The 71,189-nt window shown below is 44.2% G+C and overlaps 2 protein-coding genes across 3 annotated transcripts; both read right to left on the bottom strand.

Moving 5' to 3' along the window:
• Window positions 1-11,394: 11,394 nt before the first annotated feature.
• On the bottom strand, window positions 11,395-30,519 carry FUCA1 (alpha-L-fucosidase 1). 2 transcript variants are annotated; one of them, XM_068968713.1, is made up of 8 exons: window positions 30,098-30,519; window positions 23,236-23,370; window positions 20,945-21,082; window positions 18,358-18,463; window positions 15,455-15,655; window positions 14,163-14,347; window positions 12,339-12,438; window positions 11,395-12,120 (listed from the first exon to the last, which is right to left on the bottom strand). In XM_068968713.1, the coding sequence occupies exons 1-8, from the start codon at window positions 30,496-30,498 to the stop codon at window positions 11,980-11,982; spliced, it is 1,407 nt and encodes a 468-aa protein (XP_068824814.1). In that variant the 5' UTR covers window positions 30,499-30,519; the 3' UTR covers window positions 11,395-11,979. The 2 variants fall into 2 exon arrangements, with proteins under 2 accessions (XP_068824814.1, XP_068824815.1); XM_068968714.1 differs by lacking the exons at window positions 20,945-21,082; window positions 23,236-23,370.
• Window positions 30,520-42,206: 11,687 nt separating this feature from the next.
• CNR2 (cannabinoid receptor 2) lies at window positions 42,207-43,292 on the bottom strand. Its single transcript, XM_068966991.1, has one exon. The coding sequence runs from the start codon at window positions 43,290-43,292 to the stop codon at window positions 42,207-42,209; it is 1,086 nt and encodes a 361-aa protein (XP_068823092.1).
• Window positions 43,293-71,189: the final 27,897 nt, after the last annotated feature.

Raw genomic sequence — 71,189 nt, 5'->3', positions numbered from 1 at the left:
TTAAAGGAAATTAACACTGAATATTCATTGGAAGGACTAATACTGAAGCTGAAGCTCCAATACTTTGGCTATCTGATGGGAAGAGCTGACTCATTGGAAAAGATTGTGATGCTGGGAAAGATTGAGGGCAGAAGAAGGGGATGACAGGATGAGATGGTTGTATGGCATTATTGATTTATTAGAATAAGTTTGAGCAAACTCTGGGAGACAGTGAAGGACAGGGAAGCCTGGCGTGTTGTAGTCCATGGGGTTGCAGAGTCAGACACGACTGAGAGAGTGAACAACAATAACAACAATTCATAAGGAATCTCAAGGACCCAGAACAGCCAACACGTTCTTTAAAAGAAGAACTAAGTTGAAAGACTCACAATTCCTGATTTCAAAGCTTACTGTATTAATTAAAACAATGTGGTACTGGCATAAATGACATACAGACCAATGGAAGGGGTTAGAAAGCTCAGAAAGTAGCCCTTGCATATATGATCAAAAATTTTCAACAAGAATGCCAAAACCATTCAATGGGAAAAGAAGAGTCTTTTCAACAAATTTTGCTGAGAAGGTTGGATAACCACATGCAAAAAAATGAAGTTGAATTCTTTCCTGATGCCATATACAGAAATTAACTCAAAATGGATCAAAGACTTTTAACTGGCTATTCACTGTGGAGTACATAATACCAGGTCCATGGTTAGCATTAAATAGTTACCCTAAGAGTAACACTAGCAAATGTATGAGAATCTGTCTAGGGTCACTAGATTCCTGCAGTTGGAATCATTTTATTTTTTAAGTTTTTATAAATTTTGTTGGAGTATAGTTGATTTACAATGTTGCGTTAGTTTCATGTATACAGCGAAGTGCTGGGAGCCAGCGTGAGGAATTACACCCATGACAAGGTCATGCGGCAAGAGCTCTGATGGCAAGACTAATCAGACCTCAGGTTTTCCCCCTGGAATTTCCTGGGCATCCACCCCCTCAAAAATAAGAATCTGCCGGCTTTTGTGCTCTGCTTTTCCACTTTTCTAATATTCTCTGGAAAAAGTCAACTCAGGGCTTTAGTCTTCTGCATTTGAAAGGGATGTTTCAGTTAACCGCCTCTGATTGCTCTCTAGCTTGCCTAACAGGTTCCCCAGACCTCTTACAGCTTGTGAATTGCTTACAGCCCCCCAACCGCGAGAGGCACAAAGCTTGAAAGCATCTCAAAGATACAGAGCCTTTTCTAAAGAGTTAAAAATTATATTGGTAGAGGGTTTTCACTGTTGACTCAATGACTGCTGCCAGGCCTCCATATTCTTTATCTTTTAGGCACCTGGGAGGATGTTAATCAATGTAAACGGGATATGGAAAAAGATATATAGTAGTTTTGATGTTAGCAACACTAGACTTTTGAGTTAATTACTTTTCTCTTTGTTATATATCACTGCACTCCTCTTGTATCCTTACTATGTAAGAATGTAACTTTATTTAGTGCTTTCTGAGAGTGGCACCAGACTTTGGGAAGATCAACACAAATAAGTCTTCTGGTTGACAAACCCTTATCAGAAAAAAGGCTGTAAAATGTTAATTGGCCCTTTTGGCTGGAAGATGATGTAAATTACCTAAGACTTGTGTATACAATTAGGTATGCAGAGAGAAAAGCCTGGTTTTGATGAGTCTGGACTGCTAACGCTGCATAACTTTGTGTTACCCATTGATCTCCGTGTTTTATCAAAAGTATAAAAGGCCTTCTGAACAATAAAGGATTGGACCAGTTTCTCGGACTAGTCTCTCGGCCTGGTTTCTTGGGAATCTGGGTCCCCCGCCGTGTCTCTCTCTCTCTCCTTTTCCCTCCCTCTGCTCTTTAATTTCAGGCTGAATTTCCATCTGGGGCGCGGAGGCTCGCCAAGTCTACTTACTTGCCCTGGCTGTTAAGACCCGCGCGAAAGGGAGCCTAAGGCGAGGCACCCTTAGATATTCAAGCGAGCACCGGTGGCCCAACGTAGATGGTGCAAATTCCTTGTCTGGAATTTTATTGGTCTTCCGCATAATCCAAGCTATTCAGCCCTCATCCTCCACTTAATTCTCCTTCTACACTATTTCTTCCTAATCTAATCTTAAATTTCTTATATCAATCAATAAATAAGTTTTTCTCACGCCAACGCTGTCCACCCTTTGAATTCCCTGGATCCACAGGGGCTGGACCCCGGCAGCAAAGTGAATCAGTAATATAGATACATCTACCAACTTTTTTTAGATTCGTTTCCCATATAGGTCATTACAGAGTATTGAGTTCCCTGTGCTATACAGTAGGTACTTATTATCTATTTTATATATAGTAGTTTCTATAGATTCCTTATTTATGGTACATAAGCCACAGGGCAATACCATGCTGTACCGTCAAATCTCTTATGGATTTTGTACTATTAAGCAATATTTCAAAAAGCCTCATTTCAACCAGAGTTCTAGAATGACTGTTTGTGGGAAATGAGTGAGGAAGAATCTTAATTCAAGATGTACAAAAAAGAACAACTGGAAAACTCTATAAGTAGAATGAAGGACAAAATAGAAGGTAGAAGTTTGAATGACGTTGGAAAAGTATTACAATTGAGAGAGGATCATCCAATTAAAAAAACAAGAAAAGAAAACTGGCTCTTTGAGACCAATAAAACTGACAACATTATGTGACCACATTGGTCACATGACAAAAAAGCATGAATAAAACAAGAGGACAGAATGAAAGACATTGCATTCTGTAATATACAAGTTTATGGACAATAAATCTGAAAACTTGGTTGAGATGGCTTTTAAAAGTAGCTTGAAAATAAAAGAATCTTTACAGCCACTAGGATGGCTATCATAAAATGGACATATAATAAATATTGGCAGGGATGTGGAGAAATTGGAACCTTCATTACATGACTAGTGGCAATGTATTATACAAGGTGCAGCTTCTATGGAAGACAGTTTGGCAGTTCCTCAAAAGTAAAACATAAAATTAACATATGATCCAGTAATTCCAATCTTAGGTATATACCCAAGAGAATTGAAAAGTAGGAATTCAAAGAGAAAACCTGCTCATCAATGTTCTTAGCAGTTATTTACAATATTCTGAAGGTGTAAACAATTCAAATGTCCATCAGCTGATGGATGGATAGGACCTCCCTGGTGGTCCAGTGGTTAAGAGTCCTGCCAATGCAGGTTCTATCCCTGGTCTGGGAGGATTCCAAATGCTGCGGGGTGAGTAAGCCAGTGCGCCACTGTGGGGGGCCAGCGTGAGGAACTCCACCCATGGCAAAGGTCATGAGGAAGGAGGCTCGGCATAAGCAAAGGTGTGATCAGGCCTCAGGAAACCCCCTGTTCCCGAGCATCTACCCCAAAACCAGAGTCTGTTTTATGCTCTCACCTACACCTCTGACTTTACGGGGGGCTCTCCCCCATAACCGTTTCTCTCGGAGGAGTAAACGTGCAGCTCCAAGGCAATAAAAATTCCTGGGCGTGGCAAGTGTTTCAGCTTACGGACTCCTCTGCAGGTTATGTAGCCCGCCTGTATAGGTTCGTCTGGCCACATGTGATTGTTTACAGCCTCCCAACCTGAGAGGCACGAGATGTTTTAGACTTACTAAAGGCAAATTCTTTTGGGGAGTTGGAAATTATTAGTATAGTGGGTTGGTTAGGAATTATATTGGTGAAGGGTTTTTGATTTGTTGTGCCAATAATTGCTGCTAATTCCCTGCCCTGGGTGTGACAAGGGTGTCTTAGGTCAAACCTCTCTGCTGACAGACTAGCTTGTGTGACAGGATTATCCATACTCCTGCCAGTAGGGCACATGATTGTTTACTACCTCTCAACCATAAACAGCACAGAGAGTTTTGGGGTATTTTGAGAGTCTTAATTAGCACAGGGCTTTTCTCATCATTGAGTCAATGATTGCCGCCAGGCCTCCATATCCTTAGGCACCTAGGAATATATTAATCAATGTATTTGGAATATAGAAAAGGAAATATAGTAGTTTTTGATGTTAGCAATACTAGACTTTTTGAGTTAATGAATTTTCTCTTTTGTAATAGATCACTGTACTTTGTTATAAATCACTGTGTCCTTGCTATGTAAAAATGTAACTTTATCACTATCTTAAGACTAAATAGATCTTAAGGGGAACATTGGTGAAAGGATTTTCATTTGTTGGGTTGATGTTTGCTGCTAAATCTCCATGTTCCCTGCCCTTATAATGAATATAACTAGCATATAGGAGAAATAAGCATTAACCTTTAAGCATATAGGAGAAATAAGTATTAACCTTTAAGATTAATCATGTTAACCTTGGGTTAAATAAATTCCTTTCTTGATTGTAACTCACTACACCCTCATCCTATAGGAATGCAACTTTATTTGGAGGGTGGTGCCTGGTTTAAGAAAAAACACCCTTGGAAAAATAAGTTTTTGGTTATCAGAAAGAAAGGATCATAAAATGTCAGCAGGTCTCATGGCCAGAAGATGATGTAATATCCCTAAGACCTTTTTATGTGAAGCACCTGATTTTGATAAAGGTCAGGACTGCTGACCCCCACGTGACTCTGTATTCATCCCTATATGTAACAAAAGGTATATAAGCAAACCCCAAAATAAAGAAATCGGATCAGTTTCCAGAAAGACTGATTTCCCCCGTGTCGTTTCTTTCTTGCTCCCCGTTTTTCTGGCTGAATTCCCATCTGGGGCGTGGATGCTATTCCACGTAAACCAAGTGATTCAGCCTCTTTTTCTCCACTAATTTTCCTGCTACACTATCCGTTTCTAATCTCTCTATATCTCTGTAATTAAATACGTATTTTTCCAAGGACGCCGACGCCGTCCCCAACTTCAAATTCACTGGATCCGCCGGGGCTGGACGCCGGCACACCACGACCACTGAAGGCCATGGGCACTGGGGTCTGTGCTCCTCAACAAGAGAAGCCAGCACGGTGAGACGTCCACAGACTGCAGCTAGAGAGCAGCCCCCACTTGCTGCCACTAGAGAAAGCCTGCACACAGCAACGAAGACCCAGTGCAGCCAAAAACAAACAGATAAAAACTGATGGATGGATAAAGAAAATGTGGTGTATACGTATAACAGAATGTTGCGTGTGCTGAATGAGTGCTAAGTAGCTTCAGTCTTGTCTAACTCTTTGCGACCCCATGAACTGTAGCCTGCCAGGCTCCTCTCTCCATGGAGATTTTCCAGGCAAGAATATTGGATTGAGTTGCATTGCCCTCCTCTGGAGGATCTTCCTAACCCAGGGACTGAACCCAAGGCTCCCATATTGCAGGCGGATTCTTTATAGTATAGGTTATTCAAACTTAAAAAGGAATAAAATTTTGATACATGCTACAACATGGGTAAATCTTGTAATATTATGCTAAGTGAAACAAATAAGATTCCAAAGGACAAATATTGTATGCTTCCAATTATATAAAACATTATTTCATTATTTTTGGTTGTGCAGCACGTGGGACCTTAGTTCCTTGACCAGCTGCACTGCATGTCCCTTGGCGGCCACCATGGCAGGGTTACCTACTATCAGAATATTCCCAGCCCATTAACAGGCTGTGGGGGTCACTTTTATCAGCTTTCTAAGATAAACACAGTGAAAAAATTATTTGTCAGTTTAGGACTAGATGGCAGAAGGGAGGAACTGGCCTCCCAGAGGAACTGGCCTCCAGACATGTCTTGGGCCACAATCTTGTAAGGGGTTCAATTCATTCTTTGCTGCAAACTGTCCTGGCCTGGCCTGGCCTGGTGATCTCAGCACTGAATTATTTGAGATGTTTGAATTGAAGACAGACCCAAGGAGTTCAACTGACTCCTCTCCACTGAGAAGGATCCTCCATAGTGGACTTATTAAGGACATCTGACACAGTCTGGAAAGTTTAAGAGCTGGGAACACACCTTGAGCCTCCATTTTGTAAGGAGGTCCATCCATGTGGTTGCATAGCAAACCATCCTGGCCTGTGACTCTCCCCTGAGCTCTTCCGCTGAAAGGAAACAGCACACCTCAGGTCTCTATTTTGTAAGAAGTTGGATCTACTCATCTCTGTTGTAACCATTTCTGAAATCTGGAATCCTGTCCTACAGCGTGGATTTACTCCAGACTTTAGGATTTATCTAGGGATTTCCCTGGTGGTCCAGTGGCTAAGACTCCAAGTTCCCAATGCAGGGAGCCTGGTTTGATTCTTGGTCAGGGAACTAGATCCCACATTCTGTAAAGATCACATATGCTGCAAAAGAAAAAAAAAAAGATCCTGCATGTTGCAATTAAGATCCAGAATGTATGTTTTTAAAAAATGGCGGGGTGAGGGGGAGATGCGATCTAGAGTTGGAGACACAGTCTGGAGCTCAAGTTGGTGTGGAGTTGGATCTTCTGGTCTCCATTGGAACTATCCTGGAATCAAGTCCAACATCTCAGATTTACCCATCACATTGCATGCAGTACTGAAGACAGAGTTGGAACCCTTCTTTGGGATGAAATTTTTAAGAATTTGGGTCTATTCATCATCATTAGAATCATCCTGGAATCATGCTCCCCCAAGCATTCCAGAGGTTCAGTATCTACTGAAAAATTTACAAGTCGAGGACACACCTGTGGCCGTGACTTTGCTAGGAATTGGATCTGTTCTCAGATTCTCTCATCATGGTTTACTGGGGACCTTCCATACCGTCAGGGAGACCATGGTGCCAAAGAGTCCAAAAGGTCCCAGGGGCCACCTGGAGCCATCTTGTTGCCCCTCCATTATCTACCTAGGAAAATGGTGGTTGGAAACTTAAGAGGCCAAAGTTGGAGTTCCGGCTGTTGAGTCTCTTGCACAACTTTTGTAAATTTTGTTTTAGGTAATACTTTGTATCTGTTAAGGTAAACAGATATTTTTCATTGTTTTCTAGTTTTTGTACTGTAGATGTGCAATTGTTTTTTACTGATGGAACCAATGATCTACTGAAGTATCTTATTCATTCTAATCACTTTTTTTTGGCCACATCCCATAGCTTGGTTCCCAATCAGGAAAGGGCTACATCAAAGCTGTATATTGTCACCCTGCTTATTTAACTTATATGCAGAGTACATCATGAGAAACGCTGGGCTGGATGAAGCACAAGATGGAATCAAGATTGCCTGGAGAAATATCAATATCTCAGATATGCAAGTGACACCACCCTTATGGCAGAAAGTAAAAAGAACTAAAGAGCCTCTTGATGAAAGTGAAAGAGGAAAGTGATAAAGTTGACTTAAAACTCAACATTCAGAAAACTAAGATCATGGCATCTGGTCCCATCACTTCATGGAAAATAGATGGGAAACAGTGAGAGACTATTTTTGGGGGGCTCCAAAATCACTGCAGATGGTGACTGCAGCCATGAAATTAAAAGATGCTTGCTCCTTGGAAGCAAAGTTACGACCAACCTAGACAGCATATTAAAAAGCAGAGACGTTACTTTGCCAACAGAGGTCCGTCTAGTCAAAGCTATGGAAAACCCCAAACGAAAAATCCAGTAGTCATGTATGGATGTGGGAGTTGGACTGTAAAGAAAGCTGAGTGCCGAAGAATTGATGCTTTTGAACTGTGGTGTTGGAGAAGACTCTTGAGAGTCCCTTGGACTGCAAGGAGATCCAACCTCTCCATCCTAAAGGAAATCAGTCCTGAATATTCATTGGAAGGACTGATGCTGAAGCTGAAACTCCAATAATTTGGCCACCTGATGCAAAGAACTGACTCATTTGAAAAGACCCTGATGCTGGGAAAGATTGAAGGCAGGAGGAGAAGGGGACGACAGAGGATGAGATGGTTGGATGCCATCACCAACTCAATGGACATGAGTTTGAGTAAACTCTGGGAGTTGGTGATGGACAGGGAGGCCTGGTGTGCTGTGGTCCATGAGGTCGCAAAGAGTTGGACACAGCTGAGTGACTGAACTGAACTGAACACAGCTTGTGGGATCTTAGTTCCCCTATCAGGGGTAGAACCTGGGTCCCCAGAGTGAAAGCGACAAGTCCTAAACACTGGATCACCAGAGAATTTACCTAATTCTAAAGATTTATTTGTATATATCCTTTGAAGTTTGCTATGTGAACAATCACATCGTCCAAAAACAATGACTGTGTGGTTTCATTTTTTCTGATTCTTAGATCTCTGTTTTTTGTTTTTTTCTTATTTTACTGCATCTGTTGGGACCTTCCAACCCAAACAACACTGAATATTAACAGTGGTACTTGGCACCCCATCTCACTCCTGGTTTACAACTTAAAGGTTCATATTTTTCTATTTCTTCATTATTTAGTCTTGGTAGATTTTGTGTTTCTAGGAATTTGTCCACATTCATCCAGGTTATCCTATTTGCTGGCATTCAGTTATTCATAGTTCTTATAATTCTTCTGTAGAATTGGTAGTAATGTCCCCACTTTCATTTCTAATTTTAGTAATTTGGGTCTTCACCAAGTCTTAGTACACATGGCTACAAGATTAATATTTGATTTCTTTAAAAAGAATTAATTTCTGGTTGTGTTGATTTTCTCTATTGTTTTTATATTTTTTACTTTGTTTATCTCTGCTCTAATCTTTGTTTCCTTCTTTCTGCTAACTGGTTTTTGTTTGTTGTTTTTCTGTTTCCTTCCGTTCTACAGTTAGGCTCTTGATTTGAAATCCTTCTTCTTCTTTTTTTGGAATGTGTTTATACCAACAAATTTCCTACTCAGCACTGCTTTTTCTGGGTCCCGTAAGTTTTGGTATGTTGTTTTTGTTTTCATTCATGTCTAAGTATTTGCTAATTTTCTTTGTGATCTCTTTGATAGAGTTACATTATTTCATTTCCACAATTTTGTGAATTTTTCAGTTTTTCCTGTTATTAATACTGAACTTCATTTTCGTGCGTGCTTAGTCACTCAGTCGTGTCCGACTCTTTGTGACCCTATGGACTGTGGCCCACCAGGCTCCTCTGTCCATGGAATTTTCTAGGCAAGAATACTGGGGTTGGTTGCCATTTCCTCCTTCAGGGGATCTTCCCCTCACAGGGATTGAACCCAAGTTTCCTGTGGCTCCAGCACTGGCCAACAGATTCTGTGTCACTGAGCCACCTGGGAAGCCCCACAATTTCTTTTAGTCGTGGTCATAGAAGATACTCTGAAAAATGTATATTTAAAAAATCTATTGAGACTAATCCATGGCCAAATAGATGGTATTTTTTTTTTCTATCTTTTTTGTTTCTGTTCCTCAGACTCATAGAAGATACTCTGAAAAATGTATATTTAAAAAATCTATTGAGACTAATCCATGGCCAAATAGATGGTATTTTTTTTTCTATCTTTTTTGTTTCTGTTCCTCAGACTCAGTAATTTCCACTGTCCTACTGCTGTTCTTTCGTCTGCCTGATCAAATCTGCCCTTGAATCCCTTTAGTGAAAGTTTCATTTCAGTACTTTACTTTTCAGCTCCAGAATTTTTGTTACATGTTCCTTTTACTGATGTATTCATTTCACACATACATCATTTTCTTTACTTTCTCTGCATTTTCCTTTAGTGATTTGAGCATTTTAAAAACAGTTCTTTTTAAGTCTTTGTCTGGTGTATCTGCCATCAGGTTTTTTCCAGCAAGTCTCTGTTGATTTACTTTTTTCTTTTGAATGGGTCACACCTTCATGTTTCTTTGTATGTCTCCTGATTTTTGTTGTTGCTGAAAAATGGACATTTGAATCTAACAATGTGGCAACTCTGGAAATCCATATTCTCCTCCTTCCCCAGGTTTGCTATTTTGTTGTTTTCGTTACTGTTTTTGTTCATTGCCTTTTCCCCCTTTTTGATTGTTGTAGGTTGTCTCTGTGCCAAGGATAAGCCAAAGGTGTAAACTTAAGGTCTTCTCAGGCCTTTCCCGGCTCTTTCCACGGGCAGACATGGTCACTTTCTAATATCTCCCATATAAGCAGTTGTTGGATTTCCTAACCTTTAATGTCTAGCTCCCAGAAGGGGGAAAAAATGAACTGGGGGTGGGGAATGAGCACCAGCCCTGTAAGTCCACTGTGAGTTACTTTACTATTGGAGGAGGGGTTTGCAACAATGGGGAAGGTACAACAATGGTTTGTCCACCTCTCGCCTGTACCTCTGTGATCAAAAGCAGCAGTCAAGAGCACAAATCGCACCCCCCTCCATCAAAAAAAGCACAAATCCCTGACATTTGGACGACACAGTCCTTTTGCCCACCTTGAACTCATAGACTATATGCAACTTGTTCCAGGAACACATGCACAGCTGTGTACTCATTGATTAGGGATGAGGGATGGGCAGCTGAAACTGACCGGAATTAACCATAATTTACCATCCATGTATTGCTCTGGAAGTTGCAAGCCTTCAGTAGCCTCCAGAGTTTCCAAATAGTTACATCAGACAGATTCTGCCAGTGCAATTGTTTTCTAGGTGGGAAAGAGATTCTTGGTGCTTCCTCTTCTCCATCTTCCTGGAACCCTCCCTAAAGCAATTTTTCTCAAAAGCTACATTTCACAAGTTTCAATGCATAGCATTTCCATTATTTTTCTAAGTGCTTTCTAATTTTCTTGTGCTTTCTTTATCAATAAGTATTTAAAAGTGTTTTAAAATTTCTTAACATATTAGTTTTTCCTTCACGTTTTTATGGTCCTTTAATTATGTTGCAGACATATGATATAATCCTTATGATATTGCTTCTTTGGTAGTCACATCTGTAAATGTTTCATATATGCTTGAGAAAAACAGATTTTCTGTAAATATAGGCTAAGGATTTCCAAATACATCTTGTAAATAAAAGAGAGAAAACTATTAGATCTACAACAATTAAAGAGACTGAGTGGATGCACGCACGTGTTAAGTGCTGTGCCGTGTTTAGTTGCTCAGTCATGTCCGACTCTTTGCGACCCAATGGACTGTAGCCCACCAGGCTCCTCTGTCCATGGGATTCTTCAGACAAGTATACTGGAGTGGGTTGCCATGCCCTCCTCCAGAGGATCTTTCCAACTCAGGGATCAAGCCCAGGTCTCCCGCATTCCCGGCGGATTCTTTACCATCTGAGTCACTAGGGAAGTCCAAAAATACTGGAGTGGGTAGCCAATCCCTTCTCCAGGGCATCTTCCCAACCCAGGGGTCACACCTGCGTCTCGCACATCTCCTGCATTGGCAGGTGGGTTCTTTACCACCGATGCCACCTGGTCAACTCACAAGAATGGGACTAGAAGTGAGGAACAGAAGAACCAAAGGGATTACGTTCTTGCTCGGCATTAAGGAGACTTGGCAGGTGCCCAACTTCTACTTTTCTTTTTCCTTTTTAAACAGAAACATACGGCTATAAGCAGTCCATACAGAAACTGGAAGAAGAAAGCTACAATGTGCTTTTTAGTAGAAAATGATTTGACATACAAATTTATTTATTTGACTGTATTAAAGAAAGGCAGAATCACATTCATTTTCTTCATAGAATCCCTGTAAACAGACTGAATGTCAGAGCTCTTAGCTTGCTTGGGAAACTTCTAAAAAGCTTACTATTAGCAGCCTTGGAAGCATTTTCCTTCTCCTCGAGGCTCTCCTGCTTTTGGGGGCAGATGGGGGTAGCTGGTGACAGCTGATGCTAAATAAATAGCATATAGTGGGGTCTGCCAAATCCTTTTCAGCACCTCCCATAGGCAATGGGACGACTTGGCTTATTCTTGAAGTCATCTGAATAAGCAATCAAGTTATGAAAGAGAGGATGGAGGGAAGTTTCCATTGCAGGTAATTCCCAGTGTTAGGAATGGCTGAGCTTAACCGTTCAGTCTCTTCTATTGATCAGAGAGAGAGATGCTAGCACTGGAGCTCAGATCTTTGATCCTGTGAGACATCAGTGTAACATCATCTGTTCCATTTATTAAAATGTGTTGGAAAAGGGATTTCGGAGTAGAGAAGAGTCGTTTATTATAAAGATGGCGATAAAAGAGGAAAATCAAAGTGCAGGCGGTGTCCCTTTCTTCTTGAACTCCAATGATCACTTCACTCCTGTCAGCTTTATGGTCCAAGCAAACTCAGTTGGAAGAGCAGAGGGTGGTAACTCGGGCAGGAACACGAGGAGACCTTTATCTGGATTTGGGGACCACTTCAGATCGTTTTGGATTCCCAGCATTGTTACCTGCAGAAAGCAAAAAGGAATGGAAAAAACACGAATGCATTGATGAGCACAGAATATGACCTGAATATGGTGGCAAACAACTACGCTGGGCCAGGAAGGGGAAGACAGCCCAGAAGGGAAACAGGAGAGATCTGGGGAAGGAAGGAAGGATCAGAGAAGGCCCCCCAATTCCTTTACAAAGGGCTACATCTCCGACAGGACTGACGGAGGCTCTTTACCTCTGTAGCTGAAGTAGCTATAGGGGATATAAGCCTTAAGATTCCATATTCTGGCCAGTGCAGTACAATGGCATAAACAGCTAATCCTTTAGAGGTATACCTGGGAAAAAAGAAACATCGTTGTCAAAGATACCTGGCTTATTATCCTGCCACGTGACTTTATACATTCCCCTTTCAATTATCTACCAATTCCAAGACCTTCAGTCTGTCACTGCTACTAGCAAGCAAATAACTTGATACCAATTTAGGTTTGGGCTTCCCTGGTGGCCGAGACAGTAAAGAATCCGTCTGCAATGCAGGAGACCTGGGTTCGATCCCTGGGTTGGGAAGATCCCCTGGAGGAGAGCATGGCAACCCACTCCAGAATTCTTGTCTGGAGAATCCCATGGACAGAGGAGCCTGGCGGGCTACAGTCCATGGGGTCGCGGAGTCGGACACAACTGAGCGGCTAAACACAGCACCCACGGTTAAGCTCTGTGGAAATTATGTAGCCCTGGAAGACTCTTTCTGGGTGGTATCTTCCCTTTCTTCTCTGTATGGGGTTCTAAGTTTTCTTAAAACATTTTTTTAACTCTTATATTAGTGACACATACTGAAGCCATCTTCCTCATTATTCATATCTTTCTTTATCTTTAAATCCATATGAAAACATCTGAGGGTATAACAAGGGCAAGACATGCAATGAAGACAAATTTGAATTCCTTTTTAAACTTTTAAATTTTTGGTCATCCCATGTGGTTTTGGGGATCTTTAGTTCCCCGATCAGGGATCAAACCAAGGCCCATGGCAGTGAAAGCATCTAGTTATATCCTTTGGACTGCCAGGGAAATTCCCAAGACAAATCTGTTGTTCTGAGGTTTCACTATGCTTAGAGAAAGTGAAAGTGTTAGTCACTCGGTGTGTCCAACTCTTTGTGACCCCATACACTGTAGCCCGCCAGGCTCCTCTGTCTACGGAATTCTTCAGGCAAGAATACTTGAGTGGGTAGCCATTCCCTTCTCCTGGGGATCTTCCCGACCCAGGGATCGAACCTGGGTCTCCCTCAATGTGGGCAGATTCTTTACCATCTGAGCCACCAGGGAAGCCCATGCTTATAGAAGAGGGTGAAAAAAATCACTAAACAGAAACTCACCCAAAACAGAACCCTGAATGTGTTTCTCCTGATGCAAAGCCCTCAGCTCTGTGATATCACATTTGCAGAGGTCTTTCATCGAGCAGTTAGTATGTACCTGGCACTCTGCTGGGTGCTTTACATACGTTAGCTTATTTAATCCTCACGCTCTAGGAAGTTAGGTATCATCACCCCATTTTGCAGTTGAAAATTAAAAAAAAACCCTGAAGCCTGAGATCAAATAACTAGATCCACAATTCCAAGTATGAATCATGCCTTCTTCACTTAGTAGCTTCATGATTCTGGGCCAATGATTACTGCCCTGGACCTGCTTTCTCCTTGTAACCTAGGGATAGTGACATTATCCACTCAGTGAGATTGCTGAGGGGACTAAATGAGGAGACAGAATTTAGGATGGAGTCTACCACATGTGGGTGCTGTACAAATATTAGCTATGCCTGTGTTTAGGGGTTGAGCAAATTGATACTTTGCAGCTCCTTCTTTCTTCACTAAGCCTACCCACCTCCCTCACTAGTCAAAGATACCCTGGGGCCTAAAACATAAACCTGGGCACACATTTAATAACACAGAACAGCTTTTGTGTTTCCTCCAGATGAGTCTGAAGCCTGGCTTGTGACCACTGTGGATCCAAGGGGTTGCCAGCTCAGGAGGGGCCACCCCTGTTCCCACCTGTAACAGAAGACCAGACTCACCACACAGAGGAGTTCTCAGATTGTACTCTCCATGGTTTGGAGGCATAGATAGCCTCTCCATTGATGCTCAGCCACTTCCCAACAGCAAGTAGCCTTTCTTGGAAGATGGGAACAATCAGTCCGTCTTTGGTTGGTCCAATGTTGAGAAGATAGTTGCCTCCCAAACTTACTGTCTGAACCAGTTGCTGGTGGGAGCAGAAAACAAGGAAATCCCAGTTCTGAATGCCAAGCCTGGCTGAATGCTTAAAACACACAGATGGAGGGAAGAAGAAGAATCTAGGCTGTTCTCCCTGTGTTTTGTGAATATCCTCTCTCTTTTGGAAAGGACAATATATTTTTGTCATTTTCATAGCAGGATAGGCTTACATGAGAAAATTGAAAAATTCTGCTACAGGGTTGAGAGATATATTAACTCAGATTCCAGGGAGTGATCATGGGCTCTTACCCGTGAGCTGGCACCTGCCACAGTGCTACATGCAGGGGGAAGTGTCATATATCAAGCACAGACTGTCAGCCAGGGAGCTGAAAACAAAGCACTTGGCCTTGAAAGGATTCTGTGGAGCCAGCCAGAGAGAATACAGAGATGAGAGATTCAGAGCAGGTGCTATGGAGACTCAGGGTGGGGTGGGGTGGGGCGGGGGGGCGGGGAGGTGTGGAAGAAATCTGATGAATTTCAGAATACCCTGGGCTATATAAATGTGTATGTTGCCCCTTCAGGAAAACACACTGTAAAGAGATAAAGTCTTTCAGATTTCTGGGGTGGGATGCATATGTGTGTGTGTGTTTATTGTGACCCCATACAGTAGCACTTCAAGGCAGTCCAGAAAAATTAAGGCTACATACAGAAAATTTTAAAAAGGAGGTTCTGTTAGAGTACCCCAAAGACACCACCCCATTAACTTTGATGTTTCCTTCTGGTCTTTTTCTTGTGCAGTTTATTCTACATAGTTGTGATACTGCATAACTTGTCCTTTCATCCACCCTGTAAGCATTAATCCATATTACGTTCAGAAACATTTTCATGGTTAAGGAAAATCCCCAAATCTACCGCATTATTCCTTTATGGTTGCCAGGAACTGAAACAGCCCAATGTCAATCGGAAAATAATCCTGGGGAGAACACTTCTGTACAGAACTCTTCAGTAATTAGACCTGTCTCCTTAGGACAAGTGTTATGAGTATGTTCAATAACCCAGACGGGTTCTCAGGGCCCATATGTCTACCCAGAGTGCTTCCACCACTCTTAGTTAGAAGGCAGCCTGGGACTGCAGTTAACAAATAACTACCTCTTACCGAAATGATGGTGGATGCGCTTGCAATGTCAGCCATCTCCATGTCTCGCCGGTAGCCCCAGGACCGCTGGTCTATGGAGGTGCACATCTCCCACTTGTGATGTGGCAAGGTCTCTGGCTGGAATTTATCTTTACAGTTGTAGTATCCTCCATGGTGACAGGAACAGTTCTGACCCCATCGGTCATTTACTACGACCTCATCCTAAAGGAGGAAGGAGTACTGAGGTCATCGGAGGTAAAACTATCTAACTCAGTTTGATAAGTTAGGTGCCTGTTTGGAAGCAAGGAGCAGACTCAGTCAAGCACAGTGGTTCTCACCTGGGGGAGACTTAAAGGGCAAAATCTAGAGACGATCTTTGGTGGTCACAACTCGGGGTGGTGCTACTGCCTTCTAGTGGGCGGAGACCAAGGATTCTTCTAAACACATTACAAAGGAATCCCCTGGCCATCCAGCAGTTAAGAATCCCCACTTACACTGCTAGGGGGTGGGGGTTTGATCCCTGGTCTGGGAACTAAGATCCCGCAGGGTTGCATGGTGTGGGCAAAAAAAAAAAAAAAAAATCATAAACATCTTACAACACAGAGAACTGTCCCTTCACAACAAAGAAATATCCAACTCCAAACGTTATTTGCAGTTAACCCCAGTCTAGCAACATGTAATGTCAGAACTGGAAGGGCCTGTTTAGATTATCTAGTAAACCACTTATTCTATCAGAAGAGAAATGTAGAAGAGGAGGCCTGCCTGAGATCACATTCCCAGGCAGAGTTTCTGAAAGCTGGGACTATGAATCTGGTACTCGAACCCAGCCCAGGATGCTTTTCACTATATCACCCTGACTTTCTTTACCTAAGTAAGGCAAAGTCAGTAATCAAACGTTCTTTTCCTTCCCTCAAGGTTTTGCTGAACTTCGAGAAATCTTTACATGGAGTAACTTAATGTCAACATTTAATACTACTATGAGGCTCATACTGGGGTATCCAGAGTAAACAAGCCATAGTTCTTGCCCTCAGAGATCCAGCAGCGATTAGCTGGAAACATATACCTGGACAATTATGATGTGACCTCACATCAGCGTTAGGGACTTCACTGAAACACCAGTTCAGGAGTGTTTCTTGCTTCTTTCAGGAAAGAATATAAATTGCCAGGAGCCGGATTTAGTTTACATTCCACCAGTATTTACTCTGTGTCTAACTGGGCCAAGGACTGTTCCTGGAGTTGGGGACATAGGAGTGAACAGACCCCAATTCTTACCCTCACAAAGGTGATACTACAGTGAGGGAGACAGATAGCAACGAGGTAAATGGTATCTGAAATATGTTAGGCCAGGTAAGTGTTTAAGAGAAAGGTAAGGCAAGGAAAGACAGACAGCACTGATGGAGGCATGCTGCGATGTTAGATAGGGTGGTGGGGAAGGTGTGACCTCCCAGAGAAGACCTCTCTGCAGGAGAGGGAATTACAGACAGCAGAGGGGTAAGGATCAGGGTCTGTCTACTTCTCCTAAAAGTCATTTCCTAATATGAGTATATGACAACCCTCTTTCCTAACGCGTGAGAAAGCACGCAGGACAAGAGTGGGTAGAACATGGTCTGCGGTGTCCCACCCGAGGATCCACACCTAAGCCGCCCCAGCCGGGGAACCACCGGGGAAGAACCACCAGACCTCGCCACTAGAGGTCCCCATGCGGCCCGAAAGTTCCAAAACACCAATCTGAATTTGCTTCCATTTGTCACACACGATCTTTCTTCCCCCTTTTCTGAATTTAGCAATAGTTAGCCAGTGACATCCTAAGAGGTTTAGGAACCTACCCAGATGGCTGAGTTTAAACTGGTCTTAGATTTTTCTTTAAAATTCGCAACAAAGCTAGAATCTGTAAGATTTTTGAAATTTTCTACGGTGAAGATTAAGACTTTTGCTACTTTGTGTCTTGAAATGTGAACTATGAATGGGCAGCTATTGTGCAGCGTAGTAGGTTGGTTATGCTGCTGCTGCTAAGTCGCTTCAGTCGTGTCCGACTCTGTGCGACCCCATAGACGGCAGCCCACCAGGCTCCCCCGTCCCTGGGATTCTCCAGCCAAGAACACTGGAGTGGGTTGTCAGTTCCTTCTCCAAGGTTGGTTATGAGGGAGAGGATAAGGTAGGCGAAGTTTCCTTCTAACTTCCTTAGAATTTGGATCTCAGGGAAAAGAAATTTCCCCATATGAGTTAAACTACACAGTCAACACAGAGTAGCAAAAAAACCCCAAAACATTGAGTAGCTGAGGTCATAGATTCTCACATTTTATTCCTATCATTTAATAAGCTTTATCTATTAATTTTTTGGGTGGTTCTCTTATTTACAATGTCTGTTTGCTTAACAGTTTATTTTCTTTACAGTGGTCTAGGGCTTCTTTATACTATTTCTATCCTACTACTTAAATTTAAGAAGCTTGGAAACTAGCTTGTAAAAATCAAGAATTAAAGGAGAAAAAGAAATCTTTAAGGAAGAAAAGCTTAAAGAAAGAAAAAGGAAGGGGCAAAAAAAAGAATTAAAGGAGAAACCTTTAAGATCCATTAAGTTCCCTCATCCCTACCACACCCATATCAATACTGCTATTTATTTATTGAGTTACACTTAAAGTCCTTATTGAATTTGTTACAATATTGTTTCTGGTTTTATGTGTTGGCTTTTTAGCCTCAAGACATGTGGGATCTTAGCTCTCTGACCAGGGATCAAACCTGACCGCTTGTATTGGAAGGTGAAGGCAGTCTTCACCACTGGATCCCCAGGGAAGTCCTGAGATTAGTATTTATTATTGTCACTGTTGTGACATTGTTGTCATTACGGTTATTACTCCAGATCTTGGCTCCTCACATTGTGTTCTATCCTAACAGATAAATAAGAGGGAAGTCATATAATCACATACCTTAACTGGGCTATCATTGTAGAGCCAAGCAAGAAAACCTGTAGAGTTCCAGTAAGTATCAGGACATTCCCACTCTCCATCAGACCAAATCAAGTCAGGTTTATACCTGAGAGACACACGATTACAACAAAGTTTATTATCTGAATCCAGTCACAGTCAAGTCTGACAGATCTATCTTTGCCACACATATTTAAACATTAATTTCCTCCTATTTTGAAAGTACCATGGTACAGAGAAAATGGAAAACTAAAGAGATGAAAATGACCACACACACACCCACCCCTGAGCTAACACAACCACAGTTTAATACACAGCATTTTGGTATATTTCTTCCCAATCTTTTTTTAAAATGTCTTAGATTAAAAAGCAAAGCTTTAATCAGTGTGTATACAATTTGGTTTCCTTCCAGAAACTGATTCCAATGAAAAGAGTGGTGCTCCAGAACTACAGGATTACGGCTTCTGCTTTTAAGATGTGTTAACAGCTCGTACTGTTCCATCAAATGCATTTAGGGGGACAACTACCCAGAGCTTTGATCATAAAAATCTACTGAATTCACTTGAGCCACAGTTGCATCTTTCTCATATTACTACTCTGAGCCCTGTGAGTATGTGTATTTATACCTCTAAGGTAAGCAGTGTTAGTCCCACTTAAGAAAGCAAGAATGTATTGCTCAGAAACTTTGTTTTAGGTGCAAAACTGGTAAGTAATAGGAGCAGGAACCCATATGTAAATCTGCCTGTTAGCTAATCCAAGTTGAGTCCAAGAAAAAGGCTGCCTAAGAGGCGAGAGAAACACAGATGGTGTGTGTTTTACTGTGTACGAAAAATTGTAGCAGGCACTTTATACTCGTTAACCTCATTCATTCCCACAACACCCTGTGATGTATAAACAGGTAAAGAAACTGAGCTATCGAAAGATTAAGTAGTTTGTTCGAGGTTATACAGTCAGTAAGAAAAAAAGAACTGGATTTCTGACTTGAAGCTGGTGCTGGTCGGTTTCTTACAACTGTCCTGTCTCCTTACAGCAGTCATCTGGGTGCAAGGAGTTTGTTCGTCTTTTGGTCTACAGTTGAGTGTCCAAGCACAGACGGCTGCCTCTTAATCTTTAAAGGTCCACCATCCTCCTAAGAGTCCCCAGGAGCAAGAAGGGCAAATGCAGAATAAAACATGGTGAAGACCAGGGACAAACCCCAAAGTAAAAGTTATCATTTTTAAGGATAATTAAGAATGATAATGCCACTATGATTCTGTACCAGGCATAGCGATAGAAACTTCTTCATATATTATGCTGAGCCCTACTTAGAAGGCATTATTGTCACTTTACAGAGTGAGAATCTGAGGCTCAGACGAGTAACCTGTTTAAGGCTTGTAAGGGAGTTCCCTGGCTGCCCAGTGGTTAGGACTCTGTGCTCTCACTACTGAAGGCCTGGCTTTGATCCCTCGATCCCTGGTCAGGGAACTAAGATCCCACCAGCTGCACTGCTGTTGGGGTCATTGTTGTTGTTCAGTGGCTAAGTCATGTCTGATTCTTTACGACTCCATGGACTGCAGCACACCAGGCTTCCCTGTCCTTCACTGTCTCTTGGAGTTTGCTCAAACTCATATCTATTGAGCTGGTGATGCCATCCAACCATCTCACCCTCTGTCGCCCCATTTTCCTTTTGCCCTCAATCTTTCCCAGCATCAGGGTCTTCCAATGAGTCATCTCTTTGTAACAGGTGGCCAAAGTATTGGAGCTTCAGCATCTGTCCTTCCAGTGAATATTCAGGGTTGATTTCCTTTAGGATTGACTGGTTTGATCTCCTTGCTGTCCAAAGCACTCTCAAGAGTCTTCTCCAGCACCACAATTCGAAGGCATCAATTCTTTGGTATGCCTTCTTTACAGTCCAACTCTCACATCCACACGACTACTGGAAAAACCATAGCTTTGACTAGATGGACTTTTGTTGGCAAAGTAATGTCTCTGCTTTTTAATATGCTGTCTAGGTGTGTCATAATTTTTCTTCCAAGGAGCAAATGTCTTTTAAATTCATGGCTGCAGTCACCACCTGCAGTGATTTTGGAGCCCAAGAAAATAAAGTCTGTCACTGTTTTCATTTTTTCCCCATCTATATGCCATGAAGTGATGGAACCAGATGCCATGATCTTAGTTCTGTGAATGTTGAGTTTTAAGCCATCCTTTTCACAAGCTGCGTGGCACAGCCAAAAAAATGCTTGAGGGGAAAAGAGCCAGGATTCCACTACGAATCTGCCAGACGCCAAACCCTCTATAGGGTCCATTAGACCATGTTGCCCTTCTCCAAGCTCCTGACAGAAAGTGGTATGGAAGGAGCTACCTGAGGTTTTGACTTACTACCATCCTCAGTTCTGTTGCAGTTTATAAGAGCAGCATGACCATACCACGGAAGTTTTGAAAAGCAAAAAGAAAAAATATACTTTGTCTTAACACAATGATTACTCATTACTGTTTTGATGTCTTCTAGAGTTTTTTCATATCCCACCCCTACCCCTTTCCCCTCAACAGTATAAGCAGCTCAGATGTCACTGATGAAAGTCATAAGGCTAAAACAGTTTCTGTTTTGTACCTGTTAACAAGGTCATAGAGCTCTGGCATTGTTTTTGCATGGACGAAGGACTGTGTTTTGAAGCCATTTTCCTTATCACGTAGGTAGAGAGGATGGAACCATTCTAAAAGTGAATGATATAGTCCATAGCGTATGTCCCTGAAACAGAAAAACAGGACAGCAACTGTCATTAAGCAAAGAAAAAATATTTTAAGAAAAATCAGTTGCCAGAATTTTTACATCTCAGTGAAATTTACCCATAGGGCATACAGGGGTCAGGACCCACAGCCAGTTCCTTAAATTATCTCTTATCATTCACTTAAGCAAAATGATTGGCTTACTTTGTTTTTGATGATACGAATAACAAATTAGGCTTCCCAGGTGGCGCTAGTGGTAAAAAACTCATCTACCAATGCAGGAGACACAAGAGAGACAGGTTCTATCCCTGGGTCAGGAAGATCCCCTGGAGGAGGGCATGGCAATCCACTCCAATACTCTTGCCTGGAGAATTCCATGGACAGAGGAGCCCGGTGGGCTACAGTCCATGGAGTCACAAAGAGTTGGACATGACTGAATCGACTTAGCAGATAACAAATTATCTTTATACATAAATTATCTTAACACCAAAATGTTATTTAAGCCATTTTCTGTCTTTTAAGTCAATTTTCTCAATAACTTATAGTACTATTAAAAATGTTTTCTGTTAATCATAATACATATTGAAGAGATACTGGAAAATAGAGACAAATACCAAGAATATCCAAAATCTCATCACTCAGAAAGAATCACTAGTACCATTTTCTGTGCAGTTGAAATTAATGAATATAGGTTTATTGTTTCATATAAGATTTACTAATAGTTTTTAGTATACCTGAAACAAAATATGGTTAAATTTACCTATTTTCATACACAATTAAACTTGTGAATTAAGAAGAGTGAGTGTTTTGGAAATGCTATAATACAAGAAGTAACCATAACATTTGCAATGGCAAAGATAAAGCAGAAAGAATTGAAGTTAAGAATTTCATCATGTGATTCAGTGACTAACTAGATACAGAGAAGGTGAAAATCAAGGCTCTTAGAATTCAGATCTAATCAATGTCTCAGACTTTTACAGCAGGACTATTATTAGCAGAGCACAGCATTGGGAACCTGAATGTTTCACAGGTGACATAAGTCAGCAAATGCTTTCTTAAATGACCAGATAACTTTGAGGCTTTGTAGGCCTTGCTATCGGAGAAGGTGATGGCACCCCACTCCAGTACTCTTGCCTGGAAAATCCCATGGACGGAGGAGCCTGGTAGGCTGCAGTCCATGGGGTCGTGAAGAGTCGGACACGACTGAGCGACTTCACTTTCACTTTTCACTTTCATGCATTGGAGAAGGAAATGGCAACCCACTCCAGTGTTCTTGCCTGGAGAATCCCAGGGACGGGGTAGCCTAGTGGGCTGCTGTCTATGGGGTCGCACAGAGTTGGACACGACTGAAGTGACTTAGCAGCAGCAGCAGCAGGCCTTGCTATGTCTACCCCAACTCTGCAATTAGAGCTTGAAAGTAGCCAGAATCAATCCCTAAGTGAATGAACACAACTGTATTCCAATCAAACTTTATTTATACAAATAATTAGCTGGTCTACCCCTTAAACAGGACTTCAAGTTTGCCAAATCACAATAGAGCTGAGTGGGCATGACACAAATACCACTTTTCTTCCTTACAGGCAAATATACTCAGAGCAATAGGGTCCAAAATCAGAGCACCTGGGTTCGAATCCCACTTCTGCCCCTTCCCAGCTCTTTGACCTTGGGAAGTTACCTCTTAATGGGCAGATATGAGAAAATATCACCCAGAATCACGAGTGATGCCTTGCCCCCCTTTTTGTTGCTTTAACTGCCCTCTTCAGCTCTCTCCTGATTTACCGCCCTTCTAAACCTTCCATGAAAGCCTACAAAGCTCTGGGTTGACAGCTAAGGAGGACACAAAGATGAGACACAACCCTGGCCTCCACCAGACACTGGAAAAGGCCCTAGGTTGGACGGCTTCCCAGAAAGAATCCTTTGAAGAGCACAAGTGCAGCGCTGTGGTCTATGCTGGGTATCCTTCACCTAACCAGAGACGGCCGTGCACTTCTCTGATGCTGTCACTTCTGGTCACATGGAAACTGCCAAGGTTCAAACACTGCCAATTCAGGGCCAGAAGCCCTCCCATGTACCAGTTAAGTGCAAACTTAGAAAACACAGAAGAGTAGGGAAGGCACGGGGTACTGGGTGGTTAGATCAAAAGCGATGATGGGGTGACTGTCCGTGGACACGCACCTCCTCCGGATGGCTGTTCCCAACTCACCAACCAAATCACGATGGGGCCCCACATCCTTAGAGTTCCAGTTCCAAGACACAGGGCTTGGCCAGTTTGTATAGCCTTCGTGATGCTTTGTCGTCAGGACTACATACCTGTGGACATTGAAACCGTATGAGCAAAGGAAGTGGGCAGCGGGCCACGAGCACCAACTTACCTGGCACGCCTGAGGCTTTTAAAATGGTTGAGGGAACTCAACTACAGGAAATGTACAGCTGACCCTTGAACAACATGGTGGTTAGGGGGTGGTTAGCAGGTGTCTGCTGACCCCTGTGCAGAAGGAAATCCACGTGTAACTCTTGACTTCGCCCTAAACTACTAATAGCCTACTCTTGACTGGAAGGCTTACCGAAAACATAAATTGTCGATTAACACCCATTTTGTATGTTATATGTATAATCTGCTGTATTTGTACAATGATGTAAGCTAGAGAAAAGAAAATGTTAAGAAAATCATAAGGAAGAGAAAATGCATTATAGTACTGCACCGCATTTATTTTTTTATTTTATTGGAGTATAGTTAGTTGCCTTACAATGTTTTGTTAGTTGGAGATTGGGCATAGTACTGTATTTATTGATACCATAAGTTTACACTGTCTGTTTACAAGATGAACCACCTGTCAGTATCTACAGCAATATTGTCTTACATGATACAAAACACTGCAGATGTTATAGTTGTTACTAACACTAAAAATCAAAGCTGGGAAGCTAATGTGAAAAAGCAATTCATGTTTATTTGTAGTTATAATGATTCATTCATTGATAATGAAGAAACAGCAACATGATTGCTTTCTAGTAGCCTAGTGCAATCAATATGATGGCTTCATGATAGCATAGCTTATACACTGATGAATGAATCATTATAAATGTTTTATGGCATATGGTATTATACTCATATTCAAAATATGGGATTGGAAACATTGTTACATTTTTTAAAAAGTCACTTGAATGTGATGATAGGTTGAGTTTTGTTTTTTTTTAATTGGAGGCTAATTACTTTACAATATTGTAGTGGTGTTTGGCACACATTGACATGAATCAGCCATGGGTGTACATGCGTTCCTCATCCTGAAGTCCCCTCCCACCTCCCTCCCCATCCCACCCCTCAGGATCAACCCAGTGCACCAGCCCTGAGCACCCTGTTTCATACATCGGTTGAGTTTTGCTGAAAGTTTTAATTTTGTTTTAGGTTTGAAGGATTTGTTAAAAAAAACCGAAATAACAGAAGTAACAGTGTGCATATCACCAAAATGGGCCACCAACCTATATCCAGACTTGAACAGAACTGCAAAGTCCCGAGTAATAGCAATCTGGAGGCCCAGTTGGGAGAAGGGTCCCAGGCAGTGGGTCCACTCCACCATGAGACTTCAAATTGCAGGTTTGGGGGCTCCTGCTTAAAACCCCAGGACACAAACTGATATCATCATCAGTTTGCATGCAGCTCTGGTTTTCCTTTAACTTTTACAACGCTGTTTGTTTCACCTTGTGAGTCACAAGATTTTCCAGACCTCCAGAGGCTCAGGAAATTCCAAGATCCTCTCTTATCCAAGGTGCTGCCTGACTTGCTGGTAACAACTGGTGTGCTTACAGGCAGACAAGTCATCCAGGCGGGGTCCAGGCAAGGTGAGAAGTCGGTCAGAGGCCTGCTGTCTTGCTTCTGAAGGCTGAACAAGACTACCTCCATTTTAATTTCCCTAACAGTCTGATACATAGTTATTTAATTATGAGAGGGGACTGGAAGGTGGTGCATACTGTATGGTAATATAATTCTTTGAAAGCAAAGTTTCTAAAAAGTAAGAAGATATTGTTAATTTTATATGAAATATTGCTTACTTTCTGCTTACGTAAGGACTGGCTACTTACTTCCATGCCAATCTTGCGTGTGATGTTCTACAGATGGACACTTAGGTGGTGATGGCAATGATAATGACACAAAACGTTTCATACAGTTCTGCCATTCAGTTCTCAGATCTCATGAAGACACTTATACACTTACACAACAGATAGGTTTATTAACTGTATGCCATAAGGATTATTTACTGTTCATTAAGTGGAAGTGGGTCATCATAAAGGTATTCACGATGAGTCTCCTGAGGAGGAAGGGGAGGGGTTGGTCTTGCCATCTCAGGGGTGGCAGAGGAAAAGGAGGGGGACAGGAGGCAGGAGAGGTGGGTATTCAGGGTAACGTTACGGAAATATCTCATATATTTCTGTCTGACTGTTAGAACTCGCTTGCCAGTGCAGGAGATGCAAGTTCAATCCCTGGGTCAGGAAGATCCCCTGGAGAAGGAAATGGCAACCCACTCCAGTACTCTTGCCTGGAGAATTCCATGGACAGAGAAGCCTGGGCTACAGTCCATGGGGTTGCAAAAGAGTTGGACACGACTTAATGACAAAACAATGACAAATATGATACCAATCCTTCCATGGTTTGCTTTAGTTTCATATCATATCACAGAAGGGTCAATATGGTAAAAGAAGTCAAAAGCTGTCCGGAATAATCAGAATCCTTCTGCCAGGCTGTCTAATGTCAATCTGTTCTCTGGCACTGCTTCTTCTATGTCTTCTCCCTCATTGTCTGGGACTTATTCAGAAGCACTTATCTCCATCAAACTGTCTTATGCTGATTCCTCAAGTGCGAGGTCACCAGCTCCTGAATTTTTCCAAGATCCCTATCTTGAAACCCTGCACCTCCCCCCTTCTTCCCCCCTCCCCCGCCCCCGCCATAGCCACATCTCTTTCATGACCTCCTTAGTTGGCTCTGCTGTAAATCCTGTGAAGTCATGCACAACATCTGGACACAGTTTTCTCTGGCAGGAATTTTATTGTTTTGGGCTTGATGGTTTTTTCTATAACAACAATGGCATCTTCAATGGTGTAATCCTTCCAGACTTTCATGATGCTGTCTATATCGGGGTTCTCTTCCATTGTGCTGGCAACCCTTTCCATCAAGCGCCATGTGTAATGAGCCTTAAAGATCCTTAAAGTCCACTATGGGGATTTCCCTGGTGGTCCCGTGGTTAAGAATCTGCTGTGCAATGCAGGGGATGCAGGTTTGATCCCTGGTCAGAGAACTAAGATCCCACATGCCCTGGAGCAACAAAGCCTGCATGCCACAGCTGGAGAGTTCACCCGCTACAACTAGGACCCAATGCAACCAAATCAATCAATCAATTAATAAAAAAAGAAAAGATCCTTATGACCCCTAGATATACAGGTTGAATTAAAGATGTTGTGTTTGGGGTAGACCACTTCAATGTCTTTGCTGTTGAACTCTTGGGGTTCTGGGTGGCCAGGGCATTGTCCAATATTAAAAGAACTTTAAAAGGCAGTTTCTTACTGGCAAGGTACTTCCTGACTTCAGGGACAAAGCAGTGATGGAACCAATCCAGAAAAAAGGGTCTTTGTTGTCCAGGCCTACTTGTTTTACAACCAAAAGACTGGCAGTTTGTATCATCTTTTCCCTTCAAGGCTCATTGATTAGTAGGTTTATAGAAAAGGATTGACTTCCCGGGTGGCTCAGATGGTAAAAGTGTACCTGCCTACAGTGTGGGAGACCCGGGTTCGATTCCTGGGTCAGGAAGATCCCCTGGAGAAGGAAATGGCAACCCACTCCAGTATAAACCTGATTGCATTTACACCAAACAGTAGAGTTAGCCAGTCCCCTCCTGACTTAAATCCTGGTGATAACTTCTCTTCCTCACTAATAAATGTTCTTGGAGGCATTTCTCCTCCACTGGATGGCCCACTTTAATCTGTATTAGAAACCTGCTCAGGGGTTTCCCTGGTGGGAAAGTGGTTAAGACTCTGCACTTCTACTGCAGAGGACACAGGTTCAATCCCTGGTTGGCCAACTAAGATCTCGCATGCCACCTGGAGCCACCAAAACACAAAAGGAAAAAAAAGCAAACACTGCATAAGCAGAAATCCTTTCTCCTCAATGATCTTCTCAGTGGCCTCTGGGAACTCATCTCCTGGTTGGTAGTAACCGCTTCTCCCATTATCTTGACATTTAAAAAGCCAAACCTCTTTAGAAAATTATCAAACCATCCTTTGTTGGCATTAAATTCTCCAGCTTTAGATCCTTCACCTTCCTTTTAAGTTGTCATGTGACGACTTCACTTTTTCTTGAATCATTTTAGTGTCTTTATGTACACCGTTCTTGTAGCAATCCTGCACCCACATCAAAGCTGCATTTTCAATAAGAGATAAAAAGATATTTTGCAATAAGTGCAAGGGTTTTCATGCCTTATGGCATAGTTGCAATGACAGCTTTTTTCGTTTTTTGGTTCATTTTTTATGCTGGATTCATTTATGTTGGACGGGCAGTGAACAACCGCAGCTGCAGACCTGAATCTACAGGACATATCAAGCAATTCAACTTTTTCTTGTAATGTTAAGTTTCTCCGCTTCTTGGGAGCACTTCTGGCATCACTAGGGGAGCTTTGGATGGGTGTCATGGTGCTATTCAAGGCTTATGATATTGCACTAAACAAGATGAAAGATACTTGAGAACATGAGAGATGACTTTTTACTGCGATAGTTAATTTACCAGGGGGATGAGTGCTCATGTGAAGATTAGCATCACTTGGTGTTTTAAGTGGACATGACAGTTGAGCTCACCAACAGGACACCAATAGGAGGTGGCTACAAAATTATGACAGAGGTACAGTATGTACTGTGATTAATTTAATGCACTTTATGATTTAATATGGGCTTCCCAGGTGGCGCTACTGGTAAAGAGCCCACCTGCTAATGCAGGAGGCCTAAGAGACAGAAGGCCTGGTGGGCTACAGTCCATGGGGTCCCAAAGAGTCAGACACGACTGAGTGACTGAGCAGACACACAGAAATGGTAAAATAAACTAGTATCTATACATTTTATGCATTCGTGACATACTCTTTTCTTAATTTTTGATATTTCTGTTGAGTTTTTTCAAATTATAACAAATCTCCCAAAATTTTGGAAAAAACTTGCACATAAGTGGACCCATGAAGTTCAAACCTGTGTGTTCAAGGGTGAACTGAACTTGTATGAGTGACTATATTAGTGATACCCAGGGAATTGCTTCAGTCACAACACCCCTTGGGTATTGTTCCAGGAATGAAAGCAAATTTGAGGAAGCCACAGTCCTTAGTTCCCAGACAAGCAGGAGACTAGGAAGGAAAGAAGGAAGAAAGGAATAGGGAAGGGAAAATATGTATGCACTGGCTCTCCAGTTCTTGAGCCCTTCTGTGTATTAATGTTAATAATTTAAAAAAAAAAAAAAAGGCTTTGCCCTAAAGGAGAAGGAAATCTCTACTAAAAGCAGATGACAGAAAAGTAAGATGTTTATCAAGCCCATATCAATTTACAGAGATGACTAAAGGCCAAAATAAAAAGGGGAGAAAAGGCAAGTGTTGAAATAACAACCAAATCACTCAACATTTCATTTACTTTTATGGCAAAAAAAACAGTTGGTGCCCAACGTGATAATTTAATCCCCGGCTGATGTGGGGAACTCAGGATTTTAAGGGCTAGACAGTATTTCAGGCTCTGTGGACCACAGTCCTTTCTGTGGTATATCCTTCTTCTACTCTTTAAAAACAGGTTTTTGAAAATGTAAAAATCCTTCTCAAGAAACTTACAAAAAACAGGCAGAGGACCAATCCCTCTGGTCATGGTTACAGACCCCTGGTGTAGTGGAAAGAACCTTCATCTCAGGGTCATGGGATCTGGAGTCTAGGCCATTAGTTCCCTTTCTCTATCTGGGCCAGTCATCTTGGCCATAGTAAGGGCACTTGTCCTAGACAAAGGAAAGTCTCCCAGATTTTAACTTCTTCATTTGAAAATTATGGATTTCTAAGGCTTCTGAAAGACAGTGAACTCCTCCTCTGTTTTGTCAGGCCTTATATTCCCATGCCTTTAACTGCAAACACTAAATATCAGTTGTAATTTCTCTTTAGTACATGAGGACTTAAAGTCCAAGAGAAACTAAAAGCTGGAAGTCGTCTGAGACAAGACAACAGTGGAAGACTGCCCTAAGCCAGAGGCTGGAAAACCTACCTGGCCTTCATTCTTACCCTCCTCCAAACCACTGCTTGCTCAGCTGCCAAGCTCATCCTTGAAGCTGAGGGTCACCATTCCCTGACTTAATACCTGCAACATCCTGCCTTCAAGGATCACTCCTTCAGGGCCAGCCGCAGCCTTCAACAGCCTTGGGAGTCCTTGCCTCCCCCCATCCAAGCTCTACACTGTCAGTTCTCTGAACCATTCACATGCAAGCTGCAACAGTTCTCAAAACAGTTTCATGAGCGCTCTCTACATGCAAGGCATCGAGAAGGGCAGACGGCAGAGTCTATATTATTGCCCAAATACACCGGGCATCAGAACTTCCCTCCCTCTGGGACATATTAAAGCTGAAAGAACAACACAATTCCTGGGTACAGCCACGGAAGGAGGCGGTAGGGAGGTAAAAGGCCCTGTTCAAGTTCACAGCTGAACTAGGATCAGACTCCCGACGTCTGGTTAAAATCCTGGAACCTTGATTGTCTTGCTGACCCGCAGGGGACTGACTAGGTATCACTTAGCTCAATCCTCCCCCATATTCAGGTCTTTCCAAGTCCACCACCAACCTGAAACCTTTATTTCCTTCTAATCCTCAAGCTTACGATCTGGCGTGACACATACAATTCTGCATCTTTCGGGAGGCAAAACAGAGTACCCCCGACATCTGAGGTCACAGGGACATCTGTGTGAACCGGCAAATCTCGCCTCCTCCCTGCCCCCACCCCGCTCGATTCCCACCAGCCTAAGGCCCTCCCGGTGCGGCGGCCTCACTCACTTGGCCCCGGCGGCCTTGAAGAGGTCAGCCCAGCTGTCGGGGTGGAAGAAGTGCGCCGTGAACCTTGGCCCGAAGTCGGCGTAGCTGAAATTGGGCGGGTAGTTCTCTTTCATGAAGTTCTCGTACTGTGGCAGCTTCGCGCCCTGCCAGTGCCACCAGAACCACTCGCTGCCCCAGGCGGGCACCGAGAACACGCCCCAGTGTACGAACACCCCGAATTTGGCTTCATCGAACCAGGCCGGCAGCGGCCGGGAGTCCAGACTCGGCCAGTCCGGGGTGTAGCGGCGCGGAGGGTCGGTGCAGCGCCGAGGGTCGGTGCAGCCCGGGGGCCGCACCGCTCCGAGCACCAGCACCAGCTGCAGCAGAAACAAGAGCCCGGCGCCCACCACCCGCGACCTCATCACGGGATGCGGCACGGCTGCCTCGATGCCTCTCCGCCCTCCTCTTAACGCGCAGGTGCGGAGCGAGCGGTCACGCCCCCCCTAGCTCCTAATTGGCTCGGAAGGGAAAAGGGGGTGGGGCAACCCGGGCTGCTTGGCTACGGGGAGTCTTTCCTCACGGTGGGCGGGCGGTCCCTGCCACCGCTCTGGCGCTCAAAGGGAGAAAGAGGCAGGGAGGCGTTGATGCCGCTCAGGTGACCAGTGACTAAACACTTCAGAAGAGAATTCACTGCCGGGTGAAATCGTGGGCGGGGTGTGTGTGTTAAAGTTACGGTGTGTGCAGAGAACTGAGCGGGGTCCACGTTGACCTTACTGTTGGGAGCTGTTTGTTGTTGCTGTTCAGGCGCTCAGTCGTGTCCGACTCTTTGCGACCCCATGGACTGCAGCATGCCAGGCCTCCCTGTCCATGGCCAACTCCCGGAGTTTACTCAAACTTATGTCCAGTGAGTCGGTGATGCCATCCAACCATCTCCTCTGTCGTCCCCTTCTCCTGCCTTCAATCTTTCCCAGCATCAGCGTCTTTTCCAATGAGTCAGTTCTTCGCATCAGGTGGCCAAAGTATTGTAGTTTCAGCTTCAACATCAGTCCTTCCAATGAACACCCAGGACTGATCTCCTTTAGGACGGATGGGTTGGATCTCCTTGTAGTCCAAGGGACTCTCAAGAGTCTTTTCCAGCACCACAATTGGAAAGCATCAGTTCTTTGGCGCTCAGCTTTCTTTACAGTCCAACTCTCACATCTATACATGACTACTGGACAAGTAATGTCCGCCGGGGTCCAGCCTCCGCAGGATCCAGGGAAACCCGAAGGAGAAACGGCATTGGCGATTGATTTAGAGAGAGAGAAGGAAAGAATGTTGAAGATAAGAAAATAGAGGAGAGAAAGAGGCTGATGTTTCTTGGTTTACATAGAAAGCCAATAAAACTCCGAGACAACAAGTTTGCCCTCTTCACGCAGGCCACAGGTGCCCTCCCGGTCTCCCGAGGGAGTGAAGACGCAGAACGGCTTCCCATTCAGGTCTTAGAAACCCAGGCAGATAAGTGAACGCAGGGAGCCCCTATGCTCCAAGGGATCAGCCTGAAAAAAAGAGGGAGAGGGAGATAGAGAAAGAAAGATAGAAGAAAAAACATGGGGTGACCAAGCTGTTTCGATGAGCGAGGCCCAGAAGCTTTATTTTTCAAAAGGTACTTTTATACCTTGCCTTATACATAGAGGGAAATGAACGATGCAAGGTCATACAGAGTCAGCCCAAACATTCCAGCAGTTTTGCCCTTATCGAAACCAGGATTTTTTCTGCATACCTTTCCCACGAATGATGTTGTGTACAGTATCTTCTGGCCTTGGAGGCCTGTGAACATTTTATGACCCTCTTTTGATAAAGGCTGCTCAACCAGAAAACTTATTTTCCCTCAAAGTGTTTTTTCTTTATATTTTTAATCTATGTCAGCCTCAGAAAATGCCACAGTTACATTTTTCACAGAGTAAAGGTGCAGTAAGTTACAAGAAAGAACCAATTAGCTCAAAGATCTAATGTGGTTAAATTCAAGGCTACACTTGTTTTTCTTACATTCTCACTATGTTAACTAATGCATTCCCAGGTGCACAGTGGATAAGAGATATGGGAACTTAGCAACAAGCATTGGCCCAATAATGAAATGCTACACTAGCACTACTCTAATAACTTTTAACTCTTTCAAAGTCTCTATGTTTTAGGCTTTCTGTGCCTCTCACAGTTGGGAGGTTGTAAATAATCATATGCATAGCTGTAAGAGTCTGGATATACCTGCTAAGCAAGCTAGAATGCTAACAGAGGGGGTTTGATTCGAAATATTCCTCTCATGTCCAGGAGACTTATTAGCTATAGCCCTAAGTTGATTTTCTCCCGAGAAAGGTGTTCAGGGTTAGCCCCCTGTTAATGTCAGAGGAGTTGGTGAAAGTCATGAAATAGTAAAACACAGATTCTGGTTTTGGAGTAGATGCTCGAGAAAGCCTAGGGAGCCCCTTGAGTTCTGAAGCCTTGCTTAACAGTTCTCTTCCATAGGACCTTGTCATGGGTGGGATCTCCCGTGGTGGCTCCCAGCAAATGTCTCTGGTTTCTAATATGCTGTCTAGGTTTCTCATAACTTTTCTTCCAAGGAGCAAGCGTATTAATTTTATGGCTGTAGTCAGGGTCCGCAGTGATTTTGGAGCCCAGGAAAATAAAGCCTATTGCTGTTTCTATTGTTTCCCCATCTATTTGCCATGAAGTGATGGGACCCGAAGCCATGATCTTAGTTTTTTGAATGCTGAGTTTTAAGCTGTTTTTTTCACTCTCCTCTTTCACCTTCATTCCTCTTTGCTTTCTGACATAAGGGTGGTGTCATCTGCATATCTGAGGTTATTGATATTTCTCCTTGCAATCTTGATTCCAGCTTGTGCTTCATCTGGCCTGGCATTTTGCATAATGTACTCTGCGTGTAGGCTAAGTAAACAGGGATAAGGGACTTTTTGAGTTGTACTACAGAGGAGAAAGGGCTTTCCAGCTGACGCAGTAGTGTGAAAAGAATTTGCAGGCCAATGCAGGAGATGCAAGAGATGCAGGTTTGATCCCTGGGTGGGGAAGATCCCCCGAAGGAGGAAATGGCTGGAGTCCCTGGAATGGCAAACAGTCAGACATGACTGAGTGACTGAACACACACATAGAAGAGAAAGTCAGGCTGTAGGAAGAGCATGGTCACAGCCCTGGCAGAAATGAAGGGGCAGAAGGACGATGGGAGAAAGCATCCCATCGGGTTAGAGGCGGGAGGAAAGTGGGCACCGAAAGAAGAACAGGTCCTCCCATCTCTGCCCTTATAATGCTTCCTCCCACCATCATTCTGCCCCTCGCTTCTGCCAGGGCTGTGACAGGGTTCTTCCATTTGATATTCCTGCCTCCTGACTTTCTCTTCTATGTGTGTGTTCAGTCGCTCAGTCGTGTCTGACTCTGCAATCCCACAGGTGTGACTATTTTGCCTAATATTTGTCTAGTATGTATTGAAGGGCCTTCCCTGGTGGCTCAGATGGTAAAGAGTCTGCCTGCAATGCGGGAGACTGGGGTTAGATTCCGGGGTGGGGGAGATCTCCTGGAGCAGGAAATGGCAATCCGCTCTAGTATTCTTGCCTGGAAAATCCCACGTATGGAGGAGACTGGTGGGGTACAGTCCTTGGGGTCGCAAAGGGCCGAACACGACTGAGTGACTAACACACCCGCACATGTCTTGAACTTGCTTTGGGACTTTTGAGGCAATTCAAAGAGCTTGACATCTACTTAGAAAAACAAGACCTATGCACAGGCAGACTCAAAGGAGTATTTTCAGAGTGACGGAGTGAGGAAATTGAGAGCCTCAGGCCTAAGAGTGCCTCTGTGAACCTGGTCTGACCGGAAGGTCACTAGATTCTACAACTGGTAGATGCTGTGCATGTTCACGTAGGCGGTGAGGTCATCAGGTGTGGGAAGTCTAGTGACCATCCCGACTGCACGCTTGGTACCCCTGTATCAGTGAGAGAACGGCGGCAGGTTGGAGTTGGAAGGAACTCTAGGGATCTTTGACACCATCCTGTTCTTTACTCTTCTTCCCATCTTATGGAAGAGGAAACTGAGACCCAGAGAGGGGACTGGAGTTGTCCAAGATCATGTAACTAGTTTGGATCAGAAGTGGAACCAGAACCCAGGTCTGCAGATGCAGAACCTGTGCCGCTCAAATGCTGCTTCTCTCTTGTACCCCAGGAGGTGCAAGAGAGCCTGTCAAAGCCTGTGTTGACAGAAGCAAGCACTTCCTCATTCTAGGAGCCATAAACAGAATGGCTGTTGCTCAGGGAACAGCCATTTTATCTTCTGTTACTTCCTTTGCAAGGTTAGGTTGTAATGTTGTCCACAACAGCAAGCCCAGACACTTAAACAAAACAACAACAAAACATTCGTACATGACTTCTAGTGATCAGGGTGAGTAATGGTCTTTGATGCTACAGAGCTCATCTTGGGGAATATAAAATAGGACACCATGACCTTTATTCCTCCTTAGCCTCGTAGCCAAAACGTACATCTGCAGGCGCAGGTGAGAGGCATTGTAACCGTCTGGAAAACCTGGGAGCTGGGAAACCTAGGTTTCTTGCATTAGACACCACCTTGTTGGGTCTCCTTGGGCAGGTCTTGTCCACTGCCTGGGCCCATTTCCTCATCTAAACAATGGGTTCTCAGTGATATCTGGGGTCCCCTTTCTCCCTTGCTCTCCCCCTCCATAAACTCTACTTCTTTACTTAAAGCAGAATAGGGTGTGATTGTGAAAGGAGAGAGGAAGACAATGTGGAAGTCGTTTAATTCAATGATTTTTAAACTCTAGCTTTATTCATTAAACAAATATTTATTGAGTATCAATTTATGCCAGGCAGTTAGGCATTTTTTTGGCTAAAATGAGATAAGACCCCAACAATGAATAAAGAACGGCGTGTCCCAAGTTTAAGGAATCACATCAGTTCAGTTCAGTTCAGTCACTCAGTCGTGTCCGACTCTTTGTGACACCATGAATCGCAGCATACCAGAACTCTCTGTCCATCACCAACTCCCGGAGTTCACTCAAACTCATGTCCATCGAGTCAGTGATGCCATCCAGCCATCTCATCCTCTGTCGTCCCCTTCTCATCCTGCCCCAATCCCTCCCAACATCAGGGTCTTTTCCAATGACTCAACTCTTCTCATGAGGTGGCCAAAGGATTGGAGTTTCAGCTTCAGCATCAGTCCTTCCAAAGAATACCCAGGACTGATCTCCTTTACAATGGACTGGTTGGATCTCCTTGCAGTCCCAGGGACTCTCAAGAGTCTTCTCCAACACCACAGTTCAAAAGCATCAATTCTTCGGCACTCAGCTTTCTTCACAGTCCAACTCTCACATCTGTATCTGACCACAGGAAAAACCATAGCCTTGGCTAGATGGACCTTTGTTGGCAAAGTAATGTCTCTGCTTTTGAATATACTATCTAGGTTGGTCATAACTTTCCTTCCAAGGAGTAAGTGTCTTTTAATTTCATGGCTGCAGTGATTTTGGAGCCCCCAAAAATAAAGTCTGACACTTTTTCCACTATTTCCCCATCTATTTCCCATGGAGTGATGGGACCAGATGCCATGATCTTCGTTTTCTGAATGTTGAGCTTTAAGCCAACTTTTTCACTCTCCTTTTTCACTTTCATCAAGAGGCTCTTTAGTTCCTTTTCACTTTCTGCCATAAAGGTGGTGTCATCTGCATATCTGAGGTTATTGATATTTCTCCTGGCAATCTTGATTCCGGCTTGTGCTTCTTTCAGCCCAGCGTTTCTCATGATGTACTCTGCATATAAGTTAAATAAGCAGGGTGACAATATACAGCCTTGATGTACTCCTTTTCCTATTTGGAACCAGTCTGTTGTTCCATGTCCAGTTCTAACTGTTGCTTCCTGAGTTGACTGTGGCTCAAATAATGAACTCCTTATTGCCAAATTCAGGCTTAAATTGAAGAAAGTGGGGAAAACCACTAGACCATTCAGATATGACTTAAATCAAAACCCTTATTATTATACAGTGGAAGTGAGAAATAGATTTAAGGGACTAGATCTGATAGACAGAGTGCCTGATGAACTATGGACAGAGGTTCATGACACTGTACAGGAGACAGGGATCAAGACCATCCTCATGGAAAAGAAATGCAAAAGAGCAAAATGGCTGTCTGAGGAGGACTTACAAATAGCTATGAAAAGAAGAGAAGTGAAAAGCAAAGGAGAAAAGGAAAGATATAAGCATCTGAATACAGAGTTCCAAAGAATAGCAAGGAGAGATAAGAAAGCCTTCCTCAGCGATCAACGCAAAGAAATAGAGGAAAACAACGGAATGGGAAAGACCAGAGATCTCTTCAAGAAAATTAGAGATACCAAGGGAATGCAAAGATGGGCACAATAAAGGACAGAAATGGTATGGACCTAACAGAAACAGAAGATATTAAGAAAAGGTGGCAAGAATACACAGAAGAACTGTACAAAAAAGAGCTTCATGACCAAGATAATCACGATGGTGTGATCACTCACCCAGAGCCAGACATCCTGGAATGTGAAGTCAAGTGGGCCTTAGAAAGCATCACTATGCACAAAGCTAGTGGAGGTGATGGAATTCCAGTTGAGCTGTTTCAAATCCTGAAAGATGATGCTGTGAAAGTGCTGCACTCAATATGCCAGCAACTTTGGAAAACTCAGCAGTGGCCGCAGGACTGGACAAGGTCAGTTTTCATTCCAATCCCAAAGAAAGGCAATGCCAAAGAATGCTCAAACTACCGCACAATTGCACTCATCTCACACGCTAGTAAAGTAATGCTCAAAATTCTCCAAGCCAAGCTTCAGCAGTACATGAACCATGAACTTCCAGATGTTCAAGCTGGTTCTAGAAAAGGCAGAGGAACCAGAGATCAAATTGCCAACATCTGCTGAATCATGGAAAAAGCAAGAGAGTTCCAGAAAAACATCTATTTCTGCTTTATTGACTATGCCAAAGTCTTTGACTGTGTGGATCACAATAAACCATGGAAAATTCTGAAAGAGATGGGCATACCAGACCACCTGACCTGCCTCTTGAGAAGGTGTCACATATTCACCTTTAAAAAACCATCCCATTTATTTATATTACAAAAAGATAGGTGTTTGAGTTAAAATAAAATCCTATTTTCCTAAGTGCAATTAAAGCTTTTCAGAAGCAGTTCAGTGCCACAGATATTGACCAGCTCCCTTAAGACTCTGTAATGGTTCTTTAAGGGACCCTGGGAACCAAGAAGTGAACATGGAGCTCATCTTGTGGGGGAAGAGAGCCCATGACTCCCACTTAACACAGTCCACGAGGTGGGGTGTATTAGGGGGTTGGGCTTTTTCCTTGGGGCTGTACTGGGTGAAGAGTGTCCCCCAAAACTTCACGTCCACTCAAATCCTGTGAATGTTCCCTTCTTTGGAGATGTGATTTGTTAAATTAAGATGAAGTCATGCCTTAACCCAATGAATGGTGTCCTTAAAAAAAGACACCAAGATAAAAGACATAATTGTAAGTGGAAATAAATAAAATAAATAGAAAAAAACATAGGCAGAACTCTCTCTGACATAAATCATAGCCCTATTTTTTACAATCTGTGTCCTAAGGTAAAGGAAACAAAATAAAAAATAAAATTAAACTTAAAAGCTTTTGCACAGCACAGGAAACCATCAGCAAATTGAAAAGACAACCTACTGAATGGGAGGAAATATTTGCAAGTGATATGACTAATAAGGGAATCAAGATTGCCGGGAGAAATATCAATAACCTCAGATATGCAGATGACACCACCCTTATGGCAGAAAGTGAAGAGGAGCTAAAAAGCCTCTTAATGAAAGTGAAAGAGGAGAGTGAAAAAGTTGGCTTAAAGCTCAACATTCAGAAAACGAAGATCATGGCATCTGGTCCCATCACTTCATGGGAAATAGATGGGGAAACAGTGGAAACAGTGTCAGACTTTATTTTTTTGGGCTCCAAAATCACTGCAGATGGTGACTGCAGCCATGAAATTAAAAGACGCTTACTCCATGGAAGAAAAGTTATGACCAACCTAGATAGCATATTCAAAAGCAGAGACATTGCTTTGCCGACTAAGGTCCATCTAGTCAAGGCTATGGTTTTTCCAGTGGTCATGTATGGATGTGAGAGTTGGACTGTGAAGAAGGCTGAGCACCGAAGAATTGATGCTTTTGAACTGTGGTGTTGGAGAAGACTCTTGAGAGTCCCTTGGACTGCAAGGAGATCCAACCAGTTCATTCTGAAAGAGATCAACCCTGGGCTTTCTTTGGAGGGGATGATGCTAAAGCTGAAACTCCAGTACTTTGGCCACCTCATGAGAAGAGTTGAGTCATTGGAAAAGACTCTGATGCTGGGAGGGATTGGGGGCAGGAGGAGAAGGGGACGACAGAGGATGAGATGGCTGGATGGCATCACTGACTCGATGGACGTGAGTCTGGGTGAACTCCGGGAGTTGGTGATGGACAGGGAGGCCTGGCGTGCTGCGATTCATGGGGTCGCAAAGAGTCAAGCACGAATGAGCGACTGCACTGCACTGAACTGACTGATTCCAAGTGTATGAATAGTTCATACAATGCAATATAACAAAACACCCTGATTGAAAAATGGTCAGAAGACCTGAATAGACATTTTCCCAAAGAAGACATACAGCCAACAGACAAAGAAGCTCAACGTCTAATTTCTAATTATTAGAAAAATGCTAATCAAAACTGCAATGAGATATCACCTCAATCTGGTCAGAATGGCTATCATCAAAAAGAACACAAGTAACAAACGTTGATGAGGATGTGGAGAAAAGGGAATCTCTGTATAATGATGGTAGTAACATAAATTTGTGCAACCACTGTGGAAAATAGAATAGAGATTCCTCAAAAAACTGAAGTAGAGCTCTCCCATGATTCAGCAATTCCTCTCCGCATCCAAAAAGATACATGGGCCCCAATGTTCATAGCAGCATTATTTACAGTAACTGGAAGCAACCTAAATGCCCATCAACAGATGAATGGATAAAGAGGCCGTGGAATGGAATACCACCCAGCCATGAAAAAGAATAAATTCCTGCCAGGTGCAACAACGTGGATAGACCTGGAGGCTATTATGCCAAGTGAATAAGCCAGACAGAGAAACATGAAGAGTGCATATGTTATCACTTATGTGTGGAATCTAAAAACAAACAAACAAAAATGAACATAGCAAAACAAAAACAGACTCATAGTTATAGAGAACAAATTAGTAATTACTGGTGGGGAGAGAGAAGCGGGGAGGGACAAGAGGAGTTGGGGTTAGAAGGTACGAACTGCTATGTAAAAAATAAATAAGCTACAAGGATTTATTGTACAACACAGGGAAAATAGCCAACATTTATAATAAATTAATGGAATCTTTTGTCTAGAAAAATGTTGACTCATTGTTTTATACCTGAAACTAATGTATTAATAACATTGGAAATCAGCTATACCGCAACTGAAAAAAAAAAAAGACACCGAGAAATAGAGCGGGGAAAGGCCATGTGAAGATAGAGGCAGAGGCAGGAGTTATGTTGCCACAAGCCGAGGGACACCAGGAGCTGCCAGAAGTTGGAAAAAGGGAGGAAGTGTCCACCCGCTGCGGGCGTCCCAGGTGGCTCAGTGCTAAAGAACCCGCCTGCCAGTACAAGAGACGCAGGTTTGAACCCTGGGTCAGGAAGATCCCCCGGAAAAGGAAATGGCAACCCACTCCAGTATTCTTGTCTGGGAAATCCCATGGACAGAGGAGCCTGGCTGGCTACAGTCCATGGGGATGGCAAAAGAGTTGGACACAACTTAGCGACTAAACAACATCCTTCCGGTGAAACTTTGGAGACAGCATGGCCCTGTTGACACTTAATTAGTTTCTAGAGTCCAGAACTGTGAAAGAATGAATTTCTGTTGTTATAAGCCACTCGGTTTGTGGAAAGTTGCTGCAGGAAGTTAATATAGGGCACAAAATGAAGTATGCTGAGACATAATGATAAGGTTGCAGCAATTTGCTGTTATGAAAATTTAATAATATTACTAGATTTATTAAGTCATATTACCACTTATACTTTATACATATTTGTCACTATTTGGCTTATTATTATTGAAGTCTGATTATTATTTGTAGGCTTGTTTATTATTACTATCTGAATCAAGCAGAATTTGACTGAACTGGACCAAGAAGTTAGTGGGAAAGAGGGTAGGCTTAGCAGTCAAACAGAACTGGGTTGAAAACCCCAGCTTTGGGTGCTTATCAGTAGTGTGATCTCAGTCAAGTGACTTTTGCCTCTTAGAGACTGTCCACATTGGTCAATTGCGGCTACCAAACCCTTTTCATCAGATTATTGTGAGACTGAGATTCCTCATTTAAAAACACTTAGCCCAGGAATTTCCTTAGTGGTCCAGTGGCTAAGATTCCACACGCCCAACGCAGGGGTCCGGGATTCAATCCCTGCTCAGGGAATTAGATTCCACATGCCGCAACTAAGAGATCCCCAGTGCCACAATGGAGATGGAAGATCCTGTGTGTCTCAACTAAGACGCACCACAGCCAAATAATTTAAAATACATAAAAGCACTTAGCCCAGTGCCTGGCACATAGTAACATCTCAATAAATGCCAGTCAACTAACGAGCAAAGCACATAGTAGGTCTACCCTAGCTAAAGTTGCCTCAAATAGTCTCTCTTCCACGACCTTGATGATTTCTTTCTTTGTACCACCATCAGCTTTCTTTCTTCATTGGCTCTATTCCCAGCAGAATGTAGAATGTGAGCCCCATTAGACAGGGGCAGAGTCTCATTTATGGCTGGACATCCAGGATCTAACACAGTCTAGTGTGTATTGGTGAGATGGTTGAATGAATGAATGAATGGTGAACACCTTGTCTTGTAAATATTAAATGAAGACACGTTTGATCAATACATTTCCTTTTATTCCATCTGTAGTCCCAAACAATTGCATCAGAATTCTTATGCATCCTCCTCACCATCAACAATTTCTCCTGCCTACTGCTTTAAGCCCCTTTGGTAGGAATCCAGCCTCCCTGATAACGTAAAACATGGGTATCCTGGGATCTTCAAAGCATGGGGCTGAATCCTTGCTGGAGCTGATGGACTGTGGGACATCAGCCCTATGCTTGGCACATAGGAAGGGAATTTCCCCCTCCTCCCACTTGCTCTGTTTGTTATTTATTATAGGGTTCAGGTGGTAGAGGGGACAAAGGGGCTGAATCAAGGGATGGCTGGGAACAATTTGGGGATTTATAAAACCTTTGTGTATATCTTCCTTTTTCTTGGAGTTGGATTAGACTGGCACACTGCCTGCTTCCAGGGGTACCACCAAAAAGGACTTAGCAAGACCAACAGAATCTCTGAAGATTCTGCATGTCAAGCGATCCCAGCCTCCTCTGTATTCCCCAGGTCCCTAGGAGTCACTGTGACTGTGAGTGGGGATTATCAGGGTGTCAGAGAGGGCCACTGCCCTAATAATAAGATGCTCTGAACTGGAGTCTTGTCAGTTACCTCTGCAAGAGGTGGATCGACATCCTTGATCCTTCTCGCATTTTAGTTCTTGGCCTTCTGTGGGAAGGGTGACCTTCAGGTAGGGCCTTTCATAGCTCTAGAACCAAGGAGGCCCCTAACAAGTAAGCAGGAAGAAGGGCTGGCCAGCCATCCCATCTGATATCCTGAGATCCCAGGAGAATGATCCACTCTTCCCAGATCTCCTCCAGGTCCCTCATTGCTGAGCGTGAAAGCTCCACCTGGCTCCTGGACTCTCTGGAGAATTGAGGCACTAAGCTGTTTTACTGGGAAGGTTGTTCTGACCTGCACTGAGCCTGTCCCAAGCCGCCTGCCTCCTGCCCAGCTTGCCGCCCCTCACAGGGCCTGGCTACCCAACAGACTGTGACCAGGTCATGCAGACAGGCATGACCCCAATACCTTCCAGGGGTCAGTACCAACACTCAGTAGAAAGGGCTGAGTGTCCCGGCCTCTGGGGCTGGTTCAAGTCAGATGAAAGGATCAAGGCAACTCTTCCTCCTCCGGGGAGTGAAATGACTTCTGACTTGGCTGATTTCACACTGTGAAAGTGATCACATCAGTGATCAGAGCTCATCAGGCCAGGATAGCTCTCTGGAATCTAGCCCGGGGGTGGTTTTCACATCAGCCTCTGTTTCAGTGACTGAGGACCTGGGGATCTCTCCTTTTCCTTCCGGCCCGGGGCCCCTCACACACTTCTTCCAGTGGGCCAGGCGGTGGTGGGCAGAAGACCGGATCTCCCCACTCCGTAGGCCATAGATAATGGGGTTGGCCATGGAGTTGACAAGGCAGAGCAAGGAGCAGAAGGCGAAGACCTTCTTGACCTGGTCGCTTAGCCTGGCAGCCAGGCTGTAGACCATGAGGGCCAGTACCGGGAACCAGAATATGAAGAGCACAGCCAGGAGCATCCCCAGGGTCTTGGCCAACCGCACATCCAGCCGCATCCGGGCCATTCCAGACAGGTGTCTGTCCCGGTGCTCAGCCAAGCTGGCTACGTGCTGATGGGCCTTCCAGAGGACATGCGCGTAGGTGTAGATGATGCCCACGAAGAGGGTGGCGATGAACAGGAGCCAGCCCAGCAGATAGTCATTGGGGATCAGGGGGAAAAGCTCAGAGCAGGGCCTGGGACAGCAGGTCCATCCCATGAGGGGCAGGTAGGACACCAATGCAGCGAGCACCCACATGATGCCCAGGGTCGCCAGTGCCCTCCTGCGGGTGAGCAGAGCTTTGTAGGTAGGCGGGTAGCGCAGACAGAGGTAGCGGTCGATGGCAGTCAGCAGCAGGCTGCCTAGGGAGGCCGTGAAGGTCAGAGTCACACTGCCGATCTTCAGCAGGAAGACAGCTTTGGAATCCACGCCATCGAAGACGTGGAAATGTACAAAGCTGGAGGCAAAGACCACACTGGCCAGAAAGTCGGCCCCAGCCAAGCTGCCAATGAACAGGTAGGACGGCTTCTTGCGGAGCCGGTGTGACGACATGATGAGGTAGAGAACAGCCAGGTTCTCCAGGGCGCTCAGCAGGCCCAGGAGGGTGCACAGCACTGCGATCGCGATCTTCTGGGGACCGCTCAGGATCATGTACTCCTTCATGGGGTTGAAATTCAAGCCATCGCTGGAGCCATTGGCTGCCTCTATCTTCAGGCATATCTCCATGGGGTGGGTCCCTGGGCTTCTGCCGGGCTTGCCAAGAAGTCTTTGCTGTGGCACAAGAAGAAGAGATGAGTCTTTTTCAGTCAGTGCAATGACCTCACACGATCACTGACTCTAGCCAAACTCTTCACCTGTGCGGATGGATCATATTTGTTGCTCTCTGCGGCGTCCCTAGTGTCTCAGACCGTAAAGAAACCGCCCGCGATGCAGGAGACCTAGGTTCCATCCCTGGGTGGGGAAGATCCCCTGGAGAAGAGCAAGGCAACTCACTCCAGTATTCTTGCCTGGAGAATCCCATGGTCAGAGGCACCTGGCGGGCTAGAGTCCACGGGGCCGCAAAGAGTCGGACACGACTTTGCGGCCCGCACTTGCACTTTGTCACTTTCTCTCTATTTTACCCTTTCTCCTTTCTGGTGAGGATGTGCTAGGTCTGTACTGGTTGCCTTAGGAGAGGCATGTGGGAATTCAAGAAGCTGAAAAAGTGAAAAAAGTAAAGTTGCTCAGTTGTGTCTGACTTTTTGCGACCCCATGCGACTGTCCATGGGATTTTCCAGGCAAGAGTATTCCAGGCAAGGTTACCATTGCCTTCTCCAGGGGATCTTCCCCACCCAGGGATCAAACCCAGGTCTGCCACATTGCAGGCAGACGCTTTACCATCTGAGCCACCAGGAAAGTACATCAAGAAGCCAAAGTGACCTGCAAACGATATGATCTCACCTATATGTGGAACTAAAAAAACCCCAAACTAATTCAAAGATACAGACACTAGCTTGGTGGTTGCCAGAAGGAGGGATTGGTGGGAGGGTGGTGTGGATGAAATGCCTGAAGGGATTCAAAGGTACAAGCTTTCAATTATAAAAAAGTCTTGGGGATAGTTACTAATACTATATTTGAACGTTGCTAAGAGAATAGATCTTGAAATTCCTCATCATAAGAAAAAAATTGCAACTGTGTAATAATAAGGAAGTGGTAACCCACTCCAGTCCTCTTGCCTAGAAAATTCCATGAATGGAGGAGCCTGGTGGGCTACATACAGTCCATGGGGTCGCAAGGAGTCGGACACGACTGAGTGACTTCACTTTCACTTTTCAATGACTTATTCCGGTGATCATTTCCCAGTACGTACAAATATCAAATCATTATGTTGTACACCTGGAAATAGTATTATGTCACATGTGAATTATACCTCAATAAAGTAAAACAAGAAATAAAAGTGACTTGCAAGCTTTTGGGATTCAAGCAAAAAACTACGCTAAAGACTTCATTTTGAAAGTATGGACATGGGGTCGCGAAGAATCAGACATGACTGAGCGACTGAACTGGACGGAACTGAAGGGTCGGAAACTGAAAGGAGGGCTTCCCGGGTGGCTCAGTGGTGAAGAACCCGCCTGCCAATGCCGGAGACGCGGACTCAATCCCTGGTCTGGGAAGATCCCACGTGCTGGGGAGCAGCTAAGCCCAAGGGCCACAGCTGGAGCCTGGGCTCTAGAGCCTGCGAGCGACAGCTGCTGAAGCCTGCACGCCCTGGAGCCCACGCTCTGCAACGAGAGAAGCCGCTGCAAAGGAAAGCCCATGCGCTGGAACTGGAGCGTGGCCCCATGCTCCCCAACTAGAGGAAAGCCTGCAGAGCAGTGAGGACCCAGAGAGCCAAAAAGAAACAAAGAAAGCTACAGTAAAACACTGAAAGGCAAGCAAAACCAAGAAAAAATGGACTCCAGAGTGATAGGGTGGAGGGCTTTTTGCATTTGTGTTTTGTTTGCCAGTTCTGGTAAGATGCTGAAGGTTTAACAACTTTTTAGGGATGGTTAGACAAGACTTGGGTTTCACACAAGTAGAAATGCCAGATAAAATATAGGAGTCCAGATAAATTTAAATGTCAGATAATGAATCATCTTTAGTATAAGTATGTCCTAAGTATTGAGAAAAACAAACAGGGCACCCGAACATTGTAAGGGACATTATTAGAAAGCAAACTGAATTTTTCTAGAGGGATATACTCTCTTATCCAGGTCACATAAGATTTCCAGATATAAAGGCCCAGGGAATTTGAGGTCATGATGCAGAATTACAAAGTGCACAAGTAAATAGGAAGAAGAGTTAGCAAAAATGTCATACAGTAGAATTAGACTTCCAAGAACTTCACATAATTCTTGGGTTTATGTTATAGAATATGTATATAAGCTGCTTCTTTTTCATGCAGCACGAGATCTTAGTTCTTGGACCAGGGGTTGAACCCATGCCTCCTGCCCTGGAAGCATGGAATCTTAACCACTGGAAATCGGAATATGTTTAATATGGTTGAACAATAAGGAATCAAAACCATGATTACTTAGGGAGAGGCTAGGCAGATTTGAAGAAGAATCAAGTAGAATTTCTGGATGTGAAAAATGAAGTCATTGTAAATGGAAAGCCTTAAGAGGAGGTGAAAGAGCAGAAGAGACTCAGTTCAGTTCAGTTCAGTTGCTCAGTTGTGTCCGACTCTTTGCAACCCCATGAATTGCAGCACACCAGGACTCCCTGTCCATCACCAACTCCCGGAGTTCACTCAAACTCATGTCCATCGAGTCGGTGATGTTATCCAGCCATCTCATCCTCTGTTGTCCCCTTTTCCTCCTGCCCCCAATCCCTCCCAGCACCAGTCTTTTCCAGTGAGTCAATTCTTCTCATGAGGTGGCCAAAGTACTGGAGTTTCAGCTTTAGCATCATTCCTTCCAAAGAACACCCAGGGCTGATCTCCTTTAGAATGGACTGGTTGGATCTCCTTGCAGTCAAGGGACTCTCAAGAGTCTTCTCCAACACCACAGTTCAAAAGCATCAATTCTGCAGTGCTCAGCTTTCTTCATAGTCCAACTCTCACATCCATACATGACCACAGGAAAAACCATAGCGTTGACTAGACGGAACTTTGTTGGCAAAAAAATGTCTCTGCTTTTGAATATGCTATCTAGGTTGGTCATAACTTTCCTCCCAAGGAGTAAGTGTCTTTTAATTTCATGGCTGCAATCACCATCTGCAGTGATTTTGGAGCCCCCAAAAATAAAGTCTGATACTCTTTCCACTGTTTCCCCATCTATTTCCCATGAAGTGATGGGACCGAATGCCATGATCTTCATTTTCTGAATGTTGAGCTTTAAGCCAACTGTTTCACTCTCCTCTTTCACTTTCATCAAGAGGCTTTTTAGTTCCTCTTCACTTTCTGCCATAGGGGTGGTGTCACCTGCATACCTGAGGTTATTGATATTTCTCCTGGCAATCTTGATTCCAGAAGAGACTTGCCAGCTAAAAAGCTCTGATCTAGAAAGTGGATCTGGGGAAACTTCTCAAAAGGGTGCACAAGGAGATAGAGAGATGGGAAAGATGGAAAAATGGTTAAGAGACAGGAAGCATCAAAAGAAAAGGTTTAAAATATATCCAACTGGAGTTTCAGAAGAGACAAATAGAAATTGGTGATGGGCATTGGGGAGGTCATATTCAAAGAGATGCTAGTGGAGAATTGCCCAGAATTCTCCTGGATGTGATTCCTCAGATTCAGAAATCACAGTAAACTTCGAGCAGGTTTGGTTTTTTTTTTAACTGTAGTTGATTTAAAATGTTGTGTTAGTTCCAGGTGTACAACAACGTGATTCAGTATATATATATATTTTTTTTTCCAGATTCTTTTCCATTATAGGTTATCATAGGATATTGAATATAGCTACCTATGCTATACAATGAAAAAAGAAAAAAAAGTGCTAGTTGCTCAGTCCTGTCCTGATTCTTTGTGACCCCATGGAAGGTAGCCTGCCAGGTTCCTCTGTCCATGGAATTCTCCTGGTAAGAATTCTGGACTGGGTTGCCATGCCCTTCTCCAGAAAATAAATAAATAAAAGTCAACAGTCTTTTATAAACATAAGATTATATTTATATATATATATACCTTTTCAGTTTCTTTTCCATTATAGGGTGTTACAGGAGATTGAATATAGTTCCCTGTGCTATACAGTAGGACCTTGTTTATCCATTTTATATATAGTCATGTGTTGAGCAGAATTTTTAAAACAAATGAATTCCATATTCACATATATTGTAATAAAACTTCAGAATGCCAAAGACAAAGAGCAAAAAAAAAAAACAATCAGAGATTAAAAAAAGCACAATACCTGCAAAGGAATCACAATGAAATTTAAAAGCAGATTGGCCAAGAGCAATAATAATAGCCAGAAGATAGATGGCAAAAAGCTAGCTGTCACTCAGTTCAGTTCAGTTCAGTTCAGTCGCTCAGTCATGTCCGACTCTTTGCGACCCCATGAATCGCAGCACACCAGGCCTCCCTGTCCATCACCAACTCCCGGAGTTCACTCAGGCTCACGTCCATCGAGTCAGTGATGCCATCCAGCCATCTCATCCTCTGTCTCAAAATAGTACAAATCGAATTATTCACTAACAGACCTTCACTGAAGGAAGTCTAAAGGAGATGCCATCAGAAGAAGGAAATTCTCCATAGAGGGAAGGACAGAAAGGCAAGAAGGAACTGTGAACAAATAAGTGAATAAATGTATGAGTAAATAAAAACAAATGTCTGTATTAAGCAATAATAATATAATAATAATAGTGACTGAGACTGATTTGGAGGGGATGAAAACAGAATGCAAGTAAAATTGTGAATGACAGTGACACAAGCCGATAGAGAGGAATAGAGCTGAAGCTTTATTTAGGAGGTGAGTAACGGTATTGAACTGTGGGGCTGGAGAAGACTCTTGAGAGTCCGTTGGACTGCAAGGAGATCCAACCAGTCCATCCTAAAGGAAATCAATTCTGAATATTCATCATAAGGACTGGAAATGAAGCTGAAGCTGAAGCTCCAATACTTTGGGCACCTGATGCAAAGAGCCGACTCATTGGAAAAGACCCTCATGCTGGGAAAGATTGAAGGTGGGCGGAGAAGTGGACAACAGAGGACGAGATGGTTGAATGGCATCACTGACTCAATGGACATGAATTTGAGGAAGCTTCAGGGGATGGCAAATGACAGAGAAGCCTAGAGTGCTGCAGTCCATGAGGTCGCAAAGAGGTGGGCGACTGAGTGACTGAACAGTAACAAACGGAAATGATCTAATTTAGACTTTTAAAAATCAGGCATCAGGACTTCACTGGTGGTTCAGTGGTTAAGACTTCACCTTCCAATGAAGGGGTGCAGGTTTGATCCCTTGTTGGGAAGCTAAGAGCCCACAAGCTTCATGGGCCAAAAGGCCAGACATAAACAGTAGAAGCAACATTGTAACAAATTCAATAAAGACTTTTAAAATGGTCCAATAAACTTAAAAAAAATCAGGCATCATCGTGGCAACTAAAAATCGGCACTTCGAGCATTGCCAATGAATGAACAACAAAGGCGTTTGCCATCTGCCTCTGTAGGAGATTGAACCCCTGCTGCTATAGCTGTTGACCTGCAATAACCCCTGAGGGAGTTCAGGGTGGAGTGAGGCACTCTGTGCTCCAGGGAATCTGGTGGGACAGGTCTTTAGATAGTTGGATGTTTTTAGGAATTTTGTGATCTCAATCCTTGCATCTCCTCATATCGAGAGAAGCACTAAATCCCTTCCTGGTGACCTCAGATTCTTATAACTAACCAAAAACCTTTTGTAAAATGAGTGCTTTGTGGTATTGAACTCCACCTTCTCCAGAATCTTCTATGTTGACTTCCCCCCACTGCCGCTTTGGAGAAGTCTCTCAGAGCTATCTGAGATGCTGCCTCCGGGGCTGCAGTCCTCATTTTGTCCCCAATAAAACTGAACTCGCCACTCTCAAGTTGTACATCTTTTTTAGTCAACAGTTATTGCGACCACGAAGGGACCCAGAGTAGACTTCCTTCCTTCAATGGCACTCCACGAGGAACCGGAGCTTTGGTACCAGCAGCGGCCCCTTGTGCCCATTCTTGGGGAGTGCAGACGAGTTTGGGTAAGTCTCTCCTAGTTCTCGAATCTCCTGTGTTGGTTGAGATTCCGAGTTTTACTTGGCAGTGGAGGAGGTTACCTGACCCCTCCCAGTAGCAAAGTTACTGGCCGGGGGCCCAGGTGAAACATCCAGGGCATACCCACTCATGATCCAGACACTGAGTGGGGCTTGGTTGAAAGATACTGAGAAATCCCCACCCAGGCAAAAGATACTGGGTGGGGGGCTGGCTGAAAGATGCCAGGGAATTACCCACCCAGTGAAAAGGTACTGGGTAGCGGGACTCGACTGAGGAAAAAAATTAAGGAATACCCGAGGCTCAGCTGAAAGATGCTGAGGTTGCTCTATTGTAGGGGACTGAATGGTCTTAGCTAAGTGTAAGAGGCTGATCTGACACTTCCTCAATTCGAATTTGTCAGGATAAAAGTGAGGAGAATATATGAGAGCTTTGCTCCAAAGAAAAGGGGCAAGACTCCTTCCGATTGGTTTCGGTTTTCTCAGCTGACTGAGGAATTTACGGGAGAGGTGGAGGCCTAGTCCTCATACCGTGCAGTGGTCCCATAGGGAAGCCCACTCATTAATTAAAATACTTGTTCATCTGGGGGTTGCACATAAGAATTGGCTATTCAGCCACCTGAGCAGCCACGGTGATCTTAGACTGCTGGAGGCAGAATCTGAGACACGTAAGATGAGCTGAAAGACTCTGGGGTGACTCCTGGAGGAATTAAGCTCACAAGCAGCAGATGGGCCCACTACACAAGTTCACTAGTGATTTTTATCCCTGACAAATTCAGCTTAAAATGGGAAACAGAATCTCTCAAAAATAGAAACAAAGGAGTGTCAGAAGGCCAGCCTCTGCTAACACTCCAGCCAGATTTGTGTGTAATACCTATGCAGCTCATACTTGCAAGTACCTAGTTAACTGAAGAAATTATACTAAAAGAGATCTCAACCTAAAAGGGCCAAATTGGGGTTCTTTTGATATTTCAAAATTGATATTTTTGCATGCACAATCAGAAAAGGCCTGCTGTGCTTACTTTGACTGGTATCTAGAAGCTTCTAAAAGAGGAAATGATAGAGTAAACTTCTTCACAGGAAACCAACAAGAAATTGCTTGAAACTGTATCAGAACTGAAAAAGGCTGCTAGTACTGATTCTGCCAGGTCGCAGGTCTAGTGGAACTGGGAAGTCACGTTTGGCATTTACGCCATTTGGCTTTTGATTTCTGGGCATCTCTGCCTTTTGTTTCAGAGTGTGACTACTGGCTGGTGAAGTTCTGGTTTGGTTTGGTTTGGTTTGAGTGTGCAGACATCTGGTACATACTTCTCGAGCTAATATGGGAATTGCTCATTCTAAGGTTCCACACTCCACCTGGGAACCCCTTGGAAAAACAGATTTTTTTTTCGACTGGTCAATCTATAGCTATGACAAGAAAAATGGCCTAAAATATTAGATCTTTATTGACAATAGGATAGGAAAATGGACTAAAGTTCCCTTATGTCTAGGACTTCCTTCCGTAATTAACAGCCTGGGGCTGATCAAACTAAGACCCTCACTTCCCTATAGGGACAATCCCTGCTGGGACCAATCTGCCCTTGTTATAAGGACCAACTTGTGCACTATCTGGTCTAAATTCTGGGTATAAAACTATGATCAGAGAAAAATATTATTTTTGACAATGTGGTCACAATATTCTTTAGACTCCAGAGAAAGCTTGAAGAAAAAAATTATCTTTTTAAGAATTCTTGCCCTGAGGAAATAATTCCGCCTGGAATGGGGGAGACCCGGGTTTGATCCCTGGGTCGGGAAGATACCCTAGAGAAGGAAATGGCAACCCACTCCAGAATTCTTGCCTGGAGAATCCCATGGAGGGAGGAGCCTGGTAGACTACAGTCCATGGGGTCACAAAGAGTCAGACACGATTGAGCAACTTCACTTTCTTTCATACCTTTAGACCAGAGCTCTCTGGATCACTCTAGACCATCTCTAATTCCTGAAACCAAAAAAAAAAAAAAAAGGGAACAAAGCCTTTTAAAATCTTACTCCAACCCTTCTTTTTTAAACAACTAGTATTCATAACTGAGTTTGGAAATTAAGCAGAATATTTTCATTGTACCTAGGTTTAATATAAGTTAACTATTATTATATCTGTTACAAGTTTGTCAGCAAGGAAATTACCTTGAGTGAAGAAACTTCTAAAAAATGTTACCCCAATCTGGAGAGACTATTTTATTTTTATTTATTTTTTTTTGGAGAGACTATTTTAGACAGACATTCCTAAAGAATAATTATTCTTAACTTGAACTTCTAAGGATTGTGCTAAATTAAGTGTTGGAAGTGTATTGAATAGCTAAGTCATTTCCAAATAAAATAAGATTTTGAAACATTTACTGCTGAACACTAATTTCCTTTTACAGAGAAACTAAAGATTTCTGGGATTAAAAATGAACAATATTTGGGGCCATCCTAAAATGTTCTCTTTAAGAAAGCAAAGGTTATCTCTTAAATGATCTGTTCTAAAATCTTTTATTGTTACTTTCACCAAGTGAATAGCTATTGTTTCACAATGACATATAATCCTATCTGACTGAGTTCTAAACCTTTTTGATATTTGTTGACAAAACTCCCTAAATCCTTCTAATGAAGAAGACTTCTAGCTAACTTCTGGATTCTTCAGAGGGCCCCCGAAACACCCCAAAGAGAGATATTACACTAATTTGGCTCATTTTGTATACAGAATTACATGGGGAATATTGTCCAGTGAGTAATAAGTCTCGGTTTAAGCCACCAGGGAAGTCCTGTACTGTATGGTAAATGTTACTAATACAGATATCCTAGAAACTGTATGGAGTTCCTAAAATTCTGATATGTTTGGGTAAAATGTTATCAGGCAGAATTCTAGTTACTATCTCAATATTGTCATAGCATTAACCAAGTTTTGCCTCTTCAAGAAGATTTATAAAAAGGATTTTTGAATAAATGCCAGTTTCTGAACTGAGTAAGGATTCTAATAGAAAACCTGACGACTTCACAAAGGTTAACAAAAGGACTGAATGAACTGGTGAATATGCTTATAACTTGTATAGTTTCTTTCTGAAAAATTACTGATTTGAATCTGTGTTTTCCAGGAGTAAGAAAAAAAACAAAAACACCTTTCCCTCAAACTAATTATGGCAGTAGTTTGGTAAAATTATATTTTATAAACAAATTGAAACATTTATCTTTTCTCTCTATCTGAACCCTCCAGAGATTGGAATCTCTTAGTTTCCAGTAACTTTATCAGATAAGTTAGGAAGGTTATCTCAATAACAGGTACAGAAATCTCATGACACCACCCTTATGGCAGAAAGTGAAGAAGAACTAAAAAGCCTCTTGATGAAAGTGAAAGAGGAGAGTGAAAAAGCTGGCTTAAATCTCAACATTCAGAAAACAAAAATCATGGCATCCGGTCCCATCACTTCATGGGAAATAGATGGGGAAACAGTGGAAATGGATGGGGAAACAGTGGAAACAGTGTCAGACTTTATTTTTTGGGGCTCCAAAATCACTGCAGATGGTGACTTCAGCCATGAAATTAAAAGACGCTTACTCCTCGGAAGGAAAGTTATGACCAACCTAGATAGCATATTTAAAAGCAGAGACATTACTTTGCCGACTAAGGTCCATCTAGTCAAGGCTATTGTTTTTCCAGTGGTCATGTATGGATGTGAGAGTTGGACTGTGAAGAAGGCTGAGCGCCGAAGAATGGATGCTTTTGAACTGTGGTGTTGGAGAAGACTCTTGACAGTCCCTTGGACTGCAAGGAGATCCAAACAGTCCATTCTAAAGGAGATCAGTCCTGGGTGTTCATTGGAAGGACTGATGCTAAAGCTGAAACTCCAATCCTTTGGCCACCTCATGCGAAGAGTTGAGTCACTGGAAAAGACCCTGATGCTGGGAGGGATTGGGGGCAGGAGGAGAAGGGGACGACAGAGGATAAGATGGCTGGATGGCATCACCGACTCGATGGACATGAATTTGGGTGAACTCCGGGAGTTGGTGATGGACAGGGAGGCCTGGTGTGCTGCGATTCATGGGGTCGCAAAGAGTCAGACACGACTGAGCGACTGAACTGACCTGAACTGAGAAGGGAGGAATTTATTTAGATCTGTTAGGCAAAATCTGTGATAAGTCTTTGGCGTGACTTTCCTAGCCCTGAAAGATTTTATTTTAAAAGTTCAATCTGAGACTATAAAAGTCTCAGCAAAGCAAAAAAATCTATGATCAATTTTGGTTATGTAAATCATGCCTAGTTTATTGAGACCAGACCTATATTACAAATAGGTCTTAATTAGGTTATATTTGGTAAAAATGACTGTGATTTTAGGGAGAAGGGTCTTCCATGGTGGCTCAGATGGTAAAGCGTCTGCCTGCAATGCAGGAGACCCAGGTTTGATCCCTGGGTTGGGAAGATCCCCTGGAGAAGGAAATGGCAACCCACTCCAGTACTCTTGCCTGAAAAATTCCATGGACAGAGGAGCCTGGGGGGCTACAGTCCATGGGATCACAGAGAGTCGGACATGACTGAGCGACTTCACTTTCTTTCTTTATTTAGGGAGAAAGAGATGTTTCAATGAATGTTAAATCCCAGCTCTGTATCTACTAAGACTCATTTCCTGGATAGGTCTTTGCTGTTAGAGTATATTAATGTAAAATTTAATTGAATTATTGAAGGACACTCGGGCTGTTTTTGAAGTTTATCTCAGTAATCTGTCCTTGGATGAAGATCAGTTGCCTTACACATAACCTGCAACCAAGACTGGAAGAAGACATAATTTAAGGAACTCTCTCCAACCTAGATGGAAGGACCTTTCAACTCCATGGTCCTCTTAACTAGCTCATGCCCAGTGAAATTGAAGGGAAATTGAATCAGGTTAACTCCCATTTCCAAAGGCCCCTGAGCTGGACTGGTCTATAGAGAGGCCTGCTGACCTCAAACTCACCTTAAAACGATGCTCAAACAGAGGAAACTACACTATCCTAGGATGAGAGGACGATGACATCAGAAGCAGATAGCTTGCCCAAGATGCTGATCTGACTTGTGTGATCATTTATAATGTTTTCTTGATTCCTTGGACTTATGCCTATCAATCAAATGTTTTCTATCATGGACATGATTCTATGCTAGTTTAAAACTCAATCCAATTGTTGGGTTGTGGCCAGTTACCTGTGTCTAGTATTTCTGGGTTACCTTGGTGGATTTCTGTTCTCTAGGGCTCTGATTGGATACCCCCTAGGAAATTTATTTTAGATGAGTGTTCAGTCCTGTTGTATCTATTCATTATATTACTAGATGGGATCCTCTCACCTGGCCAATTAATAATACCTGCTTTGATGCTGGCCATAGATTTAAGTTTTCTCTTAGGGTCATTTGAACTCAATCAAGTGATGAGCTAAGTCTCAATAAAAAATTAACTTCTCATCCATTAAAAGGAAAACTCCCACAATTATGCGGAGGATGTACATGGTTAACACAGGCTATGGTCATTTAAGTTTAAAGGCTCCTCTATGTTGGGAACAGTTAAATCATACTAAAAATGATCAACCTGGTGATTATGAGACAAGGCTGGGTGCTTTATGAACTATGCCTGTTATTACCCTTAAAGAGAGTGATTGGTATGGAACTCAGTGGATTTATGGCACTAATTTATGGCCTTGACATCTACAGGGATGGATACGAAGGTGTAGCCTGGGATTCCTATGAATTTAAGGTCATACTTGTTAACAAATTAGAGGTAACCCCAGACAATCTATTATTGATACGATCCCAGTGGGTCAAAGATCTGTATTCTGCTAGTATGACCATTTAACAGCTTTTGTTGTGTGTGTGTGTTTGCCTTCAATGGGGTTGGAGGATGTAATTGATCATATCTAAGCCTTAACAACTTTCATAAGCTTTAAATGATAGTAATTGGGCTATTAGCTTATTGAATTCTGAGATCTATATGGTGAGAAAGGAAGCGCTACACAACTTCAAGGTCTTACAGCATCTCAGGGAGATGTCTGTGCTATAATTCAAAGTGAATGCTGTATTTTCATACCAGATAAATCCTTTAATGTAACACATTTGATGACCCAAATGAAAAATCAGATTTCTGCTTTAAAGACCCATTCCCTAGTCTTGACAATCTTAAAAAAAAAAACCAAAAAACTGGTTTGGTGTGGGAGGCTCATGGCTAAAATATTTACTTTTAATTCCACTAATGTTTTTAACTATGAAGTGAAGTCGCTCAGTCGTGTCTGACTCTTTGCGACCCCATGGACTGGAGCCCACCAGGCTCCTCTGTCCATGGGATTCTCCTGGCAACAGTACTGGAGTGGGTTGCCACTTTCTTCTCCAGGGGATCTTCCCGACCCAGGGATCGAACCCAGGTCTCCCGCATTGTAGACAGACGCTTTACCGTCTGAGACACCAGGGAAGTATTTGTTTTTAACTATACCATTTGTATTTTGGTTGTTTCATAAGATTATTTCTTGAATTACCAAGTGTATGACTGAGGCTCCAACGAAAATGATGGCTAGACTTGAAGCAGTTGATCAATGTATAGCTCGATATATGATCAATGATTGTAATAGTGTAACGCTAGGTATGAAAAGATGCAATGAGAGGAAACTAGAAGACAGGTGTCCACAGCTCTTTGACTATTGAGACCTAATCCAGTAACAGCACATTGAGTGTCTTATCAACAAACACCTTCTTCAGAACTGGGAACGAGCCTTCCTAGCAACACGGGACAAAATGGTCATGAAATGCCCCCCAAAGTATGGTCAGATTTATGACCACAAGGGGGCCAGGTCAACCACAAATTGTCACTTACCAAGAGCATTGCCAATGAATGAACAACAAAGGCATTTCCCACCTGCCTCTATGGAGACTGAGCCCCATGCTGCTGTAGCAGTTGACCTTCACCAGCCCCTGAGGGAGTTCAGGGTGGAGTGAGGCACTCTGTGCTCCAGGGAATCCGGTGGGACAGGTCTTAATTTCATCAGTCCTTGCATCTCCTCATATCTAGAGAAGCACCAAATCCCTTCACAGTGACATCAGATCCTCAAGACTAACGAAAACCCTTTTGTAAAATGAGTGCTCCTTCACCGAAACCTTATAATATTGACTTTCCCCCCACTGCTGCTTTGGAGGAGTCTCTCAGAGCTATCTGAGATGCTGCCTCCCAGGCTGGGTCCTCATTTTGCCCCCAATAAAACAACTCGCCACTCTCAAGCTGTACATCTTTTTTTTAGTTGACACCAGCAACGCAGGACAAAATGATCATGAAATGGCCCCCAAAGTATGGTCGGATTTATGGCCACAAGGGGTGAGCTACAAATTGGCACTTACCAAAGGCACTGCCAACATGTGAACAACAAAGGCATTGGCTATCCTCCTCTATGGAGATGGTACTGCTGCAGCTGCTGACATTCAACACCTCCGGAGGGAGTTCAGGGTGGAGTGAGGCACTCTGTGCTCCAAGGAATCTGGTGGGACAGGTCTTTAGATAGTTGGATGTTTTCAGGAATGGGTTTTATGATCTCCATCCTTGCATCTCCTCTTATCCAGAGAAGCCCTAAATTCCCTCACAGTGACATCAGATCCTCGTGATTAACAAAAACCCTTTTGTAGAATGAGTACTTCATGGTATTCAACTGCCGCTTCAACAAAACCTTATATATTGACTTTCCCCCCACTGCTGCTTTGGAGCAGATTCTCAGAGCTATCTGACATGCTGCCTCCTGGACTGCAATCCTCATTTCCCCACCAATAAAACTTGACTTGCAACTCTCAAGTTGTACATCTCTTTTTTCAGTCGACAAGCTAAACATCCCACCCATGAAATCAGACCAAGAGCAACAGCAAAAATACAGAGAAGGCGGAAGGCAGAAATAATAAGAGCAGAAACTGATGACACGGTAAAACAACTGAAAATAAGATGCCCTGACAAAGACCAAAACTAGTTCTTTGAGAACATCATAAAACAGACAGACCTCACGTAAGATTCCTCAAGATAAAGAAGAGAGCCTCCGAATAAGAAAAATATCAGGCATGAAAGAAAATGGTCAATTATCCTCTGAAACGACGTTTAACCTCGATAGCATCCACAAAAAGGCAAGTTTCACCACCATCAGATCAGCCAAAAGATGAACCTGACAACGCTGAGTATTGGAGAGGTGTGGAGGGCGAAAATTCAGTGCTGTGATGGGGGTGTGAGTTGGTGCAAACACTGTGGTGAGCGGTTTCCCAAAATCTAATGAAGCCAAAGACAGCCACTTCCCTGGAATGCAGCAATTCCGCGCCTGAAAATGTTCAAAGGTGTTAGTTTCAGCATTTTTGAAATAGCAAAAAGCCACCACCAATCACAAAAGTCCATCAAGTGGAAAATGCATAGATAAGTTATGGTACATGCCCACAAAGAACTGCATAAAGCAGTGAAAAATGAACTAGAACTAAACTCATCAACAGGGGTAAGTCTTACCAACACAGCGTGGAGCCAGAAGTCCAGTCCCTTAGGAGAATGTAGAAGTTTTATAAAGCAGATAAAGGGAACTGGAAGATAATGGCAGAGGAATTAGAGAAGTAGGAGGGAGGGCAGGATTTTTTCCAGACTAGACTAGAAATCAACATCTTGCCTGAGGCAAAGCGAAAAAGCGTGCTCCTCTCTGTCGATGATGTCGTGTGTATTCTTTACTCGCTGTTTTTCGGTCTCGAAACATTAAATAGTAAAACACTAAAAAGTAGTTATTATTGAAAAGTGGAAAAGTAGCTACATTGAAACACAATAGTATTTTATAAAGTGCAAATATTTTACTTAACATTCAAAACAGGATTTATTATAATTTTTTGGCACTCATTTAAATTTTGTTCCCCCAGTGAGACCCTACTTCTGGTCCTGTTAGAGGTTCTCAGTGGGTGGGAGGTGGGACGAGAGATGTCTGTGGCTTTCCGAGCAGTGGTTTCCTGGTGTGTCTGAGTGGGAAGACCTTAACCGCATTTTCATATCTTCCCTCACAATAACGTCCAGGGTAGATATGCTTATGCTCACTTTGTAGAGGAAGAAGACTTAGGAATGATAAACTCTTTGGGGAACCTGGACTCAATTTCCTTATTTATAAAATGCAATAATGTTGGTAACCTCATCATAAAGGACTTAGTGAATTAATACATAAAATAGGGGACTTTGCTTGTGACCCAGTGCTTAAGAATCTGCCTTGCAATGCAGGAGACACAGGTTCGATTCCTGCCGAGGGGCAAATAAACCTGTGCTGCAGTGAAAGATACTGTGTGCTGAAACTAAGACCCACTGCAGGCTAGTAAATAAATATTTTTTAAAAACACTTAGAAGAAGTATAGAAGAGATCTCTATACTTTACTGAGCTGTTCCTGACTTGGAACCTGCTCAGGATGACCTAGTTATTTAAGCGTGAGAATTGGGGTTCACAGACTCAGTGAACATGAGTTTGAGCAGACTCCAGGAGATTGTGATGGACAGGGAAGCCTGGCGTACTGCAGTCCATGGTATCGCCAAGAGTCGGACACGACTGAGCAACTGAATTGAACTGGGGTTCAAGTCCAGTTCTGTCTACACCAGTATCCTAAGTGTGGTTAATCTGAATGGAGATGTGCTCTGAGTGTAAAATACACACCAGATTTCAAAGACCATATAGAAGAAAGAAAGTAACATAGCTCATTAGTAATTTTTTAATATTAATTACCCGAGATGATAAATTGGGCTAAATAAAAACATTTCCTTTGCCTGTTTCTTTTTATGTACTTACTTTTTCCTGTGGCTACTAGAACATTTAAAATGACAAGTGGCTCATGGGACAGTGCTAGCCCACCCCAACGTGCTGTACTGTCTGATGACAGCAAAGTCAGAAGTATTCCATTGCAGCTGCCACTGGCAACCCCAGTTGGACTCAACTGTTTGCCTAACCATTCCTCAAATAGTTCTCCTCCAAACCCACACCCTGTGCTTTGGAGTCGTAATCTCTGGCCCTCCAGGGAAGTCCTAGTTCTGCTTTCTACCCGCCTTTGCCCCAGGGGTTCCTTTCCCAGTTCATCTTCCTTCTGGACTCATCTTTTATCTTGTGAAGTCTTCCTCGAACCACAGTCACACACCACTTTCTCAGACTTACTCTGTGTATATTATAACCTGCTCTGATTAGTCTTTTCTGCAGCCAAATTAATAACTGCACCAACCAACATGCTATGCAATTTAACTTCTACAAAATATTTTTTCTCAGCTACTATCTAATGTAATCCATACAACCTCTGATAGAAGAACTGTGGTTATTGTTATTGCTCGGATAATGGAGGCTCAGAGATGTTACTTGAAGGAGGACACACAGTTTGTCAAGGTCAGAGACTGAGCCTTCATTATTTCTGGGTCTTCAGTGCCTTGCACTATGCCTGCTACATGGTCGATGCTCAAAAAGTTCTTAGTGAATGCAACCCATTTGGATGGAAAGGGGCTGTCTCCAATGCAGTAGATCCCAAGTAATGTTAGGAGAAGCACACTGATTGAAACCGCCCACCCTGGCCGGGCACCATAGTAACCATTTGCATGAGTTGTTTTATGACAGGAGATCCTGATAAGGAATACGGAACTAATAGGCCACCACCAACCAGAAGAGTTAGGGAAAGGTCGAAAGGAAAGACTGCATGTCCATCCCCTTCCCAGAATCCTTCTCGCTAGCATCCATCTTGGCTGAGCGATGCGTGCGCCACCAGGAAAGACTCTGAATTAGAATGACTGGCCAAAGACCACCCGGAAACTAATCCCATCACCATAAAACCCGACACTGCGAGCCACATGGCAGAGCAGTTCTCCTGGGTTCCCTTACCCTCCTGCTCTCCACCCGGGTGCCCTTTCCCAATAAAATCTCTTGCTTTGTCAGCACATGTGTCTCCTCAGACAATTCATTTCTGAGTGTTAGACAAGAGCCTAGTTTCGGGCCCTGGAAGGGGTCCCCTTTCCTACAACAGTAAGAGTGTAAAGGGAAAGGGGAGCACGTTGGGTAGGTTCTAATCCTAGCCCGGTGACCTTATTCAAGGTCCTAATGCCTCTGTTTTCCCATTTCTCATCTGTAAAATGGGTTTTTGTGAGGATTTAAGTAAATTAATAAAACATATGGAAGTGCTTATTATTATTACTATCTTCAAATGGGATAATTCAACCTGCTTGGTGAAGTTGTTAAGAATAATGTGCCTGGTGCATTGTAAGAGCTTAATGAGTGGCAGCTCTTATAATCCAGTGTTTGGGTTTTTTTTTTTTTTTTTAGAGAGCAGAATGCTTTTTACCCCCAAAGGAACCTGTATTCATAAGTCAGGTAAAAGCTGAATTCATGTTACCTATGTCCTCTCTTCCAGGCAGCCCAGATTCCCTCAGGCTCCAAGGAACAGATAGAAAATCTCTCATTTAATACACCTCTATCATCTTACCATCAAGGAAACAGTCTAAGGCTGGGGATATAATCTTCTAAGGCCACTTGACAAGTCAGCACCAAAATGGGAACTAGACTGCATGTGTGCGTCCCCCAGGCCACAGTCAAAACCCTCGTGCTGTGCGCGTAGAAGTGACCTTAGCTGGAAAAGCTGGAGAGGAGTGCTTCCCTGAGACTGACACCCTTTGCTGAATGTTACCAAGGCCACCCCCGAGTGAGAGCAGAGATGGTGCCAGCCGAGTTCTCAGCCCTGGATTGAATGAGTGAAGACACGGTGTAAGCCTTTATCAGCTCCCACACCCCCATTCTGCCACTGCTGGGTGCTTCCTCCCTGCGCCCCTGCAGCTCCAGTCCCATTTCCCTCCAACTCTCGTCCCCTATTTCCCTTAGGAAACATCCCCCTCGCCCCCATTAAAGAATGGCTTACCCCACGCAGAGTCCAGCCTAGAAGGGGGATGCTCGGGTGGTGGTGGCCAGTATTGGTGCCTCACTCAGGCTTGGCGTGGCCACCAACCTACGGTTATTGTCCAAAGTAAGTAAGGGCAGGAAGTGCAGACTTCTAGATGGAGGACCCAACAAAAAAACATGCGACAACAGGATGCACAGAGCCACAGGAAACCCAGTTCCCTGTCTGCCTTCCCTCTGAGCAGATAGAAATCTCTTCTGGAGGCAGAGCTTCTGGCTTCTGGACAAGCCTTCCTCCAGGGCGAGGACTGGTCTGAAAGCCCCAGACAGAGAGAGACGCGCGGTGCTGCGCTGCGCCGCGCCACTGTTCCAGTTCCACCTCTGCCATGGCTGGTCATGTGACTTTGGGCAAGTCCCTTCAACTTCCTGAGCCCCTCTTCTCATTTGTGAAATGACAATGACAAAACCTGTCCCATTCTCCTTGGGGAAACCAAACTGGCTGACGATCCCCAGCGCTCCCCCATCCCCACCCCTCCCATGGCTTTCTAACCATGTCCATGGGGAGGCTATGATGGGGCACCAGTCCTTTCAAAGTGTACAGAGACTTCACGTCTGTGTGTTTGTTAGGAGGAGGAAAGGGTTCTTCTTTTTTTAATCAGTTGTGTCAATGGCGTTACAAATATTAGGTTTTGGTTTTCAAAACCATTTTGTGACCTGACTTTGTACACATGTAATATTAAAAGAGAAACCACCTGATGTATGGTAGAAACCAACATAATATTGTAATTATCCTTCTATTAAAAATAATAAAGGGGAAAAAAGAAAAAAATTGGGGGGGGGGAGAGAAACAACCAACCAAGTGCTTTTCCCACCAAAGAAAAATGCTAAAGCCCCCAAACAACATGACTCTTTCCCCAGAGAGCATGTTCGCTCTGCAGTGGGTTTGCAGGACCTGGAGTTCTGACTCCTGCCGAGTGTCTGGGAAGAAAGCTTTGAGAGCCAGGAAGCTGCTGAGAAAAGATGCACCTGGGGGTTTTTCTGACCTGAACTGAAAGTGTGAAGTGAAAGAACGTTGCAGTCACAGCTGGCTCCTCTGTACTGCTGTGCTGAAAGCCCAAAGGCACTGGGGGTCACAGGTGAGTGAGCCGGGCCTGGCCTTTTGATGGTGGCTGCTACCCCTGCAGTGAGAAGCTGAGATTGTAGACTGGCAGCAATCTTTTTTTTTAATGTCAGACCACACTCCACCGCATGTGGGATCTTGGTTCCTTGACCAAGGATAGAACCTACACTCCCCGTGTTGGAAGGCAGAGTCTTAACCCCTGGCCCACTGGGGAAGTCCAGGAACCATCATTTTTTTATCTCTGACTAGGAATGGTGAGGCCTGGGTTCCAGTCCCTGTTCTGCTACTGAGTGACTTTGGGCAGGTCCTTTCTCCTATCTGGGTCTTTTCTCATCTTCAAAGCAAGTAGATTGCTGGGTCACTTCTTAGGTCTCCTCTGGGAAACTCACCATGTTGGATCCCAGTATCACACAGGCTTGGCAACCAGACCTCTCTGGATTCAACCAGCCCTAGATTCAATTCCAGCTCTGTACCTTGTGGGCAAGTTACTTCACCTTCCTGAGCCTCTGTTTCATTCACCTGTAAACCAGGAGATATGTAAACCCATATCACACCATTGTGCAATCAAGTAATAGAAATTTACAAAATGTACAGTGGCTTACAGTATGTGTCTAATGAAAGGCAGGAAATACTTAATAGAGTTAGTTTATAGAATTCTTACAGGATTCTGGGCTTGTTCAATTTTTGTCTGAGAACTTAGGCATCTAGAAAGTTCTTCAGGACTTCCCTGATGGTTCAGTGGCTAAGAATCTGCCTGCCGATGCAGGGGACACAGGTTCAATCCCCAGTCCAGGAAGATCTCACATGTTGTAGGGCAGCTAAGCCTGTGAGTCACAACTACTGAGCCCATGCTCCACAAGAGAAGTCACCACAGTGAGAACCCTGAGCCCTGCGACGAAGAGTAGCCCCTGCTCGCTGCAACTAGAGAAAGCCCACGAGCAGCAACGAAGTGCAGCCAAAAATAAATAAAATTTAAAAGAGAAAAGAAAGTTTTCCGTTCATCCTTAGGGGACACTTTTTTTTTTGGCGGGGGGGTGGGGTGGGGGGAGGGAAACAAACCAACCTTGTTTGAGCTGCATAACTGATTCATTACTAATAGATTGCTTCCCAGCTGGCTAGGCTCTTGGCACTATACCCAACCATAAGAAGAGTGTCATGGGGCCTTCCTTACCTCTTTCTTCTCCTAGCTTCCTTCTGTGCTTGGTAGCACTTGGTTGCAATTGCAACAAATTTTTCTGGAGTTTTGGACTGTGGGCTATATTCCTTTGCCCAAATCTTATTTGTCTTTTCAGGTCCTATATCAAAAGTCACCTCCTCCAGGAAGCATTCTCTGGTTTCTTCTTATTGGTCCACATGGATGAAACTCATTGAGTCCTACTGCAGGGATCACTGCCTACCTTCCAGTATTTGTGCCTATTCTTTGTATTGCTTTCTGGACTGTGAGTTTCTAATTTTGAGAATAGAATCTGGGTCAGGGAGCGGCAGCATCTTTGTATTCTATTCCCCCTTACACCAAAAAGAGTCTGCAGTAGATTCTTGGTGGAGATCCTCTCATGAAGGGCCTGAGCTGAGCAGAGCAGCCCGATGGAGCTGGAACTCAGCCCACATAAGCAAGGCAATTCGATGGCCCCCAAGCCACTGCTCCACGTTCCAAAGCCACAGCAGATATTGCCCATTGCTCCCAGTCTTCCTGTGCCCTAAGCCTCACTGTCAGCTTCTCACCATAGTGCTTCTGGCCCACAGATCCAGGCTTCCAGAAAGAGGTGGGAACCACAAGCAGCAGTTCAAAAGCAGAAAGTTAACTAGAAGGTTGGTAACTGTCCAGGCTCTTTAACCTTATAAACAGACCACCAGGATAGTCATTCCTAAAATGGATTTGGCCGTGGAGGTGGGACGGCATATGGAGGAAGGAAATTATAATTTCTCCAATGATATGAATCAGAGGAGAAGGCTGTTGATGGGAGGCAGAGTATAGAAACTGCCCTAGGACTCCCCTGGGGGTCCAGTGGTTAAACATCTGCCTGCCAATGCAGGGGACCTGGGTTCAATCCCTGGTCCGGGAAGATTCCGCATGGCCTGGGACAACTAAGCCACAACTACCGAGGCCTGGGTGCTGCAAATACTAAAGCCTGTGCCCTCTTGAGCCTGCGCTCTGCGGCAAGAGAAGCCGCCGCGACGAGAAACCCCTGCACTGGAATCAGAGAGTAGCCCCCACACGCCGAAAATGGAGAAAGCCCGTCAGCAGCAATGAAGACCCAGTGCAGCCAAAAATAGATAATTTTTTTTTTTTTAAGAGGAGAGATACAAATAGATGCAAAGGGGTTATTTTCCAAGCTGATTTCTCTAGTATATTCCTCCTGGATTTCCAGCCCTTGAGCACAGGGCCCTGGTAAAAAGTAGGCTCTTATGTTTCTTAAAATCAACTTACTGAATGAATGAATGAATGTCTATTAGAAAAAAAGCGGGTTTCTGCAGATTCGCCTCTTTCCTTTCCCCTCAGCTGCCAGGAAGCTCCGAGTTGAATGCCAGGCCAGCAGTGCTGGGTCATTCAAGATTGCTTCCTCGCTTACTTGTTGGTCCTTTTTGTGGGTTCCAGTGCTTTGCTTCTATTTCCACCGCCCTAATTCATAACACAGGCCACCTCCAGTCCTTTTAGGAAAGAATTTGTAATTTACAGAATTGGGCAAAAGATTATTGAGGTCTCCTCGATAATTCCTTTCTCAAACGCCTGTTGGTTGTGGAAGAAACCCAGTCCCCATGAGCCTGCCTTGTGGGGCTGAAGGGTTCTCTCCCGAGTCTGCTATCTACACGTCATTCATCATCCCCACCCAGGGGTCTGCAGAGTTACTTCCTGCTGTCTGGACACTTATTCTCCCTGGATCTTCCTGCCTCATCCATCTGTATCATCTCCAGCCTCTCTTCCAGGAGGAATTGAGCTACATGAAGCCTGAGGCCTCTTTCCACTGTAGTGAAGGTTAAATGTCAAGACTTTGGAATGAATCATTGTAGGATTCAAATCCCAGCTCTGCCACTGATGGGCTGTGTGACCTTAGGGCAAGTTACTCAAACTCTCTGAGCCTCAGTTTCTTCATCTGTAACTGGGGAAATTAATACCTGCATTCTTTTTTTAAAAACTGTTCACAAGTTTATTACTGAGTTGCAAAAATGTTTCCCCTGTAATACCTGCATGCTTGACGTCCAGATGAGATAATTATTTAAAATGAGCAATAGCTTGGCTGCCTAACTGAAAGGTAGAGTGTGGGTATGATGTAGCAGAAAGAAAAGGACTCCAAGTTAGGAAGCAGATACTCTGGGATTGAACCTGGCACGGAAAGTGAAAGAAAGTGAAAGTGTTAGTTGCTCAGTTGTGTCCGACTCTTTGCAACCCCATGGACTGTAGCCCGTTAGGCTCCTCTGTCCATGGCATTCTCCAGACAAGAATACTGGACTGGATTGCCTTGCCCTTCTCCAGGGGATCTTCCTGACCCAGGAATTGAACTCAGGTCTCCATTGCAGGCATTTTCGTTGCCATCTGAGCTACTGAAGCTGGCTCTGGGACTGGTAGTTCTATGGAGAAGTCACTAACTCTGTGTGGCCCCTGAACTGCCTTATGAAAAGAAGATTGGAGGATAGCAGAGATGGGCCTTTGTATTGTAGTATCGCCCTCTCTTTGATATCTCATTTAAACCTGATCTTACTTTCTGAATTTTATAGATGAAGAAACTGGGGTCCAAGGATGCCAAGAGACTGGCTGGGGGTTCAGGAATCTGTGCGTTTATTCATTCCTCTGAAGACCCAGGGTCCTATCTCATTGTTTACATTCTTTACAGCTTCCAAACCATTACTCAGTAAATTAACTAATCTGAAATCTACCCACAGGACAATTTTGTTGAGTCTTTTCAATACCTTCTTTTCAACTACCTTCAGTTCAGTTCAGTTGCTCAGTCGTGTCCAGCTCTTCATGACGCCATGGACTGCAGCACGCCAGGCCTCCCTGTCCATCACCAACTCCCGGAGCTTACTCAAACTCATGTCCATTGAGTCGGTGATGCCATCCAACCATCTCATCCTCTGTCGTCCCCTTCTCCTCCCGCCTTCAACTACCTTACACTCCAGCAAGTTCCCTTTCAGAGAATGGATCCATAAGGCCCACATTCAGAGTATGTTTTATTTGACAGTTTGCACAGCAGGGGAGGGCTCCTAGCCATTATATGAGGCAGGTGGCATTCCTTGAGGAAATAGGTTCAGAAAGGGCAAGGCCTTTGCCCCCAGTTTATAGCAAGTGGCAGGCCAAGCCAGGACTTGAGCCTTTGTGTTCTGACCAAGTCACGTTGACAAAGGGCAGGATCTAATGTGCGACTCTGCCCAGGTGACACCAGACAGTGGAGTCTTTTGTCTTTAATCCCAGGGGCAAATCACATCTCTTTTCTCTTTTTGTCTTTTTCCTCTTCTGATCGGTTTCACTCAGTCATGCCTCCATTGCTAGCATTCTCTGGCCTAGATTTTAGTCCTGTCCCCATCAGCCTGGTGAAGGCCCGGTCTCATCTCTTCACCCCAACAGATCTGCCAGACAGGCTGAGATCCAGCCCTGGCTCAGCCGACTATTAGCTTTGCGCCCTCAGATAAAGTCACTTACTTCGTTCACTTCTTTCCCCCAGTTTCCTCATCTGTAAAATGGGAATAACATATAGTATATATTTCTTCAGTGACGGTGAAGCAGGAGAACTAGCTGAGATAACATCGTGCTTAGTACAATGCCTGGCACAGAGTTCGCCTGCCGCTGATGGCAGGCTTTACGTGTACCTATAAGGTGTATACATAGTGTAACTTTCTCCTCTCTTTCTCAAGTTCTTTGTTAGTTGGCAGTGAGTATGAAAGACAGTGCCGTGGCTGCTATGCCCTTGGGCTGTATGGGTACAGAGGGGTGGTTCCTGGGAGACAGGAACAAGAGGTGGGTCAGTGTTAAGAGAGCAGCGGGAGAAGATCCTATTTCCATTCAGAATTTTTGGAACTGAGTGAACAGGAAGCTGAGAATGTGCCTGGGACCCTGGTGGGTTGTTAACCAGGCTAGGGCAAAGAAGTCAGCATAGGGACTTCCCTGGGGGTCCAGTGGCCAAGACTCCATGCTGCGATGAAGACTGAAGATCTTGTATGCCACAGCTAAGACCCTGCGCAGCCAAATAAATATTTTTCAAGAAAGAAGCAGCAGCAGCCAGCACCCATCAGCCTGCAGTTATGGGGAGAGCCCTGGGCTAATGAGACAGGAGTCTGGATTCCAATCCAAATTTTGAATAGAACTGTTGTGTAGCAACCTCAGGCAAAACAGTCCCCTTTTCAGAATGTCCATCTGCACCAGGAAAGATCTCAAAAGCCTTCTCGTTTGGTCCTTTCAATTTGTGAGTTGTGCAATTAACCTTGTGGGCTGGGGCAGGGCAGGGTGGAGGCGGAGAGTGGGTGAGGGAATTTGTCAGGTTGCAAAAGAGCTCAAGTGAGAAAGACTCGAGCAACAGTTCTCAAACACTGCGGGCTCAACACCCCTTTACCATCTCGAAAGTTGCCCAGATCCTCAAGGGCTTTCCTTGATACAGGTTACGTCTTTCAAACAGTGACTGGTTAGAAACTAAAGCTGACAACTTAAAAATGATATTTAATCGGCCTGTTCCGTGTGAAAGAGATAATGTGTTTTTAATGCCAATAATCCTGGGGGGGCAGATCTCTTTGCTGCCTAGCAGCTGGAGTCTCATCTCTGCTTCTGCGTTCAGTCTGTTGTGCTATATCACTGTGGTTAAAGTGTATGAGGAAAGGGGGTTTGTCGCTGTCCCCTGGAGCTTCCTTTGTGGCAGGCACTACATGGAGGCCTCCTACCTGCACGCCCTCTCTCCTTCATCCTGCCAGCTCCTCTTGCGGATAAGTTGTCTTATTTTCACTGTCTTAGGGAGCCTGGGGGGCTGCCATCTATGGGGTCTCACAGAGTCGGACATGACCGAAGCGACTTAGCAACAGCAGCAGCAGAGATCAGGAAAGTGAGGTTCAGCTGGAGGAATTTGCCCAAGGTCAGACGGCTTGTAAGTGGCGGGGTCAGAACTCAAAGCCAGGATGCTATGTTCCACTTGGTGCCGGAACCCGTCCATGAAGACCAGGCCGGCCTGTCTGGAGAGGGGCGGAGGTCTTTCTCACACTCCAGGTAACAGTCTCTTCCCTGGTGTCCTTTTCTGCATTCCCTCCTCAGACTGCTTCCTCTAACCAAGGCCTGTCACACCACCGCTAAGGCCAGGGCACTGGAATGCCAGCTCCAAGAGGGCCGGGGCTCATCGCCTGGTTTGCTTCGTGCTGTGTCTTGGGAGCCTTAGACCTCCCCGGCTCACGGAAGCTGCTCAAGGAGTGTTTGTCAGATGAACTGGTTGAAGGAGTTCTCTGACACTTGTGAAAATCCCCAAGGAGGGTTCCCTTCTTCAAGATGCTCAGAGCAGGGACTTCCCTGGGGATCCAGTGGCTAAGAAACCACCTTCCAACGTAGGGGACATGGGTTCCATCCCTGGTCTGGAAGGATCCCACATGCAGGAGGATCCCACATGGGGGCCAGATATGCCCCCCAAAATTATTGGCTTGAAAAACACATTATCTCTTTCACATGTAATATCACATTAAATATCATTTTTAAGTTGTCATCAGTGAAGTCTGTGAGCCGCTACTACTGAGCCTGGGTACCTAGAGCCCTTGCTCCGCCATGCAACAAAGGAAGCCACCGCAGAGAGAAGCCCACACACCACAACTAGAGAAGTGAAGCTGAGCACAGCAAGGAAGACCCAGCCCAGCCAAAAATAAATTAATAAGGAAAAAGCTAAAAAAAAAAAAAATTCCCGCATAGATACAACCGATCCTTTTAAGGGGGAAAAAATGGACGATATATCAGCAAGAAGGGCATGCCTGGCTTAACATTTCAAAAGTGCCTTGCTAAGGATCCGTGGCAAAAAGACTGAGGAAAAACCTTTCAGAGCCTGACCTGCCTGCCTGGTTCGTACCTGCCAGAGTGGGATCCCAGGGTGGAGGGACTCTACCTTAATATGGCGGTGGACCGGGCACTGGACTCTGCTTATAAACGCAGTCACTCCGCACAATAAGGTGTGCAGGGTGGTTCTGTTCTCATGCCTCTCGTTTACAAACAAGGAGACAGAAGCACACGGAGATAAAGTGACTTGCCTGAGGTCGTACGGAGAGCAGGGGCCGACTGGAACCCAGGTCCAGGTCCATCAGCCTCATACCTCCTGCTCAGTGGGGTCCTGTACCTTTCTCCTGGGGACCTGTCCTTGGAGGGGAGGGGTGGTTCTTCAAATACTGTAAGTACATAGCCTTCCCTGTTTCTTGCTTTAGCAGATCCCAGAGTTCAGAGACTCAAGAAAGGCACCTTGGCAGGCTGTCTGAAACATGTGCCTTAGTTCTGGCCCTACGGGGAGCACCTCTGTGATTCAGAGCATCACTTTGATTCTGTGCTTTTTAGCTTCATTTTCATTTATTCGTGTATTTTTGGCCATGTTGGGTCTTCATCGCAGTACACAGGCTCCTCTGGTTGTGCACAGGCTCGATAGTCGTGGTACACAGGCTTAGTTGCCCCAAGGCACGTGGAATCTTCCCTGACCAGGCATGGAACCCGTGTCCCCTGCAGTGACAGGCAGATTCGTAACCACTGGACCACCAGGAAAGTCTAGCCTCATCTTCACAGTAGGAACTAAAGTTCTATCGTCCTCTTTCAAAGAAAACCCACTACAGAAAATTTTTGGAATTCAGTCATTAGGGCATCCCTGGTGGCCCAGGTGCTAAAGAATCCACCTGCGCTGCAGGAGACCTGGGTTCAACTGAACCCAGGTTCAGTCCCTGGGTTGGGAAGATCCCCTGGAGAAAGGAATGGCAACCCACTCCAGTATTCTTTCCTGGAGAATCCCACAGACAGAGGAGTCTGGTGGGCTACAGTCCATGGGGTCGCAAAGAGTCAGACACAACCTAGAGGCTAAACCACCACCAACAACCGGTGCAGTGTAAATGCCTGGTAAGAGGGTATGGCTCCCCTTACCCTTGGGGGCACTTGCTGCTGGTGAAAGCTTGGTCAGGAGTCACTGGGAAGCCTGGTGAGGGGAGTGGATGGGTTTGGGAGCATTGTTAAAATGGTTAATTACACCTGGAAGAGGGTGGTTACCCCTTCCACCTATAAAGTATTCTCTGTAGGACAAGCAAGGCGTTGTAACCCAGGGGTGCAGAAAGGCCATTAAAATATGCTGAGGGCTCTTTACGTGGCGGCTTCTCTGCACAGCAGAGAGTGGGGAAAGGTTAACCGCGTGTGGTGAGTATTCTGAATCCCCCTGCGGTTTCTTTGCAGGCTGTTCTGCCTCTTCCTGGCTGGCTCAGATCCCAGAGGGTGGATTCTGGTTGTTTCTAGGGTTGCAGCAGCCCGGGAGGGGGTTACAGTTCAGGCTGGTCCTGGCTCAGAGGCAGCAGTGGTGGGGCAATGATGCGGAGAGCCCTGGAGGCTCAGCCCTTGAAACACACCAGTGATCATGACAAAGATAGAAAGTAACACGGAATGAGTGCTTACTGTATACTGTGGGCCAGACCCTAAGCTACACACTTTCCACTTAACGCCTGCATTCTACAGGACAAGCCAGTGAGGGAACTGGTATGACTTCCATCGTAGAATTAAGGGAACTGGCACCAGCAAAGAGGCTCTGTTGTCTGTAGGACTTCAGGCCACCAAGATCTGTGAGTGGTGACAGAGTGGCTAGAGGGTCACCAGGGTGGCTGGACAGGGGCTGGTGATAAATTAAACTCAGTGTGGGTACTCAAAGCCACAGAGAGATGAGAGGCCAGCGATCTGGGAGTTAACCTTACGGGCGCTCCAAGATAGCCCTTTATGATAAAGCGCGTTCATGTGCTTTGGGGAATCTGTCTGGCTTCTGGCCTCTGTGGCCGTGAAGAGG

This window comes from Capricornis sumatraensis, chromosome 3 (genome assembly GCF_032405125.1).
Source record: "Capricornis sumatraensis isolate serow.1 chromosome 3, serow.2, whole genome shotgun sequence".
Taxonomy (NCBI): domain Eukaryota; kingdom Metazoa; phylum Chordata; class Mammalia; order Artiodactyla; family Bovidae; genus Capricornis; species Capricornis sumatraensis.
Note: the sequence above shows the minus strand (reverse complement) of the source record. Positions and strands in the feature narration are given on the sequence as shown.

Bases quoted from the DNA above. Each gene is read 5' to 3' on its own strand.
- FUCA1 (XM_068968713.1), bottom strand. From the start codon at position 30,498: ATGAGGTCGCGGGTGGTGGGCGCCGGGCTCTTGTTTCTGCTGCAGCTG. The intron at 14,348-15,454 runs GTAAGAGGTAGT...TGCTCCCACCAG, and splicing joins GCGCATCCACCATCATTTCG to CAACTGGTTCAGACAGTAAG. The intron at 12,439-14,162 runs GTGAGTCTGGTC...CTTTTTTCCCAG, and splicing joins TCTGAGAACTCCTCTGTGTG to GTATACCTCTAAAGGATTAG.
- CNR2 (XM_068966991.1), bottom strand. From the start codon at position 43,292: ATGGAGATATGCCTGAAGATAGAGGCAGCCAATGGCTCCAGCGATGGC.